We start from the raw sequence: 66,337 nt of genomic DNA, 5'->3' as shown, positions 1-66,337 counted from the left end.
TCCTCAGAGCATGCGCAGACCAGCTGGCTGGTGTGTTTATGGACATATTCAATCTCTCCCTTTCCCAGTCTGCTGTTCCCACATGCTTCAAGATGGCCACCATTGTTCCTGTACTCAAGAAAGCAAAAGTAACTGCACTAAATGACTATCGCCCTGTAGCACTCACCTCTGTCATCATGAAGTGCTTTGAGAGACTAGTCAAGGATCATATCACCTCTACCTTACCTGTCACCCTAGACCCACTTCAATTTGCTTACCGCCCCAATAGATCCACAGACGATGCAATCGCCATCACACTGCACACTGCCCTATCCCATCTGGACAAGAGGAATACCTATGTAAGAATGCTGTTCATTGACTATAGCTTAGCATTCAACACCATAGTACCCTCCAAGCTCATCATCAACTGACGGGCCGCCCCAGGTGGTGAAGGTAGGAACAAGTTCTCCACTTCGCTGATCCTCAACACTGGGGCCCCACAAGGGTGCGTGCTCAGCCCCCTCCTGTACTCCCTGTTCACCCATGACTGCGTGGCCACGCCTCCAACTCCATCATCAAGTTTGCAGACGACACAACAGTAGTAGGCTTGATTACAAACAATGACAAGACTGCCTAAAGGAAGGAGGTGAGGGCTCTGGGAGTGTGGTGCCAGGAAAATAACCTCTCACTCAACGTCAACAAAACAAAGGAGATGATTGTGGACTTCAGGAAACAGCAGAGGGTGCATCCCCCTATCCACATCGACGGGACTGCAGTGGAGAAGGTGGAAAGATTCAAGTTCCTTGGCATACACATCACCGACAAACTGAAATGGTCCACTCACGCAGACGGTGTGGTGAAGAAGGCGCAACAGAGCCTCTTCAAACTCAGGAGGCTGAAGAAATTCGGCTTGGCACCTAAAACCCTCAGAAACTTTTACAGATGCACAATTGAGAGCATCCTGTCAGGCTGTATCACCACCTGGTATGGCAACTGCACCGCCTGCAACCGCAGGGCTCTCCAGAGGGTGGTGCGATCTGCTGAACGCATTATCGGGGGCAAACTACCCGCCCTCCAAGACACTTAAAGCACCCGATGTCACAGGAAGGCCAAAAAGATCATCAAGGACATCAACCACCCGAGCCACTGCCTGTTCACCCCGCTATCATCCAGAAGGCGAGGTCAGTACAGGTGCATCAAAGCTGGGACCGAGAGAATGAAAACAGCTTCTATCTCAAGGCCATCAGACTGTTAAATAGCCATCACTAGCACATTAGAGGCTGCTGCTGCCTATTGAAATCACTGGCCACTTTAAGAAATGGAACACTAGTCACTTTAATAATGTTTACATATCTTGCACTACTCATCTCATACAGTGTGGGAAAAAAGTATTTAGTCAGCCACCAATTGTGCAAGTTCTCCCACTTAAAAAGATGAGAGAGGCCTGTAATTTTCATCATAGGTACATGTCAACTATGACAGACAAATTGAGAAAAGAAATTCCAGAAAATCACATTGTAGGATTTTTAATGAATTTATTTGCAAATTATGGTGGAAAATAAGTATTTGGTCACCTACAAACAAGCAAGATTTCTGGCTCTCACAGACCTGTATTGTCACACTCTGGCTCTGGGACTCTATATGTTGAGCCAGGGTGTGTTCATTCTGTTGTGTTTATTTCTATGTTGGCTAGAGTGACTCCCAATCAGAGGCAACGAGTGTCAGCTGTCGTTGGTTGTCTCTGATTGGGAGCCATATTTAAACTGTCTGTTTTCCCTTTGTGTTTGTGGGTTTTTGTTCCGTGTCGGTCATTGTTACCGTGGACTTCACGAGTCGTTTCTTGTTTTGTTTATTGGTGTCTATTATCACTAAAGATAATAAAGTTAACCATGTTCGTTCATCACGCTGCGCCTTGGTCTATTCCCTACGACGATCGTGACAGAAAAACCCACCAAGTAAGGACCAAGCAGCGTGTCCCGGGGAAGAACTTGGACTGGACATGGGAGGAAGCGCCGGGAGAGGCCCTGGCGAAAGAGGAGCAGCGGCGTCAGCAGTGTCAACGTCGGACAGGCGAGAGGCAACCCCAGAAAATTTTTAGGGGGGGGCACACGGCATGGACGACGGGGCTGACGGAGGCAGAAAAGGGGCGGATTCAGAAGGCCACCAGGTTACGGGTACACCGCCCTGTACGTCCTGTGCGGATGCCTCACACAGAGTGTGTGAGGGTAGGCATTCAGCCAGGACGGGTTGTGGCCGCTCTTCACTCCAGGTCTCCTATCCGTCTCCACAGCCCGGTTCGGCCTGTCCCTGCTCCACGCACCAAGCCTACGGTGTGCGTTGCCAGCCCGGTCCGGCCTGTCCCTGCTCCACGCACCAAGCCTACGGTGTGCGTCGCCAGCCCGGTCCGGCCTGTCCCTGCTCCTCGCACCAAGCCTACGGTGTGCGTCGCCAGCCCGGTCCGGCCTGTCCCTGCTCCTCGCACCAAGCCTACGGTGCGCGTCGCCAGCCCGGCCCGGCCTGTTCCTGCCACTCGCACCAAGTCTACGGTGCGCGTCGCCACCCCGGCCCGGCCTGTTCCTGCCACTCGCACCAAGTATACGGTGCGCGTCACCAGCCCGGCCCGGCCTGTTCCTGCCACTCGCACCAAGTCTACGGTGCGCGTCGCCAGCCCGGCCCGGCCTGTTCCTGCCACTCGCACTAAGCCAGGGGTGCGAGTCGTCAGCCTGGTAAGGCCCGTTCCTCCTCCACGCACCAAGCCAGGGGTGCGAGTCGTCAGCCTGGTAAGGCCCGTTCCTCCTCCACGCACCAGGCCAGGGGTGCGAGTCGTCAGCCTGGTAAGGCCCGTTCCTCCTCCACGCACCAAGCCAGGGGTGCGAGTCGTCAGCCTGGTAAGGCCCGTTCCTCCTCCACGCACTAAGCCCGGGGTGCGCGTCGTCAGTCCAGCACAACCCGTGCCTGGGCCACCGGTGCCTGGGAAGGTACCGGTCAACTGCTCCACTATGGAGCTGAAGCTAACCGCTCCTGGTAAGTCCAGTTCAGCTCCAGCCAGCGGGGCCAGACTGGACCAGGGGCGCTATGGGGGGTTTATTGGAGGGTGGGTGGCAAGGCCGGAGCCAGAACCGCCGCCGAGGAGGTATGCCCACCCAGCCCTCCCCTGTTTTGTTCAAGTTGCGGCGTGGTCGCAGTCCGCGCCTTTGGGGGGGGTACTGTCACACCCTGGCTCTGGGACTCTATATGTTGAGCCAGGGTGTGTTCATTCTGTTGTGTTTATTTCTATGTTGGCTAGAGTGACTCCCAATCAGAGGCAACGAGTGTCAGCTGTCGTTGGTTGTCTCTGATTGGGAGCCATATTTAAACTGTCTGTTTTCCCTTTGTGTTTGTGGGTTTTTGTTCCGTGTCGGTCATTGTTACCGTGGACTTCACAAGTCGTTTCTTGTTTTGTTTATTGGTGTCTATTATCACTAAAGATAATAAAGTTAACCATGTTCGTTCATCACGCTGCGCCTTGGTCTATTCCCTACGACGATCGTGACATGTATTTTCTTCTTTTAAGAGGCTCCTCTCTCCTCCACTCGTTACCTGTATTAATGGCACCTGTTTGAACTTGTTATCAGTATAAAAGACACCTGTCCCCAACCTCAAACAGTCACACTCCACTATGGCCAAGACCAAAGAGCTGTCAAAGGACACCAGAAACAAAATTGTAGACCTGCACCAGGCTGGGAAGACTGAATCTGCAATAGGTAAGCAGCTTGGTTTGAAGAAATCAACTGTGGGAGCAATTATTAGGAAATGGAAGACATACAAGACCACTGATAATCTCCCTCGATCTGGGGCTCCACGCAAGATCTCACCTCGTGGGGTCAAAATGATCACAAGAACGGTGAGCAAAAATCCCAGAACCACACGGGGGGACCTAGTGAATGACCTGCAGAGAGCTGGGACCAAAGTAACAAAGCCTACCATCAGCAACACACTACGCCGCCAGGGACTCAAATCCTGCAGTGCCAGACGTGTCCCCCTGCTTAAGCCAGTACATGTCCAGGCCCGTCTGAAGTTTGCTAGAGTGCATTTGGATGATCCAGAAGAGGATTGGGAGAATGTCATATGGTCAGATGAAACCAAAATATAACTTTTTGGTAGAAACTCAACTCATCGTGTTTGGAGGACAAATAATGCTGAGTTGCATCCAAAGAACACCATACCTACTTTGAAGCATGGGGGTGGAAACATCATGCTTTGGGGCTGTTTTTCTGCAAAGGGACCAGGACGACTGATCCGTGTTAAGGAAAGAAGGAATGGGGCCATGTATCGTGAGATTTTGTGTGAAAACCTCCTTCCATCAGCAAGGGCATTGAAGATGAAACGTGGCTGGGTCTTTCAGCATGACAATGATCCCAAACACACCGCCCGGGCAACGCTGGAGTGGCCTAGCCAGTCTCCAGATCTCAACCCCATAGAAAATCTTTGGAGGGAGTTGAAAGTCTGTGTTGCCCAGCGACAGCCCCAAAACATCACTGCTCTAGAGGAGATCTGCATGGAGGAATGGGACAAAATACCAGCAACAGTGTGTGTAAATCTTGTGAAGACTTACAGAAAACGTTTTGTCTGTGTCATTGCCAACAAAGGGTATATAACAAAGTATTGAGAAACTTTTGTTATTGACCAAATACTTATTTTCCACCATAATTTGCAAATAAATTCATACAAAATCCTACAATGTGATTTTCTGGATTTTATTTTCTCATTTTGTCTGTCATAGTTGACGTGTACCTATGATGAAAATTACAGGCCTCTCTCATCTTTTTAAGTGGGAGAACTTGCACAATTGTTGGCTGACTAAATACTTTTTTTCCCCACTGTATGTATATACTGCATTATATTCTATAATATTCTACTGTATCTTAGTCCATGCCGCTCTGTCATTGCTTGTCCATATATGTATATTTTCTTAAATTCCATTCCTTACTAGTTTTGTGTGTATTAGGTATATGTTGTGAAATTGTTAGAAATTACTCGTTAGATATTACTGCACTGTCGGAGCTAGAAGCACAAGCATTTCGCTACACCCGCTATAACATCTGCTAAACACGTGTATGTGACAAATAAAATTTGATTTGATTTGAATGAATCTGCTCTGGATCTTACAATGATCTCAAGTTCAAGGGCAGGCAGCTGTAGTTGGTAGGTTTTGTAGGAATCTACAGGGGGTAGTGATCACTATCCTATCATGTGTACTGTAGGAATGAGGGTGGAAGATTCAGTAGGAAATGGATTGAGGAGATGGATATTTGGGAAAGCGGAGTGGGGTCAGTTTCAGGAGTTGAGTGTATGTGATCCAACTGTTAAATTGAGTGTTTTATCTAAATGTGAACACAATGTCAAATGAAATGAAATCACATTTTATTTGCCACATGCGCCGAATACAACAGGTGTAGACCTTACAGTGAAATGCTTACTTACAAGCCCTTAACCAACAATGCAGTTTTAAGAAAAATAAGTGTTAAGTAAAAAATAGATAAGTAAAAAAAAAATATATATATATATATTAAAGAGCAGCAGTAAAATAAAATAACAGTAGGGAGGCTATATACAGGGGGTACCGATACAGAGTCAATGTGCGGGGGCACAGGTTAGTCTGGTTTATGTCTGAGGGACATAAACGGCACTCTGTTCGTGGAACGACCCATAGACCTATACAGCAGATTGATCCAATTTTGCATTTGAGGCAGTAAGTGAGAGATGCAGTGGCCATTGAGGAATGAGGATGCAAGTAAACAGGGTGAAAATATGGCAACGTTTCAATGGAACACAGTTGGAGTCGTGTTGGTGTGCTTTTGCAATACAGATCGCAGTCATAAATGGAGTCATTTCGCTCACATAACCACTTCCCTCTGCTTTGATAGATAAGACATTCATTATCAGATCATCACTTCACAAATATCACAATATTCAAGCTCATCTCAACTTGTTTTTCTAGACTTTTACAAAGTTCAGAACACCCTTATTTGAGCTGGTGGATCCTAATTTAAGTTAATCTATGTTTTTTAATGTGTGCATGTTATTTATGAGTACAATAGCATTTTCTCTATTGTTGTAAGGGGAACGGAAATACATCACACGTCTGTTGACCAATAAAAGTTGGAAGATGAAGATTTATTTAATTCACATTAGGCCTTGACATATGTGTTGTTTATACTTAGTAAGCATTGAAGCATCACATGAAAAACATTGGATTGGACCTATACAATAGAATCATCCATCCCCCCACCCTCTACCCCAGAGATGTTACAGTTAACATTTTCTTCACATGAGATCATGCCCTCATATTGTTGTCACGTGTAGTTTTATGCTATCACGTTGCTTCACATGTTTGTTATCACATTAACTTCACATTAAATCGTGTGATCATCACATCATATCACATGCGTTCATGTGAAATTCATGTTTTTTTCCGTAAGGGTACTATTGGACATTTCAAAATGGTTTAGTTAGAGCGTAGATGTATGTGATCCAATTGTTAAATTTAGTGTTTTATCTAAATGTAAACACATAATGTCTGAGGGACATAAACGGCACTCTGTTCGTGGAACGACCCATAGACCTTTACAGCAGATTGATCCAATTGTGCATTTGAGGCAGTAAGTGAGAGATGCAGTGGTCATTGAGGAATGAGGATGCAAGTAAACAGGGTGAAAATATGGCCATGATTCAATGGAACACAGTTGTAGTCGTGTTGGTGTCCTTTTGCAATACAGATCATACAGATCGATAGATAAGACTTTCATTATCAGATCACTTTACAAATATCACAATTTTCTGGCTCTTCTCAAATAGTTTTTTGGACATTGACAAGTAAAAATTGGAAGATGAAGATTTATTTAATACACATTAGGCCTTGACATGTGTGTTGTTTATACTTAGCAAGCATTGAAGCATCACATGAAAAACATTGGATTGGACCTATACAATAGAGTAAATTATCCTGGCTCAAAGTGGAGGAGAGATTGACTTCATCACTACTTGTATTTGTGAGAGGTATTGACATGTTGAATGCACCGAGCTGTCTTTTTGAACCATTGGCACACAGCTCGGACACCCATGCATACCCCACAAGACATGCCACCAGAGGTCTCTTCACAGTCCCCAAGTCCAGAACAGACTATGGGAGGCGCACAGTACTACATAGAGCCATGACTACATGGAACTCTATTCCACATCAAGTAACTCATGCAAGCAGTAAAATTTGATTAAAAAAAAACAGATAAAAATACACCTTATGAAACAGCAGGGACTGTGAAGCAACACGAACATAGGCACAGACACATGCATACAAACACACGATAACATACTCACTATACACACACGTACACATGGATTTTGTGTTGTAGATATGTGGTAGTAGAGTAGGGGCCTGAGGGCACACACTTAATATGTTGTGAAATATTTTGTGAATGTATTGTAATGTTTAAAAAAATGTATAACTGCCTTAATTTTGATGGATCCCAGGAAGAGTAGTTGCTGCAATACAATCCATCCCCCCACCCTCTACCCCAGACCACCCGCCCTACACACACACACACACACCCCTAGAATATGAAGAACAAGTTTCTCGCCATGCCCGCACCCCTGACCATACTGTGTGAGGAACCAGTGAAACCCACCCCTTCCACACCACCCAGATTACTAAAACCTTACAGGGTAACGGAGGTGTTCCTAGACCTTTGACTGGCCATGCTGTTGGCAGAGCCCCTGCGGTAAGCCACCATCACCCTCTTGCTGATCAGCCCATGCTTGTGGAGCACCACCAAGAGCTGGTTCCGGAACTTCTGCCCGATGAAGGCATACAGCACAGGGTTGACGGCGCAGTGCGTGAACGCCATCACCTCGGTCACATACAGCGCCACGCTCACCTTGTTCCGGAATTCACACGTCTCCTCGCCGAGTGAGCCGCTCCGCATCAACGTGTCCACCAGCACACTGACGTTGCGCGGAAGCCAGCACGCCACGAACGCCAGCACCACGGCCAGGATGACGCGCATGGCCTTGTGCTTCTGGCCGCCGTTGCGCACGCCATGGAACAGCGTCGCTGCAGTGCAGCTGTAGCAGACGATGATGACCACCAGTGGCAGGAAGAAGCCCAGCACGTGGCGAATCACCCGCACACCCACCCGCCACTGGTCGCTGCTCGCCACAGTCAGGTTCTCAAAGCAGATGGTCTGGCCTTCAAGATCCTCGGGTTGGATAGCCTCCCGTTGGAGCACCACGGGCAATGAGAGAAGCCCTGCCACCATCCACACGCCTCCGCACACCAACCCCACCAGGTGGCGGCGCTGGGCCAGTGCCTGCGTGGCCTTCACGATAGCCAGGTAGCGGTCCACACTAATGCACGCTAACAGGAAAACCCCACAATAAAACGCAGCATCCTGGAGGCCAGACAGGAACTTGCAGAGGAAGGTACCAAAGATCCAGTGGGAGTAGATGTAGATGGCCCAGAAGGGGAGGGTAGAGGAGAAGAGGAGGTCAGCCATGGCTAGGTGCATCAGATAGACGTCTGTGGTGGTACGGCCCCTGGCCATGCAGCACACTACGTAGATGACCACACTGTTACCCAGCACACTGAGGATGAACACAGTGATGTAGGTGATCATTAGACCAACACTGCTCAAGCCCAAGATAGAGATGCTACAAGGGACCGCCGTGAACTCGTCTATGGTAGGATAAGTGATGTTGATGTCAGGATAGAGAGTATAGTCAAAATCCGTTTCTGGCATTTCCATGGGCTGCATGGAAAGAAAAACAACAGTGTTTTGATATGGGAACTCAACTCCCTTAAGGGTATCAGTTGTGCAACATTCATTCTACCATCATTCTGAGCTGTACCTATCATACAGCTGAAGTCTGAAGTTTACATACACCTTAGCCAAATATATTTAACCACAGTTTTTCACAATTCCTGACATTTAATCCTAGTAAAAATTCCCTGTCTTAGGTCAGGGAATTTTAAGAATGTGAAATGTCAGAATAATTTACATTTTAGTCATTTAGCAGACGCTCTTATCCAGAGCGACCTACAAGAGCAATTAGGGTTAAGTGCCTTGCTCAACGGCACATCGACAGATTTTTCACCTAGTCGGCTAGGGATTAGAACCAGCGACCTTTCGGTTACTGGCACAACGCTCTTAACCACTAAGCTACCTGCCACCCCAGGTAATAGTAATAATAGTAGAGAGAATGATTTATTTCAGCTTTTATTTCTTTCATCACATTCCCAGTGGGTCAGAAGTTTACATACACTCAATTAGTATTTGGTAGCATTGCCTTTAAATTGTTTAACTTGGGTCAAACGGTTCGGGTAGCCTTCCACAAGCTTCCCACAATAAGTTGGGTGAATTTTGGCCCATTCCTCCTGACAGAGCTGGTGTAACTGAGTCAGGTTTGTAGGCCTCCTTGCTCGCACACGCTTTTTCAGTTCTGCCCACACATTTTCTATAGGATTGAGGTCAGGGCTTTGTGATGGCCACTCCAATACCTTGACTTTGTTGTCCTTAAGCCATTTTGCCACAACTTTGGAAGTATGCTTGGGGTCATTGTCCATTTGGAAGACCCATTTGCGACCAAGTTTTAACTTCCTGACTGATGTCTTGAGATGTTGCTTCAATATATCCACATAATTTTCCTTCCTCATGATGCCATCTATTTCGTGAAGTGCACCAGTCCCTCCTGCAGGAAAGCACCCCCACAGCATGATGCTGCCACCCCCGTGCTTCATGGTTGGGATGGTGTTCTTCAGCTTGCAAGCTACTACCTTTTTCCTCCAAACATAACGATGGTCATTATGGCCAAACAGTTCTATTTTTGTTTCATCAGACCAGAGGACATTTCTCCAAAAAATACGATCTTTGTCCCCATGTGCAGTTGCAAACCGTAGTCTGGCTTTTTTATGGTGGTTTTGGAGCAGTGGCTTCTTCCTTGCTGAGCGGCCTTTCAGCTTATGTTGATATAGGACTTGTTTTACTGTGGATATAAATACTTTTGTACCTGTTTCCTCCAGCATCTTCACAAGGTCATTTGCTGTTGTTCTGGGATTGATTTGCACTTTTTGCACCAAAGTATGTTCATCTCAAGGAGACAGAACGCGTCTCCTTCCTGAGCGGTATGACGGCTGCGTGGTCCCATGGTGTTTATACTTGCGTACTATTGTTTGTACAGATGAACGTGGTACCTTCAGGCGTTTGGAAATTGCTCCCAAGGATGAACCAGACTTGTGGAGGTCTACATATTTATTTTCTGAGGTCTTGGCTGATTTATTTAGATTTTCCCATGATGTCAAGCAATGAGGCACTGAGTTTGAAGGTAGGCCTTGAAATACATCCACAGGTACACCTCCAATTGACTCAAATGATGTCAATTAGCCTATCAGAAGCTTCTAAAGCCATGACATCATTTTCTTTAAAGGCACAGTCAACATAGTGTATGTAAACTTCTGGCCCATTGGAATAGTGTAACAGTGAATTATAAGTAAAATAATCTCTCTGTAAACAATTGCTGGAAAAATTACTTGTGTCATGCACAAAGTAGATGTCCTAATCGACTTGCCAAAACTATAGTTTGTTAACAAGAAATTTGTGGAGTGGTTGAAAAACGTGTTTTAATGACTCCAACCTATGTGTATGTAAACTTCCGTCTTCAACTGTACATATACAGTACATTGTAAACCCCACCAAACATCCCTGTGTATTACATTTTGTGTTTAGCTATGTAGTTAGTGTTGCATGTCTTTTTAGAACGACTAATTGTGCAATGAACTAGAGCTGGCCGATATGGACAAAAATCCACATCGCGATAAATTGCCTGAATTGATGCAATATGGATAAATAGAACAATAAGTGTATAACATTAATTATTTCATGTTATTTAAGTGCACCACATTTTTATTAATTTATTATCATATAACTACTACTAGTTTGATGGTTGTACCCATCAATTGTCCCATTAACAATCACCCATATTTGCAAGCTTATTTAATTTCAAGCTTCAGATTTCTCTTGTCTACTTATCATAATGAAAGATATCTGTAAAATGCCTGTAATGAAAAACATTATTTAATTGGAACGCATTTCAGGTTGAAATGAAATTAGTCTGACTCAGTTCAATAGCTAATTAAGTAAAATCCTTACCTGGCTATACCTGTCCTCTTGACAGGTCAGAAAAGCAGCAGAAAAAACTATTAGCAAGCAGTGTCTGTCTCAGAGTCTCAGCACTTCTTTCTCTGAAACTAAAGCCTTTTCCAGTCTGTTACTCTCACACTAGACTGAGTTCCTATCGTGTCTACCTCAACCCACAATTTGACAGATCTACACCTACTACACCAGAGAAACTGTTTTGCTTCACAAAAGGTCAGTGGCCCTCGAACAGCAGTGAAATGTCATACTGTATGCTACGTCACCCAATGCCATGGCACAAGGGAAGCAGACTGAACCACATAATGTTTAGAGAAGCTACAGAGACAATAATAGTGTACCAAGGAGGTTGAGTAAGGGACAGCCTTTTTTATTTTTTTTCCATCATTCTGTCACTTTCAATTTCAATCACTCAATTAATTTCAATGCAGATTTCATAATGCAGTGTCTAATATGTTCACCTCTCTGGTGATTAAATCTAAAAAAGTTACACAAAGTAACATAAAACGTGTGATATAAGAGCTGACATGATTCCTCACTTTACATAGAGATGCACATACTGTACAGTGCATTCGGAAAGTATTCAGACCCCTTCCTTTTTCCACATTTTGTTACGTTACAGCCTTATACTAAAATTAATTTTTTCCCCCCCTCATCAATCTACACACAACACCCCATAATGACAAAAAGGAAACCGTTTTTATGTTTAATTTTTTTTAATGTATATATTTAAAATATATATTTTAAAAAATTACATTTACATAAGTATTCAGACCCTTTACTCAGTACTTTGTTGAAGCACCTTTGGCAGCGATTACAGCCTCGAGTCTTCTTGGGTATGACGCTTGGCACACCTATATTTGCAGAGTTTATCCCATTCTTCTCTGCAGATCCTCTCAAGCTCTGTCAGGTTGGATGGGGGGCGTCGCTGCACAGCTATTTTCAGGTCTCTCCAGAGATATTCAATCGGGTTCAAGTCCGGGCTCTGGCTGGGCCACTCAAGGACATTCAGAGACTTGTCCCGAAGCCACTCCTGCGTTGTCTTGGCTGTGTGCATAGGGTCGTTGTCCTGTTGGAAGGTGAACCTTCACCCCAGTCTGAGGTCCTGAGCGCTCTGGAGGAGCGGCTTCCGTCTGGCCACTCTACCATAAAGGCCTGATTGGTGGAGTTCTGCATAGATGGTTGTCTTTCTGGAAAGTTCCCCCATCTCCACAGAGGAACTCTGGAGCTCTGTCAGAGTGACCATCGGGTTCTTGGTCACCTCCCTGACCAAGGCCCTTCTCCCCCGATTGCTCAGTTTTGCCGGGCGACCAGCTCTAGGAAGAGTCTTGGTGGTTCTAAACTTCTTCCATTTAAGAATGATGGAGGCCACTGTGTTCTTAGGGACCTTCAATGCTGCAGAAATGTGTTGGTACCCTTTCCCGGATCTGTGCCTAGACACAATCCTGTCTCGGAGCTCTACGGACAATTCCTTCGACCTCATGGCACTGTCAACTGCACTGTCAACTGTGGGACTTTATATAGACAGGTGTGTGCCTTTTCAAATAATGTCCAATCAATTGAATTTACCACAGGTGGATTCCAATCGAGTTGTAAAAATATCTCAAGGATGATCAATGGAAACAGGATGCACCTGAGCTCAATTTCGAGTCTCATAAGGGTCTGAATACTTATGTAAATAAGGTATTTCTGTTTTCTAAAAACCTGTTTACACTTTGTCATTATGGGGTATTGTGTGTAGATTGATGAGGGAAACATTTTATTTCATCCATTTTAGAATAAGGCTGTAATGTAAGAACATTTGGAAAAAGTAAAGGGGTCTGAAAATTTTCAAAATGCACTGTATGTTCTACACAATACACTTCTATCTGATATACTTCAACATTGTGCTCTACTGCAGGGGTGCTCAAAGTGGGACCCTGGGGGTCTGCGGAGGTACTGCAGGGGGTCTCACTTATTATTATAATTTATTTTTAACTTTTTAAAATAATATTACTAACATGAGATAAAACAATTTCTGGCCAAGGGATCTGTGGATTAATCTGTGGTGTAATGCAATACAATGTAATCAGGGTCCGACTCTGACACGATGGCCCGGTGGATCTCGCCAGTCACTGGCCCGACCAGTAACTTCTCCGAGCATTTTTGCGTTCCAGTTCAACATTTACCTGCTCTGTTGCGATCCACCAAACGTCATGCTATTTATATTACGTCAAATCAGCCTAAATTCCGTTGTGCACAAGATGGCGCTGTCGAGCGAGCAAGATGAAACATCATTGAGCAAGCAAACACTGAGTCACGAGCGCAGAAATTTGGTCGAGAGAGCAGAGGATGCGTCACTTTAGAAGACAGGCCAAACTTGATAGTGTGCAAGTGTGACTTTGGGCAAGCATAACATAATCGCCGCAGATCAAAAAAGAAAAATGCCTGATTAAAAAATATATAGAACCGTAAGCAAAGAAACATGGTTGAAATGTGTAAAAAATAACATATTTGAAAGGATCAAATTGTCCACCAACAGTAACCACGTCTTTGTCAAATGTTCACCTTAATTTCTCAAGTTTTTCCTTGAGTGGATTTTGGGCTGGTGGGGGGGCGTGATGGCCAAACTAACAAACGCTTTCCCTTAGCCAGTCCAGCGTTGTGTCGTGTGATTGGTTGAGTCTTCTTGGGTGCATGACGTCAAACAGATGCGCTTCAGAGCCGATGTGGACAAAACCTGGTCGAATTTTGTGCGAGAGAAATCCAAATGACAATTGAGAAGGAATGATCAGACAATTTTGCACGAGAGCGCTCGAATTGCCACTCAAGGGAGATCCAAGGAACAAGCGCGGTAGCCCTGCGCGAGGCGTGTTCAATTGGTCCGCTCGCACCACTCGGAGTAGTTTGATTAGTCAGCGAGCACGGTCCAGTTGACCATGCATGAGGATGAACTGATTATCCAGTGCAGGGTTGATTGAATTGTCTGTGTTCAGTTGTGTCCTGCATGAGGCCTATCAGGCTAGCGACATCCAGTTGTATTTGGCGCCGATTATGACAAAAGTTGGCCCAATGTCATGCGAGAGACATCCAAATTAGAAGGAACGAATGTCAAAAGTAGAGAAAGTATATTTTCTTTTGGATTCCCAGCACACACAATACATCACAAAAGGTAGCAGTTAGATACACAATCTTTATTGTAGAAAATGTATAGGGAGTAGTCAGTACTCGTTGGTAGGGTAAAACAAAACTAACACGCATTGACACTTAGGGCCCTACAGTGGCAAGAACTGACTAACCAGGAGCAAAAATAATAATAACTAAACTATTTACAAAATTACTTACCATGAGTAGACAGTCAAGTGGCAAAAAAGTCCCAAAAGAGTCTGCGTGGCCAGGCGCTAAAATTTTAGGAGTATATACCCACGTGGGCGATCGAAAGATGAACGGAGGTCCACACTCAAATCAAATTTGATTTGCCTCATGCGCCGAATACAACAGATGTAAACCTTACAGTGAAATGCTTACTTACAAGCCCTTAACCAACAATGCAGTTAAGAAAAAAAGTGATAAGTAAAAAATACAAATAACAAATTATTAAAGAGCAGCAGTAAAATAACAGTAGGGAGGCTATATACAGGGGGTACCGGTACAGAGTCAATGTGCGGGGACACCGGTTAGTCGAGGTAATTGTGGTAATATGTACATGTGGGTAGAGTTAAAGTGACTATGCATAGATAATAAACAGAGTAGCAGCAGCGTAAAAAGAGGGGGTGGGGTGGGGGGGACAATGCAAATAGTCCGGGTAACCATGATTAGCTGTTCAGGAGTCTTATGGCTTGGGGGTAGAAGCTGTTAAGAAGCCTTTTGGACCTAGACTTGGCACTCCGGTACCGCTTGCCGTGCGGTAGCAGAGAGAGTAGTCTATGACTAGGGTGGCTGGAGTCTTTGACAATTTTTAGGGCCTTCCTCTGACACCGCCTGGTATAGAGGTCCTGGATGGCAGGAAGCTTGGCCCCAGTGATATACTGGGCCGTACGCACTACCCTCTGTAGTGCCTTGCGGTCGGAGGCCGAGCAGTTGCCATACCAGGCAGTGATGCAACCAGTCAGGATGCTCTCGATGGTGCAGCTGTAGAACCTTTTGAGGACCATGCCAAATCTTTTCAGTCTCCTGAGGGGGAATAAGCTTTGTCGTGCACTCTTCATGACTGTATTGGTGTGTTTGGACCATGATAGTTTGTTGGGGATGTGGACACCAAGGAACTTGAAGCTCTCAACCTGTTCCACTACAGCCCCGTCGATGAGAATGGGGGCGCGCTCAGTCCTCTTTTATTTCCTGTAGTCCACAATCATCTCCTTTGTCTTGATCACGTTAAGGGAGAGATTGTTATCCTGGCACCACACGGCCAGGTCTCTGGCATCCTCCCTATAGGCTATCTTGTCAGTGATTAGGCCTACCACTGTTGTGTCATTGGCAAACTTAATGATGGTGTTGGAGTCATGCCTGGCCATGCAGTCATGGGTGAACAGGGAGTACAGGAGGGGGCTGAGCACGCACCCCTGAGGGGCCCGCGTGTTGAGGATCAGCGTGGCGGATGTGTTGTTACCTACCCTTACCACCTGGGGGCGGCCCGTCAGGAAGTCCAGGATCCAGTTGCAGAGGAAGGGTGTTTAGTCTCAGGTCCTTAGCTTAGTGATGAGCTTTGAGGGCACTATGGTGTTGAACACTGAGCTGTAGTCAATGAATAGCATTCTCACGTAGGTGTTCCTCTTGTCTAGGTGGGAAAGGGCAGTATAGAGTGCAATAGAGATTGTATCATCTGTGGATCTGTTGGAGCTGTATGCAAATTAGAGTGGGTCTAGGGATTCTGGGATAATTGTGTTGACGTGAGCCATGATCAGCCTTTCAAAGCACTTCATGGCTACAGATGTGAGTGCTACGGGTCGGTAGTCATTTAGGCAGGTTGTCTTAGTGTTCTTGGGCACAGGGACTATGGTGGTCTGCTTGAAACATGTTGGTATTACAGACTCAGACAGGGACATGTTGAAAATGTCATTGAAGACACTTGCTAGTTGGTCAGCGCATGCTCGGAGTACACGTCCTGGTAATCCGTTTGGCCTTGTGAATGTTGACCTGCTTAAAAGTCTTACTCACATCGGCTACGGAGATCGTGATCACATAGTCATCCTGAACAGCTGATGCTCTCATGCATGCTTCAGTGTTGCTTGCCTCAAAGCGAGCATAGAAGATTTAGCTCGTCTGGTAGGCTCGTGTCACTGGGCGGCTGTGCTTCCCTTTGTAGTCTGTAATAGTGTGCAAGCCTTGCCACATCCGACGAGCGTCGGAGTAGTACGATTAAATCTTAGTCCTGTATTGACTCTTTGCCTTTTTGATGGTTCGTCGGAGGGCATAGCGGGATTTCTTATAAGCGTCCGGGTTAGAGTCCCGCTTCTTGAAAGCGGCAGCTCTACCCTTTAGCTCAGTGCGGACTGATATGGTGTACTCCTCAATGCCATCGGAAGAAGCCCGGAACATATTCCAGTCTGTGCTAGCAAAACAGTCCTGTATCTTAGCATCTGCGTCATCTGACCACTTCCTTATTAACCGAGTCACTGGTGCTTCCTGCTTTAGTTTTTGATTATAACCAGGAATCAGGAGGATAGAATTATGGTCAGATTTGCCAAATGGAGGGCGAGGGAGAGCTTTGTACGTGTCTCTCTGTGTGGAGTAAAGGTGGTCTAAAGTATTTTTCCTCTGGTTGCACATTTAACATGCTGGTAGAAATTAGGTAGAACGGATGTAAGTTTCCCTGCATTAAAGTCCCCGGCCACTAGGAGCGCTGCCTCTGGATGAGCGTTTTCCTGTTTGCTTATGGCCTTATACAGCTCATTGAGTGCAATCTTAGTGCCAGCATCGGTTTGTTGTGGTAAATAGACAGCTACGAAAAATATAGAAAACTCTTGGTAAATAGTGTGGTCTACAGCTTATCATGAGATACTCTACCTCAGGCGAGCAAAACCTCGAGACTTCCTTAGTATTAGATTTCGTGCACCAGCTGTTGTTTACAAATATACACAGACCACCACCCCTTGTCTTACTGGAGTCAGCCGTTCTATCCTGCCGATGTAGCGTATATCCCGCCAGCTGTATGTTATCCATGTCGTTGTTCAGCCACGACTTGGTGAAACATAAGATTTTTTCGTTTTTAATGTCCCGTTGGTAGGATCATCCTTGATCTTAGGTCATCCATTTTGTTTTCCAATGATTGTACGTTGGCTAATAGGACTGATGGAAGAGGCAGATTACTCGCTCGCCGTCAGATCCTTACAAGGCACCCCGACCTACGTCCACGATATCTCGTGCAAATGACGGAGATTTGGGCCTTTTAGGGTGTCAGTAGAATATACTTTGTGTCCGACTCGTTGAAGAAAAAATCTTTGTCCAATACGAGGTGAGTAATCGCTGTCCTGATATCCAGAAGCTCTTTTTGGTCATAAGAGATGGTGGCAGAAACATTATGTACAGAATAAATTACAAATAACGCGAAAAAACACACATAATAGGTTAGAGGGCCGTAAAACAGCAGCTATCTCCTCTGGCGCCATCTCAATCACAAACACTCCAGTCCAGTTGGTGGTGGTAATGCACCTTTGAAAATTGGTTGCCCAACGCAATATAAAGTCCAAAGAAGAAGAACAAGCCTGAAGGAGCAGAGATTACTAGAAACAAACTCGGTACCATGAAATCATTAGGCTATACATTTCTGTGGAGATGTCTTATGGTTAAAAGCAGGGCTCGAATTGAGGGGGTATGTGAGGATCTAGGCCTAACCCTTGTTATAGAGACGGGCAAAAAGCATATGCTACCCCTTGTTTGCTTAGCCTTAGAAAAAACAACGGTCCAGATTATATAAAGAGATCTAGGCTATAACAATGATTAACTCCACGACTATTTCCGAATAGTCTACTAGCCTATCGAAGGTCTTTCTTAGCCTCAACATCACAGGAAAATGTGTTTGGTTTATTAAATGCTCCGCAATTTAGAATGTTAGTGGTAGGCTATGCCTACCACAAAAGACCAAAAAGATAGAATCGGTATGGGTCTATGCATAGACCAAACAGCTTAACAGATACTTTTTTATTCAGGAGAATCACACTGATTCAGGCTATTCATTTCAGTGCAGTTGCGTTCTTTCGCATAACCTTAGCCTAAACGGAACCGAAAACATTTCAGCTATTTGTCATTGATTTATCCCATAATCGCCTACAGATTTGATACACATGAAGACCTATATTTAATCTAGATTTGACAAACAATAGCCTGACTAGGATCCAGACTTTTCCCCACATGATATTTGTTACCAATTAGGCAAAATGTATTCCTATTAATAAGCTTTTGTTTTCCTATTAATTTGCATAGGCTAACCATTGCAATTAATGTTATTTACCATCTTCTGCTTTTTATGAATAAACAGGCATCGGGTTAAAAAATAATATGATTTCGAAGCCCCCCCCCACACATTAATGTTACTTACCTTACAGATCACAAAGTCAGCTAATTTCCACTCCATTCATATGCAAATACATTTGATGGCAATCACATTGAAATACTTAATTGTGGGGTGTGGAATAGAGAGGAGGTGGGTGTTGTGTGGATGTGAGGTTCTGCCTGTCAACAGGCAGTCAGTCTCGGAAGGGGGACTCGAAGAGGGAGACTGCTGCTCTCTGTGTTCTGAGTGTTTGCAGTGCTAGTGTTTTTAGCTAATCTGTGTATCTCACAATATGTGCCCAGTATGATAGTTTTTTTTGTTCTTTCTTAGCAGATAATGACAACATGACAATAACAGTAGCTGATGTAATGAAACGTTGGAGGGTGGTTGGTAATGGAGGACATCAGGTGGATCCATGTCTGGGTGTTAGGCAGAACCCCTAGGTCCTGGAGACCTAGGGGTTCTCCAGGACCTAGTAAAGCAGAGTAAAGGGAACATGGTAGGAGACAGAGACGTAAACAAGCAAATCACACGTTACAGGTTGATCAGGTATGTAAAAATACAGTTATTGAATGACTTAATTTAAATGTTTGATTAGACATGCAATAATGTTTATGGTAGACAGAAAAGAAAGGATACCTGTCTGTAATTTTTTATGTCATTGGGGTTGATGAGGGAGGTAAGGGATGGTCCCTGGAAAAGATGAGAGAGATGAGTTGAGAGAAACTCCAGGGTGGTGTCATGACCACTGGAGTCATACTCCTTAACAGTACCTACCTGGAAGCGGAGGTTACTTAACGTGACCCAGTGGTTAGCCTTGAGATTGACTATTTGGAGATACCTCTGGGCCAGTGTTGGTACTGCTGACAGCATGGCGATGCCGCCCACCACGTTGAGGCAAATGCAAACAGTTAGATGTTTATATTCACCTTAACGGATGGTGACCCCAGCTATGAGTGTGAGAGCAGCAAGGTTTCCCAGGTCTCGCCTTCCTTTCGTCCTTCTTTCAAGCCAAGTCATTCGCCCGGATGTCGAAGCACTTGGTCCCCTTGATTCTCCTCTGGTGGCTCTCCTTCTGTTTCTCCTGCGCCTTGTACATGTTCAGTCTCACCTTGATTGATAATAGAAATAAATGCAATTATATTTCATATTATTACAAATACATCTCTTACATATCTCTTGGAGGGCCAGAAAATAAATTAACAGCGGACAATCATTTTTACCTGGTCAAAAACCTCCACATCCTTCTCATCTGGTTCGACAACTTCCACCACATCAGGTGGAGTTTCAGTGATCTCAAAGTACATTATACAAAAATAGCAATAGACAAACACTAAGTCAATCACACATTTTTTATACTACAGTATATGCAACAATTTTATATAAAATTGCATTGTTTACCTCAGTAAACAGCTGCAGCTCCCGTCCGTACAGCAGGTGATAGGGTAAGTACTCTGGAGGCCTGGACACTGCTGTTGTGTGCAAAGATAATTACCTTCAGGTTGTCCTCCCATCATTCCTGGTACCCGTCAAGGGACTTGCCCATGGCAGTCCCGTTGGTCCGTTCATCCAAACCTAGAGTCACCATACATCTACACATTCACATTATATATAACTCACTGTACTATCAGTGTCAATTCTGAAAAAACTATAAATTACTGCAGGCCTATGCAAAACAATGCTACAACCATTACATTATTAACGACTATCATGTAAGCTAACGTTGACTGAAACCAACTAGCCTAGAGCTAACTAGCGTTTAGCCAAGCTACATTTGGTTAGCATCAATCTAGCGAACTGTTAAACGCTATTTTCGTACAAATATTAACACTAACACATTTTATATGACATCACATGTTTACATAAACAACCGGTCAAAAATGTTAGAACACCTACTCATTCAAGGGTTTTTCTTTATTTTTACTATTTTCTATATTGTAGAATAATAGTGAAGACATCAAAACTATGAACACATATGGAATCATGTACTAACCAAAAAAGTGTTAAACAAATCAAAATATATTTTATATTTGAGATTCTTCAAATAGCCACCCTTTGCCTTGATGACAGCTTTGCACACTCTTGGCATTCTCTCAACTAGCTTCATGAGGTAGTCACCTGGAATGCATTTAAATTAACAGGTGTGCCTTGTTAAAAGTTAATTTGTGGAATTTCTTTCCTTCTTAATGCGTTTGAGCCAATCAGTTCTGTTGTGACAAGGTAGGGTTGGTATACAGAAGATAGCCCTATTTGGTAAAAGACCACGTCCATATTATGGCAATAACAGATCAAATAAGCAAAGATAAACGACAGTCCATCATTACTTTAAGACATGAAGGTCAGTCAATACGGAAAATGTCAAGAACTTTTAAAGTTTCTTCAAGTGCAGTCGCAAAAACCATCAAGCGCTATGATGAAACTGGCTCTCATGAGTACGGCCACAGGAAAGGAAGAGCCAGTTACCTCTGCTGCAGAGGATAAGTTCATTAGAGTTACCAGCCTCAGAAATTGCAGCCCAAATAAATGCTTCACAGTTCAAGTAACAGACACATCTCAACATCAACTGTTCAGAGGAGACTGCATGAATCAGGCCTTCATGGTCGAATTGCTGCAAAGAAACCGCTACTAAAGGACACCAATAAGAAGAAGAGACCTGCTTGGGCCAAGAAACACGAGCAATGGACATTAGACCGGTGGAAATTAGTCTTTGGTCTGGAGTCTAAATTTGAGATTTTTGGTTCCAACCGCCGTGTCTTTGTGAGATGCAGAGTAGGTGAACGGATGAACTCCTCATGTGTGGTTCCCACCATGAAGCATGGAGGAGGAGGTGTGATGGTGTGGGGGTGCTTTGCAGGTGACACTGTCAGTGATTTATTTAGAATTCAAGGCACACTTAACCAGCATGGCTACCATAGCATTCTGCAGCGATACGCCATCCCATCTGGTTTGGGCTTAGTGGGACTATCATTTGTTTTTCAACAGGACAATGACCCAACACACCTCCAGGCTGTGTAAGGGCTATTTTACAAAGAAGGAGAGCGATGGAGTGCTGCATCAGATGACCTGGCCTCCACAATCCCCCGACCTCAACCAAATTGAGATGGTTTGGGATGAGTCAGACCGCAGAGTGAAGGAAAAGCAGCCAACAAGTGCTCCTTCAAGTCTGTTGGAAAAGCATTCCAGGTGAAGCTGGTTGAGAGAATGCCAAGAGTGTGCAAAGCTGTCATCAAGGCAAAGGGTGGCTATTTGAAGAATCTCAAATATAACATATATTTTGATTTGTTTAACACTTTTTTGGTTACTACATGATCCCATGTGTTCTTTCATAGTTTTGATGTCTTCACTATTATTCTACAATGTAGAAAATTGTAAAAATAAAGAAAAACCCTTGAATGAGTAGGTGTTCTAAAACTTTTGACCGGTAGTGTATATTACCTAAAGTAAACAGAGCCTTTGTTCATACAAAATAAAACAAATAGGATCTAAAACGTTTTTGAAAAAAAGTACAGAAAGTTTGGACGCCATCTTAATCCCTTCTCTTACATGTAAACCATTAGCAACCTAGCCAAACTCCATTACTTACAATGGGGAAAATACCTACCAGTTTTTCATTTGGTTAAAACTCCCTTCAAACATCACCAAACTCATGGACTATGTAGTTAACCATGTTACCTCAATATTTTGAGAGTCATATTGCACTGTCGCACATTACATACCTGAATTAATAGGGTAAAATGATGAGACGGAGAAACTTTCGTTTTCAGTAGTAGTCATTCTCCAAGATTGAAGAAGAAACCTCCAAGATCTCACTAACTCACTCCATTGACGTCACAGCTCCCCTAGCGGCAGTAATCATATACATACATCACATTTACATTACATTTACATTTACGTAATTTAGCAGACGCTCTTATCCAGAGCGACTTACAAATTGGTGCATTCACCTTATGATAGCCAGTGGGACAACCACTTTAAAAAAAATTATGTTGTATTACTATTATTATTTTATATATTTTATATATTTTGTGGGGGTGGGGTGGTGGGGGTAGAAGGATTACTTTTATACTATCCCAGGTATTCCTTAAAGAGGTAGGGTTTCCGGAAGGTGGTCAGTGACTCCGCTGTCCTGGCGTCGTGAGGGAGCTTGTTTCACCATTGGGGTGCCAGAGCAGCGAACAGTTTTGACTGGGCTGAGCGGGAACTGTGCTTCCGCAGAGGTAGGGGGACCAGCAGGCCAGAGGTGGAAGAACGCAATGTCCTCGTTTGGGTGTAGGGACTGATCAGAGCCTGAAGGTAAGGAGGTGCCGTTCCCCTCACAGCTCCATAGGCAAGCACCATGGTCTTGTAGCAGATGCGAGCTTCAACTGGAAGCCAGTGGAGTGTGCGGAGGAGCGGGGTGACGTGAGAGAACTTGGGAAGGTTGAACACCAGACGGGCTGCAGCGTTCTGTATGAGTTGTAGGGGTTTAATGGCACAGGCAGGGAGCCCAGCCAACAGCGAGTTGCAGTAATCCAGACGGGAGATGACAAGTGCCTGGATTAGGACCTGTGCCGCTTCCTGTGTAAGGTAGGGTCGTACTCTGCGAATGTTGTAGACCATGAACCTACAGGATCGGGTCACCGCTTTGATGTTAGCAGAGAACGACAGGGTGTTGACCAGGGTCACGCCAAGGTTCTTTGCACTCTGGGAGGAGGACACAATGGAGTTGTCAACCGTGATGGCGAGATCATGGAGCGGGCAGTCCTTCCCCGGGAGGAAGAGCAGCTCCGTCTTGCCGAGGTTCAGCTTGAGGTGGTGATCCGACATCCACACTGATATGTCTGCCAGACATGCAGAGATGCGATTCACCACCTGGTTATCAGAAGGGGGAAAGGAGAAGATTAATTGTGTGTCATTAATTGTGTACATTAAATGTAAATACCTGGGAGGCCTAGACAATGATACAAGGGATGGCTCCATAAAATAACAAACAAAAGAAAACATAAAATATGACCATACATATTTGTGTGTGTCACATATACCCATGGCATATGCTTGGGTAACACCTTGACATCTCTAATCTGCTTGCCTCAATAAATTGATGCTAGAACATTGGTAGCCAGGATTAGATATGTGTATCTAGTCTCCTAATAATTGCATAACGGTGCAAGTTAGACACATGTTATCTTTTGTTTGCATGTGAGCATGTATTTTTTTGTCGGCCCTGTCAATGTTGAGTGATCACACATGCCTCAGCACACATAGGTTACTTTGCCTGCTTTCAAATGTGTGCTAAAAGTGGGGATGTTAACTCCCCACCACTAATGAACAATTCTTTATTTTTTTTACAGAAAACCACGGAACCACCACTGCAATATAGACCTACACATTATTCCGCTGTCTCCATAGGAGAACCCTTTTTGGTTCCAGGTAGAACCCCTTCTGTGTCTAGGTAGAACCCTTTTGGGCTCCATTCCACAGAGGGTTCTACCTGGGTCCAAAAAGGGTTCTCCTATGGTGACAGCCAAAGAACCCTGTTGGAACCCCTTTCTCAAAGAGTGTACTCAACAAGTTTAGCCTGTTAAGTTTACACCATTTAATTCTGTACTCAAACATTTGCCTGGTATTCAAGATAACACGCAACATAGCACCACCACCTTTGAAGGTTTTCGTCAACCTCTGCTCAGACTTAAATAGCAGTGTTCCAAGAACTTCCACCAGGGGTCACTGTAGTATCTTCAAACAGACAAAACGGAGACACAAGACAGCACACAACACTCATTTTAGATCCCAAGGGGTGTTTATTTTCATACTGTATGCTCTCACTCTCATCACTATCTCCTTTACCATCTACTCATGTCTTTTCTTCGAACTCCATCCATACACACACACACACTACTGTAGCATCTTGTTTACATTTATCACATTTTAGGCTTCCAGCTTTAGCCTTGGATGGATCATGTTGCAATGAGATGGGCACATAGGTATGTATGTACAGTCCTTTTCAGTGTGGCAGCAAATGAGTTGAACAGGAGAAGAGGATGTGGTTGCTTGTGGAGGGAGAGCAGTGTGGGTGGTGTGTAGAACAGCTACAGTGATGCTGATTGATTGCTCTGACTCCTCACTTCTTGACTAAAAGAAAGATAGATTTAGAAATTAGTTCGACCTTGCCATAGTTCACAGCTGAATTAACATAGTCCCAGAGATAGCAAGACATTCAGTATTCACTGAATGAAGTAGCCTTCCCATCCCCATTTACAATTTAAATAAATTATACTATAGCACATTCAATTACATTATTATTGTAGACTATAGACTACTCCTGTATCTACCTTGTACAATACCGTAATCATTGAATGAAGTAACATACCCATCCACATTTACAATTTCATTTATCAATAGATAAATAATACTAGCAAATACAGTTACATTATTGTAGAATAGGCTACTCCTGTATCCACACTATATTAGGATACCGTTATGATTTCATTGGTCTTGTCAGGCATGATTTTAGGTCTTCAATCAAAGTTGTATGTCGTACCTCGTTCCCTTCAGTGAAAAGTAGTCATGCGTACCCCATTCAATTCAGTTAGAGCGTGAATGTGTAGGCCTAGTGACAGTGGAAAAATAAACCCATAGCTCCAGCACACAAGGGCATGTAGGGGTAGTGTATTACAATGTAAAATATGTATATATCCATTTATTTTTCAAATTTTTATTTTGTATTTTGTTTTTGTATTTTATATTTTTCATTTTGTCCTTTTTTTTTTTTCTTCTTTTTTTTTAACCTTAATTTAACTAGGCAAGTCGGTTAAGAACAGATTATTTTTTACAATGACGGCCTACACCGGCCAGACGACGCTGGGCCAATTGTGCGCCGCCCTATGGGACCCAATCACGACCGGTTGTGATACAGCCTGGAATCTAACCAGGGGGTCTGTAGTGACGCCTCATGCACTGAGATGCAGTGCCTTAGACCACTGCGCCACTCGGGAGCCCTGACATGTATATATCCTATAGCACCACGTGTGTATATTTTCATTTACAATTTAATTCATCCATGAAATAAATAATATTGCATCAAATTACGTTATTATTGTACACTAGCGTACTCCCCTATCAACAAAGTAAATAATATTGCCTACATGCTTTCGACAATACGTTATCAACTAAAAGTTATTATTTTCAAATAAACCAAATTTGTCTTATCAACACAGTAGGCCTAAATATTTCCTAACGATATCACAACTTAAATATAGCCTACTTACTCCTCAATCGGATCAAGGACATCTTGGTAATTATTTTCATTTTCTCTAAGGAAACTATCTGGGGCAGACACTCTCGTAAAAAAATATAAAAAATAAAATAATGTCTGTGTCGCTGCCGAGCTCTCAAATACCGTGCCCATCTCTCCCTCTATGAACGGTCACTGCTATCCGGATTCCTTGGGACATCCCTACCCTAAACTATAACCCTTAACTAACACTAAACTTAACCATTTTACATTTATACTTGATTGAGGTAGGAACATCCCAAGGATCCCAAATAGCCTACGAACTCCTCTATTCGACTGAAAGCCATGGACACAACTATTATTGGTTGTCTGATGTAGGTTACTGGGAACTGGTAACAACACCGTATGTGATTGGCTAACAACATTTAGATCTGTATACAGCGAGATAAGATAACATACCATGCCATGAGGTGTTGAAGGAAAGACAGATAACCTATACACAAGTTTTTGAGCCGTTTCCGCTCTACTTCCTGAACTCCTCCCGTCGATGCAATCCACTTCCGTTCTGCCGGGCTGGGTTTGTTTTGCTAGCTAGCTCCGTTGTGCCGACAAAGCACTGATATCGCAGTGACAAAGAGGATATAAAATTACAATTACAACATGAAGAAAAGTGGTTCGGGAACGACGTGTGCGGTAGTTGGTTGCAAAAACTCGAGAAAGCACCTGAACGAGTGGTTAGATAGAGAGTGCTACGACCACAAACCAGCTAGGAAGAGGCAATGTCCATGCGCTCCATTGTTTACATTTTTTCGCAAGCCTGATACCGACTCGGAATCAAGGACCTGGCTGAAGGCATTGAATCTAAAGAAACCACCCCTCAACGTTTTTGTTTGTTCCTATCACTTTGTTGACCAAAAACCTACCAAGGATAATCCTTTCCCAGAGTTGTGGTTGGGATACAATCACCCTCCCCAGCCAAAGAGGCGTCAACTCACCCAGCGGACCACTGCCTCCCCCCAGATAAAGAAACGCAGACTTGAATCTGAGGGTAAGTTCAGCAACTTTAGCTATGAAGCTGACAATACTGTTAATTATGAAGAAGTTGTCATACATTAACATTGCTACCGGTATTTTGCTAAGGCAGTTGATTGTTTTGGAGATGGGACAAACAATGCCCACGATAGCTACATCATTAATTGTGTGTGTGTGTGTGTGTGTGTGTGTGTGTGTGTGTGTGTGTGTGTGTGCCTGCCTGCGTGTGCCTTAGTCTACATCATAAATACAATGCAAGGTGGCAGGCTGTTGTGATGATGATTGTGTGTGTGCGTGTGAGTGCAATGTTGTAGTACACATTTTTCCATTGTGATGTTTGTAGTGAGAGGACTCTATGCCTGCATTAATTTTGCTCCATCCATGTTTTCTCTTCCCCTTTTTAGATGCTCCAGAAACCTGTCAGCCTGTCTGTGAGGCCGAGCCTGCTACACCAACATTTCGAGATGCCCAGACCCAATGGGAGGATCCGTCACATATTGATCACATTTACTGTTCAACAACACAGTCTGTTAAAGTAGACAAGGCCACACAGTGCGAGGCAGAAATGGGTCCTACTGTGACCAGCACCACGGTCATTGATGATGCTAGGTCCCGGCTGTATACAGGAGTGCTTATGGTTCAATTCTTCACCCTGGTGACGGTGTTGTTGCCTTTCAGTAAGCCATCAATTACCCTTCCTGTTGTTGACCAAATACTTATGACGTTGATGAAACTAAAACTAAACCTAATATTAGGAGATATTGCTCACCGCTTCAATGTGTCTACATCCATGGCAAGCATTGTGATTAGTCACTGGATTGACGTGATGGGTGAACAGTTCAAAGTCCTGATCCCCTGGCTTCCAAGAGAGACCATTCGTGCCACCATGCCCTTGTCGTTTCAGAGGAACTACCCTCGAACCACCTGCATCATTGACTGTGCCGAAAGTGCCATGCAGAGAGCCACAAACCACGACTCAAGGAGTGACACTTTCAGCCAGTATAAATCACGCAACACTGTGAAATATCTTGTCGCTGTGGCCCCTAATGGGCTAATCATGTTTATATCTGATGCCTATGCTGGCAGAAGCAGCGATAAGTTTATCACCATGGACAGTGGGTTCCTAGACTATCTGAGGGCTGGTGATGAGGTCATGGCGGACCGTGGGTTCACCATTCGAGACTTGCTTGATGAGAGAAGGGTCAGTTTGAACCTCCCTGCTTTCACCTACAGGCGCAATCAGTTGACCAATGAGGAGACGACACGCACCAGGCGAGTAGCCAATGTCCGCATACATGTGGAAAGAGCAATCCAGAGACTGAAGGTGTTTAAGATTTTATCCCAGAATGTTCCCATCAGCATGGCACCGAAACTGGACAACATCTTAACCATCTGTGCTGGCCTAGTTAACCTGAAGAGTCCACTGATCAGTGAGGTTTAGAATCTTGCCCTGTGTCCCTGTCTACCAACACCCAGCCATGTTGTTAATTAAATACAGATAAACACAACAAATACTGCGTGCATTGTATTTTTTAATATTATATATGAATATTTTCATAGTGATGTAATTGTGTGGGCTGCTTTTGTATTTTACTTTTTAATACCTGTTAAGATTAAACAAAAAATCTTTCTTGTTGAAGCCATTTGTTTAGTTTCCTTAAAACAATTAATTAATCCAGTGTTATTTATGTACAGTATGAGCTTACTATGAATTATGAACTGTGTTAAAATAAATTGTAGCACTCTAAGGATTGAAATTACATCAAACTTTATTTTCACTCAAACAGTAGGCACACTGATATATTGCACAGCATAAAGAGATCATGTAAACAATGGACATCTGTTGGCTCCTGTGAGCTTGACCTAAATAAGGCAGTTTATTTTGGTTTTAAAATGCTGAGATATTTACTGCAGAACTGTAACCTTCCCTCAACAAAATCATCAACAATTTTCGGGAGCATGTGGGCAAAGTAGAATGTGCGCAGCCTTATGATATGCCCCTGGACAAAGCCTTGGTCGTAGGGTACTTCGATTTCTAGGTGCTCAGTTTTGTTCCAGATCACGAACTTGGAGTGCTGAAGCCCTGTGCATTGCATCCCAATTTGTACCTGCATGTAGTAGCCTTTTGGACCATTGCAGGCAATATGGTAATCTACCCTATCTCCGTTTGCCACAGTTGTGATTTCGCAGTTCTTTGTTGCCAAAAATTCTGCAAGTGACTTGTTTCCCATCACAGGTGATTTGATCTCCAAAAGAATGTCGTTGTTTATCACTCCATCGGGAGATGCTGCAAGCCACGGTTCCTTTTCGCACACCACTAAGCCTTTGGTTTCAATGCTGTTGCCCAGAGTTTCCAAATAGTCCCTTGACATGACACAACCGACTTTGTTGCTGTGCAGATATTGATATGCCTCGGAGGCTTTCAGATTGTCCATTGCTTTTCCATCTATTGCCATGGATTGCACGAAGTAGGAGCAAATATTGCTGTACGTTATGTTGGGCCACGTCGTCATGTTATCCTTCCAGTTCTGCACTGAATTCGGGTGGAGGAGAGTAGCGCCATCTCCAGTCAAAGTAGTAGAACCGTGTTCCCAAGCTAGCGTCAACATCGCTGTGTTTACACCGGCAGACGTTGTGCAAACAACTTCCGGCGGAAATGAAATGCATTTGTGTAGAGTTATGGCGCCACCCGGGATACAGCGCGTAAACTTGTGTATAGATTGGACATAATCTTTTCTAGGCAATTAGCGATAACAGGAAATACACAAGCGATAGGCTACACTATAGCTCATGGTGGCTACTTCGGAATGTCGGCTTGCACAGGAAAAACTGTAAGTTTCTAACATTTATGGTTGGGATTTAATTCATATAAATATAAACTGCACCTTATGACTTTCATTAACACGCAGGCGTCACGCAGACATTAGTAAGACGTTGGTATGACGACATGTTAGTTACACGCAGGCGTCACACAGACGTTAGTAAGGCGTCGGTATCATGTTATGTCAGTCAGCCGTTCAATGGTAGGCGACAGCCACATGGTGGTACGGTTGCCTAGGCTTAATTCTGGCACATATCACCCCCCATACAGTTGGGTGGGCCCCCGTGCAGGGTAATTTTAATTGGTCAGCGTGCGCAGTCCAGTTGATCCGCACATGAGGATGAATTGATTATCCAGCGCAGGGTTGATTTAATGACTAATGAGAACAATTGTTTGACCACAAGTGAGAGTTGTTTTATATTGTTGAAATTTGTTTCAATTTGCAGAAATGTGGTAAGAGGTTAATGGGAAATGGCGGAGAGTAGTGCGGACAAATTGGAGGAAATTGAGAAAAAGTTGATGAAGCAACAGTTGTGCTGGAATGCGATCAATATGGGTGTCAGTTCTGATGGTATGGAGCGGGAGGATGAGGGTCAAGGGCCGGAATGGTCGGTAGTGGAAAGACATAGGAAGAAGAGAGATCATGATACAGAAAGCATAAATAGGGCCAAAGTAGGAAGCAAGAGTATTGATGTGTTGGAGTGGAAAGTGGTGATAGTGTTTGATGAGACCACAGGGCCTCACTTTTACACCCTATCTGACTAACTAATTCCATAGAGAAAGAGGTAGGTGAAGTGAAATTAGATCGGTTCATTGGAAATGGTAGATTGTTAATATTGTGTGGTAGCCAGGTTCAGCAGGATAATATTTTGAAAATGGAAAAGCTTAATGGGAAGAAGATTAAAAGCCATGTCCCTGGTACTTATGCTAGATTGAGGGGAGTCATCACTGGGGTCCCAATATAATGTCCACAGATTATATTAAAGAAAATGTGAAGGGAGGCAAAGTGATTGAGGCCAAAAGGTTGATCAGTAGGAAAAAGGGTCAAAGAGGTGAACGCTTATCAGTCATGCTGACATTTGAGAAAGTCTTGCCGGGAAAAGTACAGATAGGATTCCTTAGTTTCAATGTTAGAGAATTTGACACATATGCACTGCAGTGTTTTAAATGCCAAAGAATGGGACATGTAGCTGCTCAGTGTAAAGGAAAGAAAAGATGTGCCAAGTGTGGAGTGGCACATTATGTAGAATGTAGAAGCAATGTGAAGGTTAAGTGCTGTAATTGTGGGAGAGACACAGTGCAGCATTTGGTGTATGCCTGGTACAGAGAGAGGCTAGAGAGGCTCAGAGATATAGGATCAGTCATGATGTATCATATGCAGAGGCCATAAAACAGATTGATAATGAATAAAGTTGACTTCATAGCTTTTATTGGTACGTTTATCAATACAGCTCAGGTTGTGGAAAGCAGAAATGCCAGGTTGAAGGTTTTTGTGGAGACGGCAAAAGAGATATTGGGGGTAACAGATGTTACTGTTGAAATGGTTGTTGACATGCTGAACAATCCTAAGGGTGGAGTGTTTCAGCATGATATAAATAAAGTTTAATGGGGTTGGGGAGGGGGTTTTGGGGGAGGGGGGAGGGTGTGGTAGAAGTTAGGGATTTATTTGTTTTTAAATTTTATTTTCATGGCAGTACAGAATTGGCAGATCATGATTGATCGTACATTCCAGCACAGTAGGTGGTGGCATGTACTTAAAGGATTGTTTGCGGACCACCATGATATCATAGAAGAAGGGTTGATTGAATTGTCTGTGTTCAGTTGAGCCCTGCAGGAGAGGGGGTTGGGGGGAAACAATGGCGGAAGCATTGTGCAAATCTCTTGGCGTAAGTACAGTTGGTGAGAGCCCTGTCGGGGATGGCGCCGGAGGGGATGGCTGCCGTTTATGGACTCTTAACCAACCATGCTATTTTGTTTGTTTTTTTGCATTGTTTGTAACTTATTTTGTACATAATGTTGCTGCTACCATCTCTTATGACCGAAAATAGCTTCTGGACATCAGAACAGCGATTACTCACCTTGAACTGGACAAATAGTTTTTCTTTAATGAGTCGGACGAGAGGGATTTGCTCCCAACACCCGACATGGCCCTCATCCCAGTCATTCGCAGTAGAAAGAAAATGAGATATCACGGAAGGAGATCGGGGTGCCTGGTAAGGAGCCGGCGACGAGTGGCTAATCTGCCTTTGCCATCGATACTATTGGCCAATTTACAATCGCTTGATAATAAAGTGGACGAACTACAAGCGCGTATATCATACCAATGGGACATTAAAAACTGTAATATCTTATGTTTACCGAGTCGTGGCTGAACGAAGACATGAATAACATACAGCTGTCGGGTTATACACTTTATCGGCAGGATAGAACAGCAGACTCTGGTAAGACAAGGGGTGGCGGTCTATGTATATTTGTAAACAACAGCTGGTGCACGATATCTAAGGAAGTCTCGAGGTTGCTCGCCTGAGGTAGAGTATCTCATGATAAGCTGTAGACCACACTATCTACCAAGAGAGTTTTCATCTATATTCTTCGTAGCTGTCTAATTACCACCACAAACTGATGCTGGCACTAAGACCGCACTCAATGAACTGTATACGGCCATAAGCAAACAGGAAAATGCTCATCCAGAGGCAGCGCTCCTAGTGGCCGGGGACTTTAATGCAGGGAAACTTAAATCCGTTTTACCTAATTTCTACCAGCATGTTAAATGTGCAACCAGAGGGAAAAAAATTATACACCACCTTTACTCCACACACAGAGACACGTACAAAGCTCTCCCTCGCCATCCATTTGGCAAATCTGACCATAATTCTATCCTCCTGATTCCTGATTACAAGCAAAAACTAGGTCAATAAAAAAGTGGTCAGATGAAGCAGATGCTAAGCTACAGGACTGTTCTGCTAGCACAGACTGGAATATGTTCCAGGATTCTACCGATGGCATTGAGGAGTACACCACATCAGTGACTGGCTTCATCAATAAGTGCATCGATGACGTCGTCCCCACAGTGACTTTACGTACATACCCCAACCAGAAGCCATGGATTACAGGCAACATCCACACTGAGCTAAAGTGTAGAGATGCCGCTTTCAAGGAGCGGGATTCTAACCCGGAAGCTTATAAGAAATCCCGCTATGCCCTCCGATGAACCATCAAACAGGCAAAGCGTCATCAATACAGGACTAAGATCGAATCGTACTACACCGGCTTCGACGCTCATCGGATGTGGCAGGGCTTGCAAACTATTACAGACTACAAAGGGAAGCACAGCCGCGAGCTGCCCAGTGACATGAGCCTACCAGATTAGCTAAATTACTTCTATGCTCGCTTTGAGGCAAGTAACACTGAAACATGCATGAGAGCATCAGCTGTTCCGGACAACTGTGTGATCATGCTCTCCGTAGCCGATGTGAGTAAGACCTTTTAACAGGTCAACATTCACAAGGCCGCAGGGCCAGACGGATCTCCAGGACGTGTACTCCGAACTTGCGCTGACCAACAGGCAAGTGTCTTCACTGACATTTTCAACCTCTCCCTGTCTGAGTCTGTAATACCAACATGTTTCAAGAAGACCACCATAGTCCCTGTGCCCAAGAACACTAAGGTAACCTTCCTAAATTACTACCGACCCATAGCACTCACGTCTGTAGCCATGAAGTGCTTTGAAAGGCTGGTCATGGCTCACATCAACACCATCATCCCAGAAACCCTAGACCCACTCCAATTTGCATATCGCCCCAACAGATCCACAGATGATGTAACCTTTATTGCGCTCCACACTGCCCTTTCACACCTGGACAAAAGGAATACCTATTAATTGACTACAGCTCAGCATTCAACACCATAGTGATGAGCTTTGAGTGCACTAAGCTAAGGACCCTGGGACTAAACACCTCCCTCTGCAACTGGATCCTGGACTTCCTGACGGGCCGCCCCCAGGTGGTAAGGGTAGGTAACAACACATCCGCCACGCTGATCCTCAACACGGGGGTCCCTGTTCACTCATGACTCCATGGCCAGGCACGACTCCAACACCATCATTAAGTTTACCGATGACACAACAGTGGTGGCCTGTTCACCGACAACGACGAGACAGCCGATAGGGAGGAGGTCAGAGACCTGGCCGTGTGGTGCCAGGACAACAACCTCTCCCTCAATGTGATCAAGACAATGGAGATGATTGTGGACTGCAGGAAAAAGAAGAGGACCGAGCACGCCCCCATTCTCATCGACGGGGCTGTAGTGGAGAATGTTGAGAGCTTCAAGTTCTATGGTGTCCACATCACCACTAAACTAACATGGTCCAAGCACACCAAAACAGTAGTGAAGAGGATCCGACAAAACCTATTCCCCATAAGGAGACTGAAAAGATTTGGCATGGGTCCTCAGATCCTCAAAAGGTTCTACAGCTGCACCATCGAGACCATCCTGACTGGTTGCATCACTACCTGGTATGGCAACTGGTCGGCCTCCGACCACAACGCACTCCAGAGGGTAGTGCGTACGGCCCAGTACATCACTGGGGCCAAGCTTCCTGCCATTCAGGACCTCTATACCAGACAGTGTCAGAGGAATGCCCTAAAAATGGTCAAAGACTCCAGCCACCCTAGTCATAGCCAAGTCTAGGTCCAAGAGGCTTCTAAACATCTTCTAACCCCAAGCCATAAGACTCCTGAACATCTAATCTAATGGCTACCCAGACTATTTGGTCCCCACATGGGTAGTTTGAATTGGTCAGCCCACGAGGTCCAGTTGTGCAGAACCCCGAGCGACAACCTGATCTCAGAGCATTTAGTATTATTCTGTATGTAAATCTGAGACACTCCATTTAGTATGATATGTTACGTTTGGTATGGTTACATAAGACAGATGGTTATTTAAGGCAAAAACAGAAGGTGTGTGGTTGGTCGGGGTGGGCCTATAACACAAACGTCTGGGCCTATAACACAAACGTCTATCAACCCAAAGGTTGCGAGTTTGAATCTCATCATGGACAACTTTAGCATTTTAGCTAATTAGCAAGTTTAACTACTTACTACTTTTTAGCTACTTTGCAACTACTGAGGGGGTCTTGACCACGCTCCGGCTGTTCTCCAGACAGCGGTAACGCTGGAACATGTCCCAGGCACTGTTGGTGGCCATGTAACCTCCCTCAGAACCAGTGAAGATCTCCAGGCTCTTACAGTGGGACATCAGCACAATCTACAGAGATGACAGAACAATACAGAAGGGCTGAATCCCAACTTTAAATCCTTGTAGCTCTAATTTTTATGCAAGTGACATCAATGCATGATTTACACTAGGTGTTTAACTTAGTGTGTGTGGGAACGAACCGAGTCGATGAGTGTGTATGGGGACTGGACATCATTGAGTGCAGAGTACATTTTACATTTACATTTTAGTCATTTAGCAGACGCTCTTATCCAGAGCGACTTACAGTTAGTGAATACATATATATACATTTTTTTATACTGGCCCCCCGTGGGAATTGAACCCACAACCCTGGCGTTGCAAACGCCATGCTCTATCAACTGAGCTACATCCCTGCCGGCCATTTCCTCCCCTACCCTGGACGACGCTGGGCCAATTGTGCGCCGCCCATGAGTCTCCCGGTCGCGGCCGGCTGCGACAGAGCCTGGATTCGAACCAGGATCTCTAGTGGCACAGTTAGCACTGCGATGCAGCGCCATAGACCACTGCACCACTCAGGAGACGAGTAGAGGGGCAAGCTCAGACGAACAATGTAGTCCATCCCTGCCTCGAAACACTGGTCTGGGGAGCACCACGAACAAGAGAGGGATGTCACAAAACACTGCACTAAATCACACACAAGAAAAGTGCGTGCAAACAAAACACAGGCATGTAATACTTATCCTACACTACACACACACTTGCATATACAGACCCATTACTCACTCTCTCACGCGCAACAAACATACACAGAGAGATAGACTAGGTGTGTGTTTACCGTGATTCAGGGTGGAGGAATAGCATCTGGTTGTCATCATCAGGCATGGTGTTGGCACAGCGGCTGTTTGTTGAGATCACACTGGGACGCATCACTGTCATCAACACCTCCTCCCACTGGTCCGGTAACTACGCCAACACAACAGGTACATAGACATTGGAGTTTGATACCCCTGGCCAGGACTCCCCTGAGGAAGGTGGAGGGATACATATGTGCTGAGTTGTGTAAGGCACAAGATGAGTTAGGGAACACCCATGACCCCAAAAGCCTTAGAAGTAAGTTACGTCAAGGTCAAAGGTGACTCACAGGTCCAAACTTGGCGACCTTTGCCTCGTAGTTGTGTGTAGTTGTCCAGGGCGATGAAGTAGAAGCTTGACTCCACCTTGTCAGCCATATGTTTTCTACACACACACTGACCTGTCTCCTGAGAACAACTGCAGTGAGAGAGAGTAAAAATAGAAAATGTAAGGAAATGTCAGAGTTCAATTGGAGTTGAAAAGTTTATTATTGATTCAAGGTAACAGTCCATTTTAAGACTGCTGCTGTTTCAAGAGGCTGCTGTATAATCATATAGCCAAATAAGTTATAAGTTATAACATACTATGTGGGACTGAGGCGAGCTGTACCAATCCACGCCAGTCGTCAGTCAGTATGGCTCAGTATTGAACAGCCTGCTGTCATTTCATGGCCAACCATCGTTGTGGAGAGCTATCCTACTGATGGGGAATATATTATCTATTATGCGCATTTGCTTACATTATTAAAAACTATGGAGGCCTTGACAGCAGAAAGTTCTCAGAAACCTGCAACCACAATTGCCATATTGTTTTTAGACATTTTATTGTCTGACAACTCACCCCCTGATACTGAGTTCATGGGAAGACAGGATTAGGAAGAATACTTTGTTGATGCTAGGGCAAGTTCAGGGTCAGGGTTAAACTTCATGCTATGGGAAGGGAGTGCTAGTATAAAAAGCAGAGATTGTTTTAGACACTTTGCAGAACTTATGAAGAGCTATACAAATCCTGTTGACTCTGTATTAATTTCTGCCTGAATTGCAAAACTAAAGATATTTTACATATACTCAGAAGCCGTTGTCTGTGTCATTTTCTAAAGTTTTAAGTTTGTTTAAGAATAAGAGAATATCAGCACTGTGCAAAAAACCCTCAACATTTTGGCGAGCTTGCCAGGAGTGACCACCCGCCGTTGGAGTGAGCGTCGTCCTACTGTGCCACGCAACTTATTGCTTAAAGGTAAGCAGACGCCTGTTATATCTAAAGTCGGTAATTTCAACAAAGCACTGTGTGGTTGATGACTCATTCTGACACGTAAGTGGCGCCTCACTCACAGTATGCTGTTCATTTAAGAGACGAAACCTACATTGTGGTGTATATATTGATTTATTACTAAACTCTTAATAGATAAACCTGTTGGAAACTGACACAGACCACCTAGGTGATAGTTAGAAATTCCTAGGTGTGAATATGTACATGTTGACTTGGTGATAGGATTTAGGGCAAATCCAAGTATAAAGCCAATGGTTATGATTGAAGGCCTGTAATTGTGTACTCCTGAGTGATAGGACAGTAAACGAGATGTTTGTCCTAGTTGTGAGGGACGGTAAACAAGAGGTTTGTCCCGGTTATTTATAGGATTGGTAAATTAGAGGTTTGATCCTGATTATTGATTGTTATATAAATTGAATATATGATTATGAGTGACTGACTATCGGTGATGGTTAGGCATGTATTTGTTTGTTGATTAATCATTAATGGCTAGATAGTGGAGTTATAATTCTGGTGTATCTCAATACATGTTTGAATGAAGGGCATTTGCCTTGGTTGAATGAACATTTACTAATAACAGGATTTATGTGCTACGACTGTTATAAGGGAGCCTGCTTTTAGAAATAGGTTGTGCCTGCCATTACTTGGTGGAACCTCTTTTGAAACTGTTTTGAGCCCTTTACCTGAGGAAAATTTGGATGCGGAGATTAGAACAGTTGTACAGACTAAACCTGTTACCAGTCTGGTCCAAACTTTTGTGGAACTTTTTACTGTTGCATGGTTGATTAACAGCTGTAATACTGTAAAGCAATCTGTTCGCCTAGACTGCATTAAATGTAAGATAATTTACCATCCCGTCACTATTATATTGACCTTATATAAATAAGATAATTAGATAAGTACTGACATAAGGATTTTTTTTTATTTCTAGTTCATATTATACACAGGTCGGCCCCAATAAAAAATTATAGCAACCATGGCAGACAACTCAACTCCCTCCCTCCACTGGACCAATAGCTATGAAATGTGTTACTCCTGTTGAATACCTGGGACAACAGTACCCAGCCTTGATTAAAGACATTATATGGATATTCAAGAAATGGCATGATTGGACTATTGCCTCTGGGGAGTTGTACATGACATAGTGGAAAAAAGAAAGACTGATAAAAAGAAGACAACAAAGAAATCCACGCAGGTATCCCTAACTGTCCTGCAATTCAAGGATAACCCATCTGCAGACAGTGGAAAAAAGGGAAGAAGATGAGAAGAAAGAACCAGAGGAAAAATCTGGTGTGACATCCTATAAGAAATCTACCCAGCACTCCCAACAGCACCATCTCCTCCATATGAAGATGACCACTCCGGTTACAAAGGGGATGTATTCCCATTGAGGCAGGACAACTCTGGCTCAGAAGCCAAGGTGAAAATATGATCATCAGAGGCACCCTGGAAGAGACCGGAAAAGGAACAGAACAGAGGGCTCCACAAACCCCGGTCCGGGGCCCTCCATGGTTACCAGACTGACAAGAGAACTGGGTAAGTTGGACTTGGACGCAAGAACCAAGCCACTCACTGCATCCAAGCCTAAATACCCCTACACCAGGACAATCGGTGATGGAAGAACAACAAAATGAAAGAAAGAGAGAAAGATTGAAGAGATGAATCAGGAAAGTGCAAAACAATGGTGAGTGGACAGAGAGAGAGAGGAACAGTGGAGAGCGGACAGAGAACGTGAAGCAAAGTGGCAGAGAGACAAAGAAATGTTCGAGAGAGAGGATGCAAGACACAGAGATAGAGAGGATGAAGAGGAAAGACGGAAAAGAGAAAGGGAGTACGAAGAGGAAAGTCGGAAAAAAGAAAGTGAGTACAAGATAAGATGGGAAGGAGACACAGAAGGTGCTTTCTCCCCAGGAGCCAGACAAGACATGGAAGACAGAATAGCAGCTGAAGAGCTGGCGCTCCGACAGAAATACTACGATGATGTGGAGAGAATGAAGAAACAAGAAGAAATGAGACAGAAACTCCAGGAGGAACTTGATGGGTCATTTAAACCACAACACTCCAGCACCAGGTCCTCTTCCAGTAGCCCTTCCCCACCCATCCTACAGAGAATACAGACAAGAAGCCAGAAGGGGGGAGCAACGGGTGGAACTAAAGGGGCTTATCCACTAGTCTACAGAACAGACGAAGATGGAGAAGTATATAGCCAGTACAAAGCCTGGAGTTTGGCTAGACAAAATGAAAACAGAATGGGGAAATGAGACTGGTGAAAGGTATGATAACACCCTCACCATTGAAGAGCTGTTCTATGATAGAGCCTGCAGGAACCTGCCAGAGTCAGTACAACAGAAACTGAAAGAAGTAGTTGGCTGGGACCGCAAGGATGAGCCAGAAAAAGAGGACTATATTTACATTTTAGTCATTTAGCAGACGCTCTTATCCAGAGCGACTTACAGTTAATGAGTGCATACATTATTTTTTTATTTTTTCATACTGGCCCCCCGTGGGAAACGAACCCACAACCCTGGCATTGCAAACGCCATGCTCTACCAACTGAGCTACATCCCTGCCGGCCATTCCCTCCCCTACCCTGGACGACGCTGGGCCAATTGTGCGCCGCCCCATGGGTCTCCCGGTCGCGGCCGGCTACGACAGAGCCTGGATTCGAACCAGGATCTCTAGTGGCACAGCTAGCACTGCGATGCAGTGCCTTAGACCACTGCGCCTTCTGGAAGAAGACAAAGGCTGAAGAAAAATAAAAGAAAACAGGCCTGCAGACACAACTCCAGAAGGCCCAACTGGCTGCACTAGAGAAAAGTAGCAAGCCAGACACATTGATGCTGAGTACTCCAGCACCTGCACCAGCTCCAACACCTGTCCCACCACCATGGCCCCCTGCAGCGGCCCCAGCTCAACAGGTACAGTTTCCCCCACAGCCCTACGGTAACCAACAGCCATTCCAGCCCTACCAGCCCTACCAGAGAAGGCCTGAGGATCCTCTAGTCTGTTGGGGGTGTGGCATTGTGGGTCACATGAGGAATCAGTGCCCCACTGCTGTGGACCAGGGAGGTTAGGCACCACAGCCAGGCTTCAGAAGAGGCCGAGGTGGAACTGGCTAAGGACCCCACAAGTGTGTACTGAACTAATCGAACTTGATGCAAAAGCAAGACCTGACCTATTTGATGAACCTCTTGAGTTGGCTGACATGACACTTTCCGTAGATGGGTCGACTTACATTGATCAGACGACAGGAAGGAAACATGCAGGTTTTGCTGTAACAACTATAGATAAATCACTACACATTGAGCAGTCCCTCCCTGATCATTTCTCTGTACAACAAGCAGAGTTACTACCTCTCACCACAGCTTGTGGGGCTGCTGAGGGAAAAACAGCTCACATTTACTCAGATTCTGCCTACGCAATTGGTGTATGTTTATCATGGGCAGGTGTTTGGAAGGCTAGAGGTTTCACCAATGCATGAAACTCCCTGCTAAACTGGCAATTCTTAAAGTCCAGGCCCATACGGGTAACCAAGATGAGGCCAGTAAAGGAAATGACCTTGCTGACATTGCTACTAGAGCTGCTGCTGCAAGGTGTCACACCCATGCTGTGTATCTGGCTTCTGCTGTGGCCTCACTTGTTGTTGATTTGCAACAACAACAGGCGACTGACCACATGTCTCACTCCCTTTGGGAGGCCAGAGGTTGCTCCCGGGGACCTGATGGCCTCTGGAGACAACACCTTTCAGGTAAACCTGTGTTGCCAACACAGCTTTTCCCGTCGGTTTGCCGAATGGCACATGTGATGTGTCATTCATCAAGAGGGGATATGGTTACCAAGATTTCACAAGATTGGTTTTGCCCAAATTTAACAGAACATGTGAAACAACAAATGTTTAAATGCGCCACGTGCATACAATACAACATTGCCAAGGGGACACCACATAAACCTGGTAATTTCTTCTCACATAGTGGCCCATTTACACACATTGCAATGGATTTTTTTGATATGACTGAAAGAAAGGAGAGAAAGCGCTATTGTTTAGTAATAATTGACTGATTCACAAGATGGGTAGAGGCATTTCCTACTACCCACTGTGATGCTAAAACAGTAGCTAAAATTCTGGTAAGGGAAATATTCCCTATATTCGGAATCCCAGAAACCTTGTTTGCAGACAATGGCACCCATTTCACTGGAGATGTTATAGCCCAAATTGCCCTTATGCTGTGGATAGATCAGAAGTTTGTCTGTATCTATCACCCACAAAGCAATGGGGTTACAGAGCCAACCAGACCCTCAAAGGAGGACTAGCAAAGGCCTGCCACTCGACAGGTAAAACTGGGTAGAGTGCGTACCTCTGGTGCTGATGAAAATGCGAAGCAGCCCCAACAGAGGCACTGGGTATAGCCCTCATGAGATGTTAACAGGCCGTCTCATGAATATTCCATCTCATAGGCCCATGACTGGACTGGAAGATGACCTGTTAGGATACAGTATATGAAGGAACTAACTTCTACTGTTAGGTCTCTGTATTCTCATTCTAGGAAAGCCCAGGAAGTGCCAGACGGAGAGGAGAAAGACGACATCCCTGTCCAAATCGATGACTGGGTGAAACTGAAGGTTCACAAGCGAAAATGGAATCAGCCAAGATGGATGGGACCATACCAAGTGATCCAGGCCACCCCGACGGCTGTCAGAGTGACCGAGAGACAGGGATGGCACCACCTGTCACACTGCCAGAAGATGGAGAACCACCCACCAAAAGAATGAAGAATGACCAGAACCTGCCACCTGATGAAGACTCAACAGTTCTGCATGGACTCCATGGAGACAGAAGGAGGGGAGGCCGTGAGCCACATCCACTGGGCCATGAATGTGCTGTGTTATGTATAATAATCTGTGCTCTGCTTGCTTACTCAGTCTCGGGGGTGGAAATACAGAACAACCAATTGAAGTCAACCAATTCCTGGGTAAATATGCTGCAGGGCCTGGGTAGGAGGGTAACGCCAAATGGGTCCAGAATAATGATGTTCCCAAAACTTTCTTCAGCGGGTGAGCTATTTGGTACTATGGGAAAACCTCTATCAGAGGACGATATTACATTTGGATATCTCCACTTTATGTGACGAGATAAGGTTAACAAAGGATACGGCATCCAAGATGGCGTAGCAGTGCAGTCCTGTTTTTGTCGTGTGTCTGTAAATAGCCTGTAAATACCCAGTTTTTTTTGTATTTTTCGTACATATTTCCCTATCAGACTTTTCATCCTTCTACAAAATATACTTTCCTGCAACCCGCCTCACTCAATGTGGAACGGATTCTATTATTGACTTACCTTTTATCTAGAATCTCCAGTTGAAACTAGCTAGCTAGCCAGCTAACTAGCTACTTGTTATTAGCCACAGTTAGCGGTATTAGCCACAGTTAGCGGTATATTTCACCCAGAACATAGGATTTTTCTGCCGGAATAATTTAATCACTGGACATTAATCACTGGATCGCAACTAGCAACCGAATGGATGTTGCTGTTTGGCTAATCACCACTGCCCCCGATGCAAGCACCAGTTAGCCTCGAGCTAGCCTAGAGCCAGGCCCATATCCCGGCTATCTACCTCTCGGTCTACCGGACGGGAGTAGCCAGCTAACTAGCTACTTGCTATTAGCTACCGTTAGCGGTTTTTCACCATTGTCCGTGGCCTGCACCACCTACCAGCCAGCTCTAGCCTGGACTATTATTCAGCCAGTCTGCACTGTCTGCACAGCGCGTTATCGACCCAGACATATCAGTTTTTCTGCCGGAATCACTGAATCACTGGACCTTTAACTCCAGATTCATCGCTACCAGCTAGCTGCAACAAAATGGACGTTGTGGTTTGGCTAATCATCCTGAGTTAGGCCCATCTCCCGGCTATCTACCTCTCTGTCAACCGGACGGGACCACCTAGTGTTGACACGGAGCCCCGCCGATCCAACACGACTGGTCTGCCGACGAAATCGTCTGATGTGGTTACAACAGGCTTCCCGTTACGACGTTGACCATGAAGATTCCATCTGCTAGCCCCGGCCTGCTAGCACACGCTAGCCGTGGCCCCTTGCTCGCTAGTACTTTAACAGCCCCCGAACTACCTCCGAACTATCCTATTGCTGTTCACCGGACCTTATGATAACTCAGCTATACAGCTGATGCCTGCTGGACTGTTCCTTTTTACGGTACCGCATCCTGTTTATGTTTAGCCTCAGCCCAAACTGTGTCGCCATTACCAACTGTTGTCTTAGCTCTCTCAAATTACACCTGTGATTGCTTTATGCCTCTCTCCCATGTCAATATGGTTTGCTTATTGCTGTTTCGGTTATTTCTAATTGTACTATTTCACTGTAGATCCCCCAGCCCAGCTAAACCTGCCTTAGATAGCTCCTTTGTCCCACCCCCCATACACGCGGAGACCGACTCAATCGGTGCCTCCAGTGATGCTATCTCTTTCATTGTTACCCAACGCTTAGGTTTACCTCCACTTTACTCATATCCTTCCATATCCTTGTCTGTACATAATGCCCTGAATCTTTTCTACAACGCCCGGAAATCTGCCCCCTTTATTCTATGTACCCAACGCACTAGGAGACCAGTTCTTAAAGCCTTTAGCCGTATCCTTATTCTAGTCCTCCTCTGTTCCTCTGGTGATGTAGAGGCTAACCCAGGCCCTGCAGCCCTCAGTATCACTCATACTCCCCAGGCGCTATCATTTGTTGACTTCTGTAACCGTAAAAACCTTGGTTTCTTGCATGTTAATATCAGAAGTCTCCTTCCTACGTTTGAGTTATTCACTGCGTTAGCACACTCCGCCAACCCTGATGTTCTAGCAGTGTCTGAATCCTGGTTTAGGAAGGCCACCAAAAAATCTGAAATTTCCATCCCCAACTATAACATTTTCCGTCTAGATAGAACTGCCAAAGGGGGTGGAGTTGCAATCTACTGTAGAGATATATCACACTATCCAGGTCTGTGCACAAACAGTTTGAGCTTCTACTTCTAAAAATCCACCTTTCCAGAAATAAGTCTCTCACTGTTGCCGCTTGCTACAGACCCCCCTCAGCCCCCAGCTGTGCCCTGGACACCATATATGAATTGATTGCCCCCCATTTATCCTCAAAGTTCGTACTGCTTGGTGACCTAAAGCTGCAAAATCTGGACCCCTACAAATCAGCTGGGCTAGACAATATGGACCCTTTCTTTCTAAAACTAGCCGCCGAAATTGTCGCAACCCCTATTACTAGCCTGTTCAACCTCTCTTTCATAACGTCTGAGATCCCCAGAGATTGGAAAGCTGCCGCGGTCATCCCCCTCTTCAAAGGGGGTGACACTCTAGATCCAAACTGTTACAGACCTATATCCATCCTGCCCTGCCTTTCGAAAGTATTTGAAAGCCAAGTTAACAAACAGATCACCGACCATTTCGAATCCCACCGTACCTTCTCCGCTATGCAATCCGGTTTCCGAGCTGGTCATGGGTGCACTTCAGCCACGCTCAAGGTCCTAAACTGTGCAGCCGTCTTCATCGACCTGGCCAAGGCTTTCGACTCTGTCAACCACCGCATTCTTATTGGCAGACTAAATAGCCTTGGTTTCTCAAATGACTGCCTCGCCTGGTTCACCAACTACTTCTCAGATAGAGTTCAATGTGTCAAATCGGAGGGCTTGTTGTCTGGACCTATGGCAGTCTCTATGGGGGTGCCACAGGGTTCAATTCTTGGGCCGACTCTTTTCTCTGTGTATATCAATGATGTCGCTCTTGCTGCTGGTTACTCTCAGATCCACCTCTACGCAGACAACACCATTTTGTATACATCTGGCCCTTCATTGGACACTGTGTTAACAAACCTCCAAACGATCTTCAATGCCATACAACACTCCTTCAGTAGCCTCCAACTGCTCTTAAACACTAGTAAAACTAAATGCATGCTCTTCAATCGAACGCTGCTGGCACCCGCCCACCCGACTAGAATCACTACTCTCGACGGGTCTGACCTAGAGTATGTGGACAACTACAAATACCTAGGTGTCTGGTTGACTGTAAACTCTCCTTCCAGACTCACATTAAGAATCTCCAATCCAAAGTTAAATCTAGAATCGGCTTCCTATTTCGCAACAAAGCCTCCTTCACTCATGCTGCCAAACATGCCCTCGTAAAACTGACTATCCTACCGATCCTTGACTTTGGCGATGTCATTTACAAAATAGCCTCCAACACTCTACTTAGCAAATTGGATGTAGTCTATCACAGTGCCATCCGTTTTGTCTCCAAAGCCCCATACACTACCCACCACTGTGACCTGTACGCTCTTGTTGGCTGGTCCTCACTACATGTTCGTCGTCAAACCCACTGGCTCCAGGCCATCTATAAATCACTGCTAGGCAAATCCCCGCCTTATCTTAGCTCATTGGTCACCATAGCAGCACCCACCCGTAGTCTGCGCTCCAGCAGGTATATCTCACTGGTCATCCCCAAAGCCAACACCTCCTTTGGCCGCCATTCCTTCCAGTTCTCTGCTGCCAATGACTGGAACGAATTGCAATAATCTCTGAAGCTGGAGACTCTTATCTCCCTCACTAACTTTAAGCATCAGTTGTCAGAGCACCTTACCGATCACTGCACCTGTACACAGCCCATCTGAAATTAGCCCACCCAACTACCTCATCCCTATATTGTTATTTATTTTGCTATTTTGCACCCCAGTATCTCTATTTGCACATAATCTCTTGCACATCTATCATTCCAGTGTTAATACTAATTGTAATTATTTTGCACTATAGCCTATTTATTGCCTTACCTCCATAACTTGCTACATTTGCACACACTGTATATATATTTTCTGTTGTATTTTTGACTTTATGTTTTGTTTTACCCCATATGTAACTCTGTGTTGTTGTTTTTATCGCACTGCTTTGCTTTATCTTGGCCAGGTCGCAGTTGTAAATGAGAACTTGTTCTCAACTGGCTTACCTGGTTAAATAAAGGTGAAATAAATAAATAAAATAAAAAAAGGCAGATTTTTATATACAGTGCCTTGCAAAAGTATTCATCCCCCTTGGCGTTTTTCCTATTTGTTGCATTACAACCTGTAATTTAAATTGATTTTTATTTGGGTTTCATGTAATGGACACACACAAAATAGTCCAAATTGGTGTAGTGAAATGAAAGAAAGAACTTGTTAAAAAAAAAATCAAAGAAATATATAACGGAAAAGTGGTGCCTGCATATGTATTCACCCCCTTTGCTATGAAGCCCCTAAATAAGATCTGGTGCAACCAATTACCTTCAGAGGCCACATAATTAGTTAAATAAAGTCCACCTGTGTGCAATCTAAGTGTCACATGATCTGTCACATGATCTCCGTATATATACACCTGTTCTGAAAGGCCCCAGCAACTGCAACACCACTAAGCAAGGGGCACAACCAAGCAAGCGGCACCATGAAGACCAAGGAGCTCTCCAAACAGGTCAGGGACAAAGTTGTGGAGAAGTACAGATCAGGGTTGGGTTATAAAAAATATCAAAAACTTTGAACATCCCACGGAGCACCATTTTAAATCCATTATTTAAAAAATTGAAAGAATATGGCACCACAACAAACCTGCCAAGAAAGGGCCTCCCACCAAAACTCACGGACCAGGCAAGGAGGGCTTTAATCAGAGGCAACAAAGAGACCAATGATAACCCTGAAGGAGCTGCAAAGCTCCACAGTGGAGATTGGAGTATCTTTCCATAGGACCACTTTAAGCTGTACACTCCATAGAGCTGGGCTTTACGGAAGAGTGGCCGGAAAAAAAGCCATTGTTTAAAGAAAAAAATAAGCAAACATGTTTGGTGTTCGCCAAAAGCCATGTGGGAGACTCCCCAAACATATGGAAGAAGGTACTCTGGTCAGATGAGACTAAAAATAGAGCTTTTTGGCCATCAAGGAAAATGCTATGTCTGGTGCAAACCCAACACCTCTCATCACCCCGAGAACACCATCCACCACAGTGAAGCATGGTGGTGGCAGCATCATGCTGTGGGGAGTTTTTTCATTGGCAGGGTCTGGGACATTGGTCAGAATTGAAGGAATGATGGATGGCACTAAATACAGGGAAATTCTTGAGGGAAACCTGTTTCAGTCTTCCAGAGATTTGAGACCGGGATGGAGGTTCACCTTCCAGCAGGACAATGACCGTAAGCATACTGCTAAAGCAACACTCGAGTGGTTTAAGGGGAAACATTTAAATGTCTTGGAATGGCCTAGTCAAAGCCCAGACCTCAATCCAATTGAGAATCTGTGGTATGACTTAAAGATTGCTGTACACCAGCGGAACCCATCCAACTTGAAGGAGCTGGAGTAGTTTTGCCTTGAAGAATGGACAAAAATCCCAGTGGCTAGATGTGCCAAGCTTATAGAGACATACCCCAAGAGACTTGCAGCTGTAATTGCTGCAAAAGGTGGCTCTACAAAGTATTGACTTTGGGGGGGGGGGGGGGGGGGGGGGGGGTGAATAGTTATGGACGCTCAAGTTTTCTGTTCTTTCTTGTTTGTTTCACGATAATAAATATTTTGCATCTTCAAAGTGGTAGGCATGTTGTATAAATCAACTGATACAAACCCCCAAAAAATCAATTTTAATTCCAGGTTGTAAGGCAACAAAATAGGAAAAATGCCAAGGGGGGTGAATACTTTCGCAAGCCACTGTATTGCCACTGATACGGATAGTAACAGAGCAACTATCCTAGGGAGACTCTCTAACAATGTACAAGTCCCATACATTAAAGCTGATAACAAAACTATGTATCAGGAATCTACATTTCGGCCAACCAGGGGAAATGGGAGGGGTAGGACAGCAGCCACATATACAATCTCTCAGGCAGCAGAGTGCCCTTACCCCCCAAAACACCAATGGGCCACTCATTTGGATAGAGGGACTATAGAACCTGTGGTGACGGGGATAGTACCAGCACATAGTCCACCACTTTGCATCTGTAACCAAGGGAATGTCCCTATAGGAAAGTCACAGAATTGTTTAAACTATGCAGGACTCCTAGATGAGACAATCAGACACAAAATGACTGAGTGGCATATCTTACAATTTGGTCAGCAGATTACTGGCATTAATATGTCTACCATTAGGATGGGAATGGGGATTCCCCATGGCCACATGTGGATATGTGGAGGTAATGGATACCTCCAGCTTCCGCTTAACTGGCAGGGGTGTTGTTATCTGGGAGAAACTATGCTCCCTATTACCTCAATCCCCCTTCATGACATGCTAGAAGCCAGAGAAAATATGACTAAAAGGACCAGAGCTAAAATAAGTGTTCCTGAGAATGATAAAGCTTATGGCCATGTTCTTAAACCGGGGGAGATTGCGGGAATGGCACTGTTCCCAAGAGTTGATGTTGCTATCCTGTCCAAATAGGTGTATAACATTACCTATTCTCTGCAGGCACACATGAATTTGACTGTCAAAGGCTTTACCCAACTCTCCCTTGATGTACAAAACTTAAAAGCCGTAGTCGCTCGTCAAAAAATGGCTTTAGACTATCTATTGGGGTACCAAGGGGGATATTGCTCAGCATTGGGGCTAACTGTTAGTGGACAGTGTGTAATGCTGCTCCCAGATTCTTCTGACAACATGACTGAAATAATTAATGAAATAAGCAATTTGGCTGATACCAAGCAAAAATGATTGGTTCTCTTCCTGGTTGACTTCCACCTTTGGGGAATGGGGAACCAAACTGCTCACCTGGCTGTTACCAATCCTTCTGCCCCTGTTTTCACTCCTTATTGGTGTTTGTGTTTTGTGTTGTATGGCTAAATGTATAATTAACAAATTAGTCCCTGGCCTTATGGTCCTCCACATAGATCAACAGGTTGAGTTGAATTACTATGCTGAGACCTCTGGGCCTGTTTTGGTCCCTTCTTCCCACCTATATGGGGACTCGGATGAATGGTTGTAAGTCAACTGATATTTATATGGAATGATGTTTTCACTGGATGGTTTTAAAAATTCCTAGATTTTGTTGAGACTTAGAAGTCTCAAAGAGGGGAATGATGGGGAATATATTATATATTATGCACATTTGCTTACATTATTAAAAACTATGGAGGCCTTGACAGCAGAAAGTTCTCAGAAACCTGCAACCACAATTGCCACATTGTTTTTAGACATGTCTCATTTTATTGTCTGACACCTCACCCCCTGATGCTGAGTTTGTAGGAAGACAGGATTAGGAAGAATACTTTGTTGTTGCTAGGGCAAGTTCAGGGTCAGGGGTAAACATCACGCTATGGGAAGGGAGTGCTAGTATAAAAAGCAGAGATTGTTTTAGACACTTTGCAGAACTTATGAAGAGCTATACAAATCCTGTTGACTCTGTATTAACTTCTGCCTGCAATTGCAAAACTAAAGATATTTTACATATACTCAGAAGCCGTTGTCTGTGTCATTTTCTAAAGTTTAAAGTTTGTTTAAGAATAAGAGAACATCAGCACTATGCAAAGAACCCTCAACACGACTATAGGTTTTCACTTAATCCCTTACCTAACCTACTGGTACACATTCAGTATAGAACCATCTTTCTAACCGAATAGACAGCAGTTGGTCAAAGTCAATAACATGTCATCCTCTCTACATGACAAATGTCCTAATAACAATGCCTCCATACAACGTCAAAGCAATTAGAGGAACTTTCAGTTCCTCTAACTGTAGCAAGTCCCCAGAGTGCTGTGCATAGAGGAGAGCCAAGGTACTTAGAACAGAGTCCTGTATCTCCTATCTCTGTCAGCTAAGCAGAGACCAACTTCACCACCACATAGTGAAAGTGGACCTGCATGGAGAAAGAGATGGAGAAAGAGAAGATTGAGAGAGGTCATTCTCATTTATTGTAACTGCACAAAAACTGCCAGAGTAAAAGTTATCAAATCTGTATTTCAAATAGACTATCTCAGTGTGCAGTTAGCGCTTTACAATATTGACCAAATAACGACCTACTTCACTTTCAATACTTAAATCATAGTTGATTAGTTAGGTTCTCTACTAAAAAACTCTCAATATTAATTTGAGAGCAGTGATTTTTGGTTTGTTTTGCAGAGATACTATACTCTCACAAATACACCACACCCCCACATTGATTTCTCCTCTCACACCAAAAAATATTTGCTCTCACAACTGTAATCTTTTACTATAATTTTATTACAGGTGAAAATTACATCAGTAGATTTTTTGCCCCAGTGAGGGAAAAATAAGTTAACATTGTACACTGGTTATGCTCTTAACCCGGCAACATGGGCCTGGGAGGCTCACAGGGATATTGATATTCACAGTACTCCATCAATTATACATTTTTCAACTCAATACTTCTTGTATGCTCGCAGTGGGAGCTAAACTCCAGCCCTCCAGATGGCGATATAATGCCTTATCCTGATTTCAGCTAACCCATTTCCTAACGAGGTAGAAGCTTCCTGCTTCTGGTTGTAAACAGAAAGGAGTTGCAGCCGGCTTTGGTGGCCCACACTGCACAGGCAGGTCAACCACACTTTTACAGTAGCTGTATCTATTTACAATATATGATAGAATCTCCAAGAGGTGAAAAGTGCGACAGTTGAAGGGGGAATAGATCTCTAAATTGGAGGAACAGAGTTTGGTGGTGTGTACAGTGTGTGAATGTACAGACAGCAGCATGGCCAGTGGACAGCTGTACAGAGGGAGCGTTAATGTGTGTGTGTGTGTGTGTGTGTGTGTGTGTGTACAGGCGGCAGCATGGCCAGTGGACAGCTGTCTAGAGAAGAGGCGTTGGCGTGTGTGGGGTGCAGACATGCGTGTCACATATTGCTCTATGCAGACACAGAAGCTCAGCTGTTTGAAGAAATCCCCATCAGACACATCGTACTGGTGAGAGAGCAGGGTGTGTGCGTGCACGTGGTAGTAATCTCCACACTGGTCGCTGGCCAGCTATATTTTGCCTGTCATGAGAGACTAGTGTTAGTTACTGCATTTATCTCCCTCCACAGATGCAGATGCGTTTCGATGGTCTGTTGGGTTTCCCTGGCGGGTGAGTGATGTCATACAGAGAATAGTACTCTAGACTAGGGGAAGGAACGGATTGGGATTCAGAATACTGTATATGTGCTCTGACATCTGACCTTTAACCTCAGTCTCGTTGACCCGTCAGAAGAATCCCTGGAGGAGGGCCTGAGCAGGGAACTGTGGGAGGAGCTGGGCTTCTCACTGTCAGTGACCGTGGAGGATCATGTGTCTTCCTGCCAAAACCCTTCCTCCTCTTCATCTTACCTCATCACTCACTTCTACGCCCGGAGAATGGAAGAGAAAGAGATCAGGGAGGTGGAAAAGGCAGCTGCTAGCACAGCAACAGACCATGGCCATGAGGTAGCATGTGTGTACAGTATGTCTTAATTTGTCTTTCCGGGATTCCTTGCATCCTATCTCCTCGCCACCTTCTCAACCCCTCCTCCTCTCTTCCAGGTGATGGGGATGGTCCGAGTTCCTCTCTACACCATAAAGGGAGGAGGAGGGCTTCCCTCGTTTTTGTCCCACTCCTTTATTGGGAACTCTCGCTCTCAGCTGGAGGACGCTCTAGTGCGCTTCGGCCTGGTCACACCCGAGGAGCTACAGACAGCACTCACACATGCAGAGCAGAGGAGGAGACAACCTTAGTGGGGGGGGGGGCAGCCTAAACACACACACACAATGTAAGAAAATACATTACATATGACTATTTCCTGTTAGTATGTTACACACAGTTCTGTATTATCAAATTGTAACACTTACTCCATATACATCTGTAGCCTCTATGGTAAATAATATAATGTACACAATTATCCACTAGTTGGCGGACAGAACAAGGTAACTCCTGGGCCCAGTTCCCCAAAAGCATCTTAAGGCTAATAAGTTCATCGTTAGAACCTTCGTAGGAGCATCGTTAAGTATCCGAGCTGTTTCCAAAAACAATGGTTATTAACATTGCACTTGAAAACGCTCGTTATCTAACGCCTGCCTCAGACCACCCGTAGAACAGCTAAGTGGGTCGTTAGAGGTTTTTTTGCCCTTCCGCATCATTTTATACACAAAAGATCTCTGCTAAACATAGAATCACATGGTTTATCCGCCTCTCTGTGACCACCGATACCTTCAGAAAAAAGTTGACTTCAAATACAAAGTTGCCAATGTCTTTGCAATTGATACAAACAAGCGATGTACACTGAGCATACCAAGCATCAGGAACACCTTCCTAACATTGAGTTGCACCCCCCCTTTTGCCCTCAGAACAGTCTCAATTTGTTGGTGTATGGACTCCACAAGGTGTCGAAAGTGTTCCAGAAGGAGGCTGGCCCATGTTGACTCAAATGCTCCCCACAGTTGTGTCAAGTTGGCTGGATGTCCTTTAGGCGGTGGACCATTCTAGATACACACAGAAACTGTTGACCATTAAAAACCCAGCAGCATTGCCGTTCTTGACACAAACCGGTGCACCTGGCACCTACTACCATACCCCGTTCAAAGGCACTTAAATATTTTGTCTTGCCCGTTCACCCTTTGAATGGCACACATACACAATCCATTTCTCAAGGCTTAAAAATCCTTCTTTAACCTGTCTCCTCCCCTTCATCTACACTGATTGATTGAAGTGGATTTAACAAGTGACATAAGGGATCATAGCTTTCACCTGGTCAGTCTTATCTCATGGAAAGAGCAGGTGTTCTTTGTTTTGTACACTATAAAAACATGCTTCAAATTCAAACTGGGATGACTGCATTAAAATATAAATACAATAGGCTATAGGACTATTTCAATCATATTGTCTCAATATAGTTCATGATGTGTAGCCTAATGTGCGCAATGATTTGCCAAATCTTCATTTAGTGCATTATAGGGTAAGCATTAGAATAAGCCGCCTGAATATTTGCAGCCATCTTTCTAGGAGCTGATCCATTGTCAGTATTGTGGAATAATTCTAATATTAAGGTAAGATTTGAATGGAGAAAGCTGATCCGAGAGCAGCGTTGCCTTTCTTTAGATCCTATCAGTATCGACACATGCCTAAGCAAACGTTGTAGGAAAGATGCATCGTTAAAACACTCGTAAGCCTAAGTTCAATCGCTATCGGGAAACCGGGCCCTGGTCAAGAAAGGCAGAGAAAAGTGCCTGCTCGGTATTAACACGTTGCACTAGAGCCAGCAGTGGAGGAGTACTACTGAGCAAAGGTTTACATTAAATTCCTCCACATTTTGAAAGACAATAGTGTCCCAACACTCTGAAATGCTGCATATCTGCAACTGCCAGTGTGCACAGCAACAGTGGAGAGATCCTTCTCCAAGCTGAATTTGACTACGCCTCATCTTGGTGGTGAAAACAGAGTTGTAAAGCAGGGGGAGGGGCTGGGATAGTGTGGGTGTTTAGTGCTTGAAATAAAAAACTAAAAAGACAATTGCACAATTTAGTGGTTTTATTAGTCAAACTCTGTAGCCAAATCAGCATCTGTGAAATATCCACTGATGTTTACATAGTGTGTAAACAATAACAAATGTACTCTCATACTGTAAGTCAGTGCAGCCATTGGTGGGTCCTAGAGCTCATCATGTTCATAGATATTGTATTCCTTCACCGTTATCAATCCATCTCTATCGTGGTCACTCTTCTGGAACACGTCATTCACCATTCTCTCATAGAAGGAGTCTTCACGAGGTTTACTACCATCTCTCTCATACTCCACCTTGAAGTAGAATGTCATCTACAAAACAACAAACAAAACATGGGTTAGTCCTCCTCTGAACAATGGACAATTTAGTTGAAGACATGATGCATGTGCACCACCCCAGACTAAAATTGGTCAGAAGAAGGCTGTCTTCTTCAGTTTCTAAGCTCAGACTTTAAATGATGTACATGAGTTTCCTAACTACAATTTATTATCCAGAGGTGCAGATCTAGTTTTTGATCTAATAAGAATGTTAGAATACATTTACATCTTAGTCATTTAGCAGACGCTCTTATCCAGAGTAACTTTACAGTAGTGAGTGTATACATTTTCATACTGGTACCCTGTGGGAATTGAACCAACAACCCTGGCGGTGCAAGCACCATGCTCTACCAACTGACCCACAACACAGGACTTGTTAGAGAATGTTACTTCCATCCAATTGAATATAGATGAACTAGCATACCTCATCCCTAGTGAGAACCTTGTCATCATCCAGGTCTACATCTCTGAAGGACTCCAGGCTGCGTGGCCCTTTGGAGACAGAGTAGAGCTCCACTTCAAAGATCAGTGTAGCATTGGGTGGGACAGGACCTATTAAACCAGAAAAATACATTACAGCAATATTTTCCCCAAAGTGAAAACAAAATAGTAACACCCAAACACAATGGCAACACTCCTTGGACTGACACACAGAAACCCAACTGCAAACATTTAATACTGTAATGACATTATTGATGTTTTCAGATGGAATACCTTCATTTCCAATATGACATTTCTAGTTTATTCACTATAGTAATTAATCTGTTTCTTTCTCCAACAATCATTCCAGCAGTCATAAATGTTAATATAATATTTCATGCCATTGCCATACCAAATATTCCAACACACGGCATGCATTCATGGTAGCTACTCCCTCTACAAGAATACTACAACAAAGAGTGGACCAGTTGTAATCCAAATCCCATTCCAAGCCACCACAGTTCAAGATTTGAAACATGCATGCAAAGCTGCTATTTGAGCATCAGTTGTATGCTGTATATGAATGCACCATATGCCCAACATGCTTACATGCCAAGAGGAAGCAGTGCAGTGTACACTGTCAGTGGAGGAAATTCTTCAAAAAACTGCTGTGGAAATAAGACACAATAAGCAAAAATAAAGAAATAGGTGTTGTTAGTTAGTTCAAGAATATTGAATGAATGTCCCTTGAAATTGTATTAAAGTTGTGAATTGTTTATGTAAAATGTTGGCTTTAATATGATATATTATTACATATCTTATCTCATGAAACCACACGGATCCTTACTTTTTTATATGCTTTTGCGGGGAGGTGTGCCCCTTTCTGTCCAATGAGATCATTTTTGGACCATATTTCTGTCCACGTTGGCCAAGGGACTTCCAAGAGGCAAAGGTTCTGTTTGGCCTCTTTAAGCATCACATTAATGGCTAAAATATGCCACATACGGTTCTTCTGCCCCCTTCTTACCTTTTCCTTTTTCTCCGAAGGCTAGCTCAGGTGGAACGGTGACTTTGCGTTTCTCCCCAGCACACATGCCATTCAATGCCATGTCCAGGCCCTTGATGATTTGTCCGACTCCCAACACAAACCACTGAGGATGTCCAGCTTTGTCTGAGCGGCTGAAACACAAAAGGAAAATGGATAGATGCATTCGGTGCACTCAACTTATGGTACAGTAGGGCTACATAACACAATATTAAGTTTGTCACTGTATTACCATGGTATTGCCCTGAAATAATAGGCACATTCATTTACTTTAATGAGCTAAACTGTCTGTGAATTTGAGAGGTTACATGTCAGGGCCATTCCTCAGTTATACCAAAGTGGCAGGGTTGTCTTTTGGTCTAAATATCCAGGATTGTGGCTTTACGCTGTCACTGGATATCTGTCTACAAGCTTTTGACAGAGGAATTATGCATTTACCAGTTCATGTCTGTTTTCATTGATGGATCTGATCAGTAGAAAATCAGTACAAATTGTATTACCAAATAGTTTAGTACCAAAATCGAGCCTTTCCTGGCTCCCTCATAAAACTCACATGGTGTGCAAATCCATTTGTTTTAACAAAATAATTATATTGTTGATGCAATTTTTAATGTAAATCTGGGACACTTACCTACAGTAGAACTGAGAACCGTCTTTAGCAAGATACCCATCGTAGTGTGCATTCATTAGGTCTCCCTTTTTGCTCTTTTTTGAGCAGTCCTCTGGCGTGAATAACACCTCTATCTTCACATCATCGATTGACGCAACTGCAACTGTAACATCAACAATGACATTATAAATCTGTAGACATAAAAAGAAGTAAAGCACAAGAGATTTCGGCAGCAGCATCATCATCATGTCAACAAACTGTATGCGTGGCACCGAAGTTTGTCTAGGAGCGCAAAAAAACGTCACTTCTGGTATGCAAGTGACGACTTCTTCTTCTTCGATGAGGTTTAACGGCGGTTGGCATCCAATAAATGTTGCATTACCGCCACCTACTAGACTGGAGTATAACTCCCTTATACTTTGCTTTAAAAATAATAATAAAAATATAAAATACCCTACCATCTAATACTACACTCACACATTTTATTTTATTTCATTTTTAAATAATAATAACAATAATAATAATAATAATAATAATTACTACCATACTCCACTATTTAAATCTATGTATTCCTACTTCAGGCCAACAGCCTGAAAGGATGGGACACCACCACTTAACACACCCTGTAACTCTTCTGATGTCAAGGGTCGCACACCCAAACACCTCTCTGCAGCTGCGACCACAACCTCTATTTTCTGCGACTTATGTTCAGTCCCTGCAGTACAGTTGATAACCATTGCTATAAATGCCAAAAATCCAATCTTACTGAAACATACAGTATATCACTTGTTGGTTTATCCCTCTGTACTGGTACAGATCTACTACTTACACCATTCCTCTCAGGAACCCTCCCCCTTGACCCACCTTCCTTTACTTTCTTCACTGCCTCAGCATATGACAACTTCTGCACTACTCTAACCCTGGAAACCTCAACCTGCCTCTCTCGCACTGGACATTTCGGATCCCCAGCCCCATGGCCAACCCTACAATTAACACATACCACTACATTCCCTAATGCTACACATTCCTTTGTCTCATGCCCTTCTGCACACTTCTCACACCTAGGAACCTCCCTCCTACACACTGCTGCCACATGCCCATAAGCTTGACACCTGTAACAACGTAATATATTCAGCACAAAAGCTCGTACAGGATAACTTATATATCCTAACATCACTTTGTCGGGCAAAGACTCAACATCAAAACTCAAAAGAGACAATGACTCTTTTTTTTCTCCACTCACGCCACCCTGTCTGCGTCACACCAAATGACGAGCATCACAAACACCGGGAATCTTCCCCTTCAGTTGGTCAGCTTTCACATTTACGGCTACCCCAGTAATCTCGCCTTTCAATGGCACCCTTTTCTTGAGAGCAAAACAATTCACATCTCTTGCCCCATTCGTATAACACGGAGCGCCTGCTCCCTCTGACCAGCAGAAACACAAACAAATATCACAAGACCACTTCTGGTTACCCTCACCGATTCCACAGCACCCAACTCTGTTTTCACCCACCCTGAAACCAGAAATGGATCAGCCAAAAGGCAAGTGTCCACTTTCTCCAAAAAGTTCACTCCTACTGTCACAGACTCATCTTTATCCTGACCCTCGGCGCAAACCTCGGGCTCCGAGAACTTCACCACACATACCACCTCCGATACTTCGCCCTCATTCACTTCCATTTCTCCTCCTGTCTTCAGCTCACTCTGCTTACACTTTCTACCATTCTTCTTTAACAAACCTTCTCCCCGCCATTTTTAACCGACTCAAGCTCAAGCTCTCTCTTAGACCTCCTATGCCTCTATTTTCCCCTCCATTCCTCCTCCATATTCCAAGTATAACTCTCCTTATGATAATACTGCACTTCTCCTGAGATACATCTTGTTCTTGCCTTGTCAAGGGACGCCATTTAACCGGCTGTCACAATCTCCGTACAATCAGCACGATTCCCTCGGGATGTAGCGCTCAACAGTGCATCCCACTTGTTAATCAGCTGCTTCGTCTTGATGTTCTTCTTTATCAATAGCTACCGCGATGCTTTTCCATTTCAAACAAGCGCGCTCTCTTTCTCCATAGGGGAATTTAGAAACACTTAAAATAAGGGCTGTGTTTCGTGTAGGCTTACCCTGGCGTGATGTTTGATAAGCATGTAAATCTCTCTCGGACATGGTGACTTGTATCATTATATTCGGCTCCAATTACTCTCAGATTCAAAAATGCTAATAACCTTCAGAGTAGACATCATGAAAAACTACAAATCCCTGCAAGCTCCTGCATGCCATCTCTAGCTGACACCTTTGCTAACAGGTATTGTGTCCATTTAAAACTTGCATAAAACAGTTCACTGAATTATCAATTTAAAGACATTTTGCAATTTATTCATTTAGCTAACATTAGATAGTTAATCCAGAGATTCTTACCTTTGCCTCGATTCAGCAGTCTCGTCCATATCATCATGGCATTTGTATTTCTTTATGATAGCCACATTAGCAGCTAATTAGCGTTTCATTTTTTGAGGGGTAAATACAGGCGAATATATTGAAAAAGTCACCTTGTCCTAGAGAGATTTACATGGTTATCAAAATGTCACGCAAGGTTAAGCCTTTTTTTTTTATTGAGAATGGTGCCGGAGAAGATGGCTGCCGTTTTACAGCCCTCTAACCAATTGTACTATTATGTGTGTTTTTCCGCGTTATTTGTAATTTATTCTGTACATAATGTTTCTGCCATCGTCTCTTATAACCAAAAAGAGCTTCTGGATATCAGGACAGCGATTACTCACCTCGTATTGGACAAAGATTTTTTCTTCAACAAGTCGGACGCGAAGGATATCGTACAGACACCCGACAAGGCCCAAATCCCCGTCATTAACATGAGAAAGAGACGGAGATATCGTGGACGTAGGTCGGGGTGCCTTGTAAGGATCCGACGGCGAGCGAGTAAACTGCCTCTTCCATCAATCCTATTAGCCAATGATCAATCATTTGAGAATAAATTGGATGACCTAAGATTACGGTTATCCTACCAACGGGACATTAAAAACTGTAATATCTTATGTTTCACCGAGTCATGGCTGAACGACGACATGGACAACATACAGCTAGTGGGCTATACGCTACATCGGCAGGATAGAACGGCTGACTCCGGTAAGACAAGGGGTGGCGGTCTGTGTATATTTGTAAACAACAGCTGGTGCACAAAATCAAATACTAAGGAAGTCTCGAGGTTTTGCTCGCTTGAGGTAGAGTATCTTATGGTAAGCTGTAGACCACACTATTTACCAAGAGAGTTTTCATCTATATTTTTCATAGCTGTCTATTTACCACCACAAACCAATGCTGGCATTAAGATTGCACTGAATGAGCTGTATAAGGCCAAAAGTGAACAGGAAAACGCTCATCCAGAGGCAGCGCTCCTAGTGGCCGGGGACTTTAATGCAGGGAAACTTTAAATCCGTTCTACCTCATTTCTACCAGCATGTTAAATGTGCAACCAGAGGAAAAAAAACTCTAGACCACCTTTACTCCACACACAGAGATGCATACAAAGCTCTCCCTCGCCCTTATCCTCCTGATTCCTGCTTATAAGTAAAAACTAAAGCAGGAAGCACCAGTGACTCGGTTAATAAAAAAGTGGTCAGATGACGCAGATGCTAAGCTACAGGACTGTTTTGCTAGCACAGAATGGAACATGTTTCGGGATTCTTCAGATAGCATTGAGGAGTACACCACATAAGTCACTGGCTTCATCAATAAGTGCATCGATGATGTCGACCCCACAGTGACCGTACGTACATACCCCAACCAGAAGCCATGGATTACAGGCAACATCCACACTGAGCTAAAGGGTAGAGCTGCCGCTTTCAAGGTGCGGGACTCTAACCCGGACGCTTATAAGAAATCCCGCTATGCCCTCCGACAAACCATCAAACAGGCAAAGAGTCAATACAGGACTAAGATTGAATCGTACTACACCGGCTCTGACGCTTGTCGAATGTGGCAGGGCTTGAAAACTATTACAGACTACAAAGGGAAGCACAGCTGCGAGCTGCCCATTGACACAAGACTTCCAGACGAGCTAAACCACTTCTATGCTCGCTTCGAGGCAAGCAACACTCAAGCATGCATGAGAGCACCAGCTGTTCCGGATGACTATGTGATCATGCTCTCCGTAGCCAATGTGAGTAAGACTTTTAAGCAGGTCAACATTCACAAGGCCGGAGGGCCAGACGGATTACCAGGACGTGTACTCCGAGCATGTGCTGACCAACTGGCAAGTGTCTTCACTGACATTTTCAACATGTCCCTGACATGTTTCAAGCAGACCACCATAGTCCCCGTGCCCAAGGACACTAAGATAACCTGCCTAAATGACTACCGACCCGTAGCACTGACGTCTGTAGCCATGAAGTGCTTTGAAAGGCTGGTCATGGCTCACGTCAACACCATTATCCCAGAAACCCTAGACCCACTCCAATTTGCATACCGCCCCAACAGATCCACAGATGCTGCAATCTCTATTGCACTCCACACTGCCCTTTCCCACCTGGACAAGAAGAACACCTACGTGAGAATGCTATTCATTGACTACAGCTCAGCATTCAAAACCATAGTGCCCTCAAAGCTCATCACTAAGCTAAGGATCCTGGGACTAAACACCTCCCTCTGCAACTGGATCCTGGACATCCTGACGGGCCGCCCCCAGGTGGTAAGGGTAGGTAACAACACATCTGCCACACTGATCCTCAACACAGGGGCCTCAGGGGTGCGTGCTCAGTCCCCTCCGGTACTCCCTGTTCACCCATGACTGCATGGCCAGACACGACTCCAACACCATCATTAAGTTTGCAGATGACACAACAGTGGTAGGCCTGATCACCGACAACGATGAGACAGCCTATAGGGAGGAGGTCAGAGACCTGGCCGTGTGGTGCCAGGATAACAACCTCTCCCTCAACGTGACCAAGACAAAGGAGATGATTGTGGACTACAGGAAAAAAAGAGGACTTAGCACGCCCCCATTCTCATCGACGGGGCTGTAGTGGAACAGGTTGAGAGCTTCAAGTTCCTTGGTGTCCACATCACCAACGAACTATCATGGTCCAAACACACCAAGACAGTCGTGAAGAGGGCACGACAAAGCCTATTCCCCCTCAGGAGACTGAAAAGATTTGGCATGGGTCCTCAGATCTCCCGTCTGGACTACTGCAACTCGCTGTTGGCTGGCCTCCCTGCCTGTGCCATTAAACCCCTACAACTCATCCAGAATGCCGCAGCCCGTCTGGTGTTCAACCTTCCCAAGTTCTCTCACGTCACCCCCCTCCTCCGCACACTCCACTGGCTTCCAGTTGAAGCTCGCATCCGCTACAAGACCATGGTGCTTGCCTATGGAGCAGTGAGGGGAACGGCACCTCTGTACCTTCAGGCTCTGATCAGTCCCTACACCCAAACGAGGGCATTGCGCTCATCCACCTCTGGCCTGCTGGCTCCCCTTCCTCTGCGGAAGCATAGTTCCCGCTCAGCCCAGTCAAAACTGTTCGCTGCTCTGGCACCCCAATGGTGGAACAAGCTCCCTCACGACGCCAGGACAGCGGAGTCACTCACCACCTTCCGGAGACATTTGAAACCCCACCTCTTTAAGGAATACCTGGGATAGGATAAAGGAATCCTTCTACCCCCCCCCCCCCCCCCCCCCCCCCCCCCCCCCCCAATTGTAAAGTGGTTATCCCACTGGCTATAGGGTGAACGCACCAATTTGTGAGTCGCTCTGGCTAAGAGCGTCTGCTAAATGACGTTAATGTGCCCTTGAGCAAGGCACTTAACCCTAATTGCTCCTGTAAGTTGCTCTGGATAAGAGCGTCTGCTAAATGACGTAAATGTAAAATGTTAATGTACATCTGCACCATCGAGAGCATCCTGACTGGTTGCATCACCGCCTGGTATGGCAACTGCTCGGCCTCCGGTTTGAAAACAATTGGAACCATTTCCCTGTTTCACCGCTAGGTTTTATGGGTATTATGAGTCATACTGTGGTACTCTATTCTGTACTACTAAACAAATAAATAACTTTAAACCCTCCCTCATCCCCAAAACCCTCCCAACCTATTCAAATGTTCCCTCCCTCATGCTGAGACATTCCATCCATTTAAAAAATCATGTCGACAGTAACATCTGTTACCCCTAATAACTCTATTGCCATATCCACAAAAATTATGGTTTCCACAATCCGAGTCGTGTTGATAACCTTTCCAATAAAAGCCATGAAGTAAATGTTATTTACTATGAAGTGTCCTTTGACACAGCACATTTATTGGAGCAAGATTTCTGAACAGGTCTCAAAACCATGTCAGGACTAGTAGAAGCAACAGTTCTGACAGTAGGTCCACTTACTACAGGAGCAGCCATGGTGGCTCCATCAGTCCGCCTAGTATTTCCACCAATCTGTCTTACAGCCTCTGCATATGAGACATCGTGAGTTATTATATGTCTCTAGGCCCGTCTAGCCTCTCTCTGCCCTTACAAAAATGCATGTTGTTGTTGCAAACTTCCCGCAAGTTTGTGGAAAATTTGCTACAAACTACATAGTGTTCCACAAAATGTTGCCAGAAGTGGAACATTGTGGCAAACCTTTGGCAACAATAATATTTATTGCCGCTAGTGGCAAACAGTTTGCCAGAGTTTTTTTTCTGACAAACAAATCTCTCGAGATTCTATTTTAATCTGTGGTAAACCTGTGGCAACAATATGTATTGCTACTAGCAGCAAATACTTTACCAGAAGTTGTTTCTGGTGAACACACGAGTTCCAAGAACAGTAATCGTTGACTACCAGTCAGGGGGAGAAAAAAAAATCAGTTGAAAATGGAAACCAAGTGATCTACCTAGCTCCAAAGTTGTCTGGTGAGTGTCTAACTTATTGATTTAAGGTCCTAATAATGTTAGCTAATTGATGCCTGTTTAGAAATGTCAAGTTTTATGGGATGGAGTGAAACACAGGTTGTTGCTGTATCAGTTCCAACCAACCTGTTAGTGCCACTGACTGGCTAGCTAGCTAACTAATGATTTTCTGGATAATTTAAACACATATGTTTTGGTGACAACATTGCTGTCTTTTAATACCAATATGCATGTCAATATGCTACCTTAGCTGTTCCGTAAGTTATCATGGTAGTAAGCACAACAGCTAAGATAGCAACAATATGACTTGACATCAAAGCAAAACTTCACTTTTGCAGATTGATAACCTTCTCCTACCCGTGGTGTTGGAAGAGGCTGCATTGGGAAGTGGATTCATCCACACCCTGGAAAGATGTTTGTGGTGAACTCAATCATAAATGAGTGTACGTTTTTGTAAGCTTGCTAAGGTAAACAAATGCATGTAATCTCATAAATGTAGCCAATAAATAATTATTTGTAACAATTAGATATTTCATTGCTTTAAACTAGTAGCTAGCTCATCTCGACCATGTGAAATAAAATAAAATTGTATTTGTCACGTTTCACAACAGGTGTAGACTAACAGTGTAATGCTTACTTATGGGCCCTTCCCAACAATGCAGAGACAAAAAATAGAAATAATAGAAGAAGAATAACATGAGGAATAAATACACAATGAGTAACGATAACTTGGCTATATACACAGGGTTTCAGCTCGAATGCCCCCAGCCTCTGGAATGCACTCCTGGACCACCTAAAGACACCAGAGACTCTGGGCTTTAAAATGGGCATAAAGACCAAACACAGGTTACAATGTTGTGCAAACCATAAACCTGGGCTTGCCCAACCCGAATCAACGCTTACATGCTGACCACACCGCCCGCATTGCGTACGCAAGTGTTGCAAAATAAATGTACAATTACAAGTTATTCAATAATTTCATAAAAACTGCTCGCGTACGTCTGCGTAGCCTGGTGCTAAAATAAAAGGTGGTTCTATTTTAGATGCTTGACGCGCTGCAAGTCCACCTCTCCCATCTCCTGATTGGTTTTTAGTAGCATATACTCACGCGGGTGATTGAAAGATGAACGAGGGCCACACTCCAGTCCATTTGGTGATGGTAATGCAACTTAAAGTCGGTTGCCAACTGCCATATATAATCCACAGAAGAAGAAGAAGGAGAAGAAGAAGAAGAAGAAGAAGAAGAATAAGAAGAATAAGAAGAAGAAGAAGAAGAAGAAGAAGAAGAAACTAGGTTTCACCTTTTTATCTGTGGATTTGTATTTGTATTTATTAGGGATCCCCAGCAGCTACTCTTCCTGGGGTCCAAATACATTAAGGCACTTACATCACACATAAAACTAAAAATAAAACAGTACATCATATAACATTATTACACCACTACATATCTACAATACAAAATGTATAATACCACCATACAACAACATTACAATGTGTGTAGAGTGAGTGTGCTAGCGTTTGTGTGCCTCTTCACAGTACCCGCTGCTCCATAAGGTGTATTTGTATCTGTTTTTTGCATCAGTTACCTGATGTGGAATAGAGTTCTATGTAGTCATGGTTCTATGTAGTACTGTGTAGTACTGTGCGCCTCCCATAGTCTGTTCTGGACTTGGGGATTGTGAAGAGACCTCTGGTGGCATGTCTTGTGGGGTATGCATGGGGGTACGAGCTGTGTGCTAGTAGTTTAAACAGACAGCTCGGTGCATTCAGCTTGTCAACACTTCTTACAAAAACAAGTAGTGATGAAGTCAATCTCCTCCACTTTGAGCCATGAGAGATTTACATGCATATTATTAATGTTAGCGCTCCGTGTACATTTAAAGGCCAGCTGTGCTACCCTGTTCTGAGCCAATTGTAATTTTCCTAAATCCCCCTTTGTGGCACTGACTACACGACTGAACAGTAGTCCAGGTGCGACAAAACTAGGGCCTGTAGGACCTGCCCTGTTGATAGTGTTGTTAAGAAGGCAGAGCAGGGCTTTATTATGGACAGATTTCTCCCCATCTTAGCTACTGTTGTATCAACATGTTTTGACCATGACCGTTTAAAATCCAGGGTTCTCCAAGCAGTTTAGTCACCTCAACTTGCTCAATTTCCACATTATTCATTGCAATATTTAGTTGAGGTTTAGGGTTTGGTGAATGATTTGTCCCAAATAAAATGCTTTTCATTTTTGAAATATTTAGGACTAACGTATTACTTGCCACCCATTCTAAAACAAACTGCAGCTCTTTGTTGAATGTTGCAGTAATTTCAGTTGCTGTAGTAGCTAACGTGTATAGTGTTGAGTCATCCGCATACACAGACACACTAGCTTTACTCAAAGCCAGTGGCATGTCGTTAGTAAAGATTGAAAAATGTAAGGGGCCTAGACAGCTGCCCTGGGGAATTCCTGATTCTACCTGGATTATGTTGGAGAGGGTTCCATTAAAGAACACCCTCTGTGTTCTGTTAGACAGCTAACTATTGTACTATAATTTGCACATAGCAAAAATTGAAAAGAATTGTTCATGCCATGAGAGGTACCGGATCCAGGCAAATAGGTTCCGTAATGAAACAGTAAGATTTTAGCCTCTTCATACTGTACTGTCTTTGATCATATGGCCTACTTGTAGCGGAGGTTGCAGGATAGGCGAAGTTAGCTCAAAACAAAAGTGACATAATTAAGCACGAGTAGTAATTAGTGGGATTCTGTGTAGATTCTTCAAAGTAGCCACCCTTTGCCTTGATGACAGCTTTGCACACTTTTGGCATTCTCTCAACCAGCTTCACCTGGAATGCTTTTCCAACAGTCTTGAAGGAGTTCCCACATATGCTGAGCACTTGTTGGCTGCTTTTCCTTCACTCTGCTGTCCAACTCATCCCAAACCATCTCAATTGGGTTGAGGTCGGGCGATTGTGGAGGCCAGGTCATCTGATGCAGCACTCCATCCACTCTCCTTCTTGGTCAAATAGCCCTTACACAGCCTGCAGGTGTGTTGGGTCATTGTCCTGTTGAAAAACAAATTATAGTCCCACTAAGCGCAAACCAGATGGGTTGGTGTATCGCTGCAGAATGCTGTGGTAACCATGCTGGTTAAGTGTGCCTTGAATTCTAAATAAATCACTGACAGTGTCACCAGCAAAGCACCCCCACACCATCACACCTCCTGCTCAATGCTTCATGGTGGGAACCATACACGCTGAGATCATCCGTTCCCCTACTCTGCATCTCACAAAGACACAGCGGTTGGAACCAAATATCTCAAATTTGGTCTATTCAGACCAAAGGACATATTTCCACCGGTTTAATGGCCTTCATGGCCTAAGCAAATCTCTTCTTCTTATTGGTGTCCTTTAGTAGTGGTGTCTTTGCAGCAATTCGTCCATGAAGGCCTGATTCACGCAGTCTCCTCTGAACAGTTGATGTTGAGATGTGTCTGTTACTTGAACTCTGTAAAGCATTTATTTGGGCTGCAATTTTTGAGGCTGGTAACTCTAATGAACTTATCCTCTGCAGCAGAGGTAAC

The 66,337-nt window shown here is 44.2% G+C and overlaps 4 protein-coding genes across 6 annotated transcripts; 2 read left to right on the top strand and 2 right to left on the bottom strand.

Annotated features, from left to right (window-relative positions):
* Positions 1-7,673: 7,673 nt before the first annotated feature.
* Positions 7,674-8,759, bottom strand: LOC311129721 (C-X-C chemokine receptor type 1-like; the record flags this gene model as incomplete). Its single annotated transcript, XM_084162131.1, has 1 exon — positions 7,674-8,759. The coding sequence occupies one exon, from the start codon at positions 8,757-8,759 to the stop codon at positions 7,674-7,676; it is 1,086 nt and encodes a 361-aa protein (XP_084018257.1).
* A 17,742-nt stretch (positions 8,760-26,501) lies between these two features.
* On the top strand, positions 26,502-28,378 carry LOC311128935 (uncharacterized protein). Its single transcript, XM_084161171.1, has 2 exons — positions 26,502-26,894; positions 27,283-28,378. The coding sequence occupies exons 1-2, from the start codon at positions 26,507-26,509 to the stop codon at positions 28,317-28,319; spliced, it is 1,425 nt and encodes a 474-aa protein (XP_084017297.1). The 5' UTR covers positions 26,502-26,506; the 3' UTR covers positions 28,320-28,378.
* A 22,093-nt stretch (positions 28,379-50,471) lies between these two features.
* LOC311129091 (U8 snoRNA-decapping enzyme) lies at positions 50,472-53,466 on the top strand. 3 transcript variants are annotated; one of them, XM_084161362.1, is made up of 5 exons: positions 50,472-50,564; positions 50,795-50,934; positions 51,054-51,094; positions 51,198-51,429; positions 51,526-52,837. In XM_084161362.1, the coding sequence occupies exons 2-5, from the start codon at positions 50,803-50,805 to the stop codon at positions 51,715-51,717; spliced, it is 597 nt and encodes a 198-aa protein (XP_084017488.1). In that variant the 5' UTR covers positions 50,472-50,564; positions 50,795-50,802; the 3' UTR covers positions 51,718-52,837. The 3 variants fall into 3 exon arrangements, with proteins under 3 accessions (XP_084017488.1, XP_084017486.1, XP_084017487.1); XM_084161360.1 differs by having other exon boundaries at positions 50,507-50,689; positions 51,526-53,466; XM_084161361.1 differs by having other exon boundaries at positions 50,525-50,568; positions 51,526-53,466.
* A 24-nt stretch (positions 53,467-53,490) lies between these two features.
* Positions 53,491-56,149, bottom strand: fkbp7 (FKBP prolyl isomerase 7). Its single transcript, XM_084161223.1, has 4 exons — positions 55,894-56,149; positions 55,245-55,396; positions 54,222-54,349; positions 53,491-53,791 (listed from the first exon to the last, which is right to left on the bottom strand). The coding sequence occupies exons 1-4, from the start codon at positions 56,118-56,120 to the stop codon at positions 53,627-53,629; spliced, it is 672 nt and encodes a 223-aa protein (XP_084017349.1). The 5' UTR covers positions 56,121-56,149; the 3' UTR covers positions 53,491-53,626.
* Positions 56,150-66,337: the final 10,188 nt, after the last annotated feature.

Source organism: Coregonus lavaretus (genome assembly GCF_964263955.1).
Source record: "Coregonus lavaretus genome assembly, chromosome: 5".
NCBI classification, from domain to species: Eukaryota; Metazoa; Chordata; class Actinopteri; order Salmoniformes; family Salmonidae; genus Coregonus; species Coregonus lavaretus.
Note: the sequence above shows the minus strand (reverse complement) of the source record. Positions and strands in the feature narration are given on the sequence as shown.

What these genes read in the sequence shown, in the direction of transcription:
- LOC311129091 (XM_084161360.1), top strand. Translation starts at nt 50,803, where the DNA reads ATGGCCAGTGGACAGCTGTCTAGAGAAGAGGCGTTGGCGTGTGTGGGG. An exon ending in CCATCAGACACATCGTACTG is followed by an intron (nt 50,935 to 51,053) that starts GTGAGAGAGCAG and finishes CTCCCTCCACAG; the next exon opens with ATGCAGATGCGTTTCGATGG. An exon ending in CAACAGACCATGGCCATGAG is followed by an intron (nt 51,430 to 51,525) that starts GTAGCATGTGTG and finishes CCTCTCTTCCAG; the next exon opens with GTGATGGGGATGGTCCGAGT.
- LOC311128935 (XM_084161171.1), top strand. Translation starts at nt 26,507, where the DNA reads ATGAAGAAAAGTGGTTCGGGAACGACGTGTGCGGTAGTTGGTTGCAAA. An exon ending in ACGCAGACTTGAATCTGAGG is followed by an intron (nt 26,895 to 27,282) that starts GTAAGTTCAGCA and finishes TCCCCTTTTTAG; the next exon opens with ATGCTCCAGAAACCTGTCAG.
- fkbp7 (XM_084161223.1), bottom strand. Translation starts at nt 56,120, where the DNA reads ATGATGATGATGCTGCTGCCGAAATCTCTTGTGCTTTACTTCTTTTTA. An exon ending in GGTTCTCAGTTCTACTGTAG is followed by an intron (nt 55,397 to 55,893) that starts GTAAGTGTCCCA and finishes TTTGTGTTTCAG; the next exon opens with CCGCTCAGACAAAGCTGGAC. An exon ending in CTTCGGAGAAAAAGGAAAAG is followed by an intron (nt 54,350 to 55,244) that starts GTAAGAAGGGGG and finishes CTGGTTTAATAG; the next exon opens with GTCCTGTCCCACCCAATGCT.